The sequence below is a fragment of the Somniosus microcephalus genome, chromosome 3, assembly GCF_052327205.1.
Source record: "Somniosus microcephalus isolate GS21.2 chromosome 3, FLI_Smic_1.0, whole genome shotgun sequence".
Lineage (NCBI taxonomy): Eukaryota > Metazoa > Chordata > Chondrichthyes > Squaliformes > Somniosidae > Somniosus > Somniosus microcephalus.
The window spans coordinates 104753486-104825574 of record NC_140989.1 but is presented as its reverse complement, the minus strand read 5'-3'; the positions used below and the strand labels follow the sequence as shown (position 1 = coordinate 104825574).

General features: G+C 42.7%; 2 protein-coding genes across 4 annotated transcripts in view; one reads left to right on the top strand and one right to left on the bottom strand.

Moving 5' to 3' along the window:
• The window catches only part of pus10 (pseudouridine synthase 10), a 103546-nt gene extending 93364 nt beyond the window's left edge, over positions 1 to 10182 (top strand). For both annotated transcript variants that reach the window (XM_085981425.1, XM_085981426.1), the window contains exons 13-18: positions 1469 to 1545; positions 1629 to 1684; positions 1786 to 1903; positions 4079 to 4221; positions 7150 to 7249; positions 9937 to 10182. In XM_085981425.1, coding sequence (XP_085837551.1) covers positions 1469 to 1545; positions 1629 to 1684; positions 1786 to 1903; positions 4079 to 4221; positions 7150 to 7249; positions 9937 to 9975 — 533 coding nt within the window. In that variant the 3' untranslated portion in view covers positions 9976 to 10182. The remainder of the gene's footprint in view (positions 1 to 1468; positions 1546 to 1628; positions 1685 to 1785; positions 1904 to 4078; positions 4222 to 7149; positions 7250 to 9936) is intronic.
• An 18598-nt stretch (positions 10183 to 28780) lies between these two features.
• Positions 28781 to 69284, bottom strand: rel (REL proto-oncogene, NF-kB subunit). Of its 2 annotated transcripts, none has more exons than XM_085981423.1 (11): positions 69020 to 69284; positions 65881 to 65922; positions 65633 to 65769; positions 64069 to 64217; positions 49899 to 49990; positions 42007 to 42147; positions 39779 to 39883; positions 35890 to 36105; positions 33817 to 33888; positions 32684 to 32776; positions 28781 to 31835 (listed from the first exon to the last, which is right to left on the bottom strand). In XM_085981423.1, the coding sequence occupies exons 1-11, from the start codon at positions 69132 to 69134 to the stop codon at positions 30955 to 30957; spliced, it is 2043 nt and encodes a 680-aa protein (XP_085837549.1). In that variant the 5' UTR covers positions 69135 to 69284; the 3' UTR covers positions 28781 to 30954. The 2 variants fall into 2 exon arrangements, with proteins under 2 accessions (XP_085837549.1, XP_085837550.1); XM_085981424.1 differs by lacking the exon at positions 69020 to 69284 and adding an exon at positions 68887 to 69008.
• Between the last annotated feature and the right edge of the window lie 2805 nt (positions 69285 to 72089).

The window sequence follows — 72089 nt, the reverse complement described above, 5'->3', positions numbered from 1 at the left end:
CCATTTAGGGAACACTTTTCCACACACACAGCAGTGGAAATCTAGAATTCTCTCCCCAAAAGTCTGTGGATGCTGGGTCAATTGAAATTTTCAAGACTAAGATGGATTGATTTTTGTTAGGTAAGGGTATCCAGGGGTATGGATCAAAGGCAGGTAAATGGAGTTGAGGTACAGATCAGCCGTGATTGAATTGAATGGTGGATCAGTTCTCTTTCTGAGCCTGAGCATGTCGGAAGGAAGAAGCTCCATAATGGAAATGTTTTGCTATTCTCATTGTAGGTTGGAGCTTGGTATTTTACATGCTTGATATTTTATACTCTACATACTCTCACGCACCTCTTCCTTTAAAATAATTTTTAAAAGTACAGTCTTCATTCAGCCTTCAGTTTATGGACGCATCACGTCATCATATTTAATGATAGGAACAGGTGTAGGCCATTCAACCCCTCTTTATACCAAATTGCTAAATATATTTTTTATGTTCAGTCAGACCTTGTGTTAACTTGAGTGACTCACAAAGTATGATGAGATAGTTAGCATATAGTGAGAAAGGGTACATGCAACAGGGCATGTAGGCCTGCTGTTAAAGGAGGAAACATCCTTGAGCAAACCAGTCAGTCAGAGTGAGATCAGATGGAAAGCAGAAGTGCAACTAAGATAGTTGATAGTTAATCACGATGTGCTAGAGGGGTTGAATGGCCTACACCTGTTCCTATAATTAAATATGATGACGTGATGCGCTCATAAACTGAAGGCTGAATGAAGACTGTACTTTTAAAAATTATTTTAAAGGAAGAGGTGTGTGAGACACATACATTATGAAAGATGAGGGCATTTGAGTACCGCTGAGCTTCAGTAGGAGGAATTCAGTGCGTTTTGAATAAAAGGAAAGGACTTGCATTTATATAGCAACTTCCACAAGCGTTTTACAGCCAGTGGATTATTTTTGAACTGTAGTCACTGGTATTTTGCAGGCAAACACAGCAGCCAATTTGGACAAGGTTCCACAAATAGTAAATGACCATTATAGTGGTGTTAGTTGAGGGCTAAATGTTGGCGAGGACAATAGGAAAACTTCCCAGCTCCTTTCTGAATAATCCATGGGGGCATTTTGTATCCATGTGGACGTGTCCTCGGTTTAGCATCTCATCCGAAAGACAACACTTCTGACCGTGCAGCACTCCCTCAGTACTGCACTGAAGTGTCAGCATAGATTATGTGGTCAAGGGGATTGGTTCTGGGACGGGAGTTCTACCCCTGAACTAAGGCTGACGCCGTTGGTACTTTGGGTTACTGGTCATTATAGATTATTTGGTGGTCAGAACAATTTATAATTTGAATATTATGTTTCATTTTGAATAACTGTCCAGTTTGCTTGATTAACAGCTATTCCTATATCAAGAGTTTTCAATATTCTACCAAATGGGTGAAGCTGATTTTTTTGCCCCTCCTTTTCCTTTGTTGCCAGGCCGACCCTTTGTGATTGAGCTGCTTGACCCACATAGAATATCCTTTCTTCAACAAGAGATAAAAGAACTCCAACAGGTGATTAAGAGGTGTACAAAATTTAATTCCTTGGAACTTATAAATTGTTTTGCTTATGTTTTTACTTTTTGTGTTCTTTGCAGAAAATTAATAATTCTACCGATAAAATCCAAGTTCGAGATTTACAGATAGTGACCAGGTAAGCATGTCCAACCAAATCGGCATTTAAGTCAGGCTCAACACTTCAATTACATTTATTAACTAAACAAACAATAATCTGTTCCCAATATTTTTCTTTAGGGAGGCAATAGGACATATGAAGGAAGGTGAAGAAGAGAAGACAAAGTCATACAGTGCCATAATATGGACAGAGAAAGCTATAGGAAGGAATGATATAGATTTTCTCCAGGATTTAAAGGTACTAAAAAACAAAATTGTCGCCTAACTTCAGAATCACATGTTGTGTACCAGATGCTTCAAAGGAGAAATAAACTCCTGAGGTCAGCACTATGAATGTGGTTCATAACTTGCATCTTTTAACATGTTTTAAGCCCTATGAGCTTGGGGCTATGACTTGTGTGTCAGTGAGAATTAACTTTTGTGGGGCATAAGCTGTATAGTGAGTTTTTGCATTTCTTGCTGTTCGATCTAAATGACCTTTTAATGTCTTATCCTTGGAACCCAATAAGTGGACCTCTAGCAGAGTGAAACTGATGCCAATCAACTCTGGCAACATTGACCTGGCCTGAGTGTTGGTGTGTCTTGAGTATTTTCACACTAATAGTAAACAAATTTTTAATAAATGTTTATTTTTAAATTCAGTTTCCACTGTAGGCTTTGCTTACAGTTTATCTGGAGCAAGCAGCAAAGGTGCTTCCTCACATGGGAGGTAGGAAGGAGGTAATATTGGAGAGAAGTTAGCAAATCCTTCTATGTAATCCCTGATAGGAATTTAACATTGACATTGGCAGAGTTCTCTGATTGGGATGGGGAATCACAATTTAGTGAAGGAAGTAAGCTGTGCAATGGGGGAGGAAGTGAGTGTGCGAGTGAGGCTGGAAAAGAGCATGATTCCAAAACAGGATGGACAAATAATAAACAATGCAACTAGATTGAGAAGGATTTAGACCTTTTAGGTAACTGATGGTGTTTAATGTGGAAAGTACAAAAAAATTAGTATGGGAGAAAGGAGCCAGTCTTAAGTGGAACAACCTTCTATAATGCTGACCAGAATAGAGATCTGTTTGTTATAGTAAATACATCTATGTAACTGATAGCACAGCTGCAGTAAAAACAAGTTAGATAAAGTACTGTGTTCAATTAGTAGAGGGACAGATTACAAATTAAAACAAGTTCCTGTATGAATGACATTGGCCAGATCCCATCTGGAATACCTGGTGTAGTTCTGATCAGTCATTGGGAAGGATATTATGGCCCTTGCAGGAGTACAAAGGTCAGCAATGGAGATGATTCCTAATATCATGGACACCTCTGAACCACTTAGGGACAGTTGTCTCTTTGCTTTGTTTACTATCTTAAACGCATTTTAATATATTTTTGCACTTCTCAAGTGTATGAACCCACCTCTTAAACTTCAATCTCTTGCAAGGAATCTACGTTTATATTATTATCTTTGTGTTGGTGCAGTGACCTCTTGAGTATATAGGCAATACTAGAAGTGCAGAATAAAATGGACCAATGCGTATTAGTTCACTGCTGTGAAGCCTCCTGGATGAGCATCAACTGTGGTACAAAAACAGTTGTTGTAAAGACCCACCTAAACCGGGCACACTCTTGTTAAATTGTTGTTATTCAGGGTGATCTCTGCTGTAGGTTATAAAATACTGGGAATTGCTGGCACAATCTGTACAGACCTCAGGCTTTTTTACTGCTTAAGTTACAATGTCCAAGACTATCTGGAGCACTTGAGTGCCATGATATTAGGAAAGTTTAAAACGTTGGGCTTGTTTTCTTTACAGAAGTGGAAACTTTAAGGTGACCCAAGTGAATTTTCAAAATTATTAAGGCAACCTTGACAAAATCCGGGCAAATTGTTCACCATGGTGAATGGATCAGGGGATGCAAGTCAAAATTAAGAAGGTGGGAGTAAGAGGGGAAGTCGGGTTGAATCTTTACACCCAGAGGATAAGATACCAGGGAATGACAGTGAATTGGTTTGATTGGAACTGTATCTAGAGAGCAAATGGATTGAGGGATATGGTGTACGGTGATAGAAAAGGTAAATTGGGTTAATGTATCACAGACAGACCAGTTTGTTGGTCTTAATGGCCTTTAGTTTTATAAAATATATTTTAAAGAAAACGTGCTTGTAAATTTTGCAAGCAAACTTTCTAAAGGATAAGCATTTTTTCTTTCAAAGCTTGTTTGATTAGCGTTAGACCAAGGTCACCTGTGATGGTCTAGTTTTGCATCTGGAAGGTGAATTCCATAAGCATTGAAGCAGTTTCTGAGACATGGAACTTGTAGCAATTTTTTGAAAGAAAATCTCTTTATTGCAGATTGTATACATGAAATTTAAGGGAATGGATAATGATCAAATATGCCTGTTTACTGTCTTAACACATCTCTTTAGGATCTGAAGCTTGACCAGAAGACTCCATTGAGAGTTCTTCACCGCAGGCCTCTAGCTGTAAGAACTCGTGTAATACACAGCATGAAAGTAGAGTATGTAGATCAACATCACTTTCGCCTTTATCTGAAGACTCAGGCTGGGACGTATCTTTTTATATTGGTACAAATAATAGAGCAAAAGATGGAAAATTTCAAAAACAGTGATTGTTTTGGAGAATGTATGTAGATTTTAACATTGCGTTTAGTTTTCCTGTCAGGACTTAAAGCTGAGCTGTATTAGTCTTACTGATCAGCATCTGTGACACACTACACCACTTAAGCCCAGGATACCAGCTCAGAGAATTAATCTCTTTGAGAAGATCTTGACAATGCAGAGAATCTTCTTTATCTCTTTTGGGCTGATGCATCATTTCCTTGTTGGCAATGCGGTCATTTCCACTGGTTACCCATTATGTGTTTTGCTGCATATTGGCAAAGCTCTACGTTCGTGTACCCAGGCATTAGAGCCAGGCTGCCTGTGGAGTCACTGGTCAGTCCTTGCCCATCACCAGTACTGGTGACCACTCTTGCTGTCTCTGGATGCAGGTACTGGACTATACCACACCTTTTCATCTCCCATAACCGCACTCAAAGAATTGGGACTTCCATTTTTTATCTAGGATTATTTAGCCCTCATGACCTTGTGTCTTTGTTTGGTCTTTGAGACCCCAGTTATTACTCATTGAATCTAAGTTGGTTGCCCTTCCTACAATCTAAGAGCTCAGTGGTTAAGAGTCTACAGCTTCTCCCTGAATAAATTATTTCAGGAGCTGATGGAGAAACCGAGCCTTCCTCTTTTCCATGCTCTCACTGAGGCTGTCAACTACTCAATGGAGAAAGAAATGAAAGGTCTTGATCCATTTCCTGTCTGGGAGATGGAGCTGGGACTCTTAAGACCCACAGTCTGAAGGGAACTGTGCTTCATTTTTCAAGACTGTCGTTGACCCATAGCCTGCTTCCTTTGACATTCTCAAAGCAAAAGTGATCTGGACCTTGAAATTCTTAATCTAGAAACTTGAACTGAGCGTTAAGATGGGTTCCTTGAGCTGAAAATCCTCAGCCCGTCTAGTGCACTGCAGCTGTAACTCTGGCAGGAGTGGCCTGTATGCTAAGTTGGGGATTCAGCAGAGCCCTGAAAGAGGCTGGTGGTGACTCTGACCTTTACAAGGCCAGCAGTGCATAGGAAGAGGCAGGGACCTCCAATACTGGGAGTTCCCGCATCCCCGGTCCTCAGAAGACCCACTATAGCATTGGTAGTGGTATAGCTGGTGAACCAGGCCTTCAATCAATGTAAGCGATCCCCACCTGGGGTCTCGGCTGGGATCATGGTCTATACCCCTGAAGGGGAAAAAAGTGAGGATTTAAGAAAAAGTAAATATATTCCCTCTTACATAAGTAGCCACAGGGACACAACTTTTCACTTTCCAGGTGGGGACACTGGTCACAGTACGCTGCATTTTGTACCCTTTAGGGTGCAGGCAAGTACCCACAATGCACCCTGGTGGGCTCATTCCAGTATAGCATCCACCCCTGCAGATTTCTGGCTCGTGACTGCCTTTTGCGACTAGCTGATGCCTTCGAACAGATGCTGTTTTATGTTCTAGCTAAATAGGATACCTAGCCAATGTGTAATTCTCAGTGAAATTTCTTTAGATGAGCTATAATTACTTATAAATTACTTTCACATATATCTCAGTTGTACTAGAATTGTTTGACCTTTTAATAGAGACAAGAATCTGGCTGTTCATAGAATGGTTACAGCACAGAAAGAGGCCATTCAGCCCGTCGAGCCCGTGCCAGCTCTCTGCAAGAGTACTTCAGCTAGTCCCACTCCCCCGCCCTTTCCCCGTAGCTCTGCAAATGTTTTTCCTTCAGGTACTTATCCAGTTCCCTTTTGAAAGCCATGATTGAATCTGCCTCCACCACCCTTTCAGGCAGTGCATTCCCGATCATAACCACTCGCTGCGTAAAAATGTTTTTCCTCATGTTGCCTTTGGTTCTTCTGCCAATCACCTTAAATCTGTGTCCTCTGGTTCTTGACCCTTCCACAAATGGGAACAGTTTCTCTCTATCTACTCTGTCTAGACCCCTCATGATTTTGAACACCTCTATCCAATCTCCTCGCAACCTTCTCTGCTTGAACCCCAGCTTCTCCAGTCTATCCACGTAACTGAAGTCCCTCATCCCTGGAATCATTCTTGAAATCTTTTCTGCACCCTCTCTAAGGCCTTCACATCTTTCCTAAAGTGCGGTGCCCAGAATTGGACAATACTCCAGCTGAGGCCGGACCAGTGTTTTATAAAGGTCCATCATAACTTCCTTGCTTTTGCACTCTATGCCTCTATTTATGAAGCCCAGGATCCCGTATGCTTTTTTAACCGCTTTCTCAACCTGCCCTGCCACCTTCAACAATTTGTGCACATATACCCCCAAGTGTCTCTGTTCATGCACCCCCTTTAGAATTGTACCCTTTTAGTTTATATTGCTTCTCCTTGTTCTTAACAAAATGTATCACTTCCCACTTTTCTGCGTTAAATTTCATCTGCCCATTCCACCAGCCTGTCTGTCCTCTTGAAGTCTATCTTTATCTTCCTCACTGTTCACTATACTTCCAAGTTTTGTGTCATCTGTAGATTTTGAAATTGTGCCCTGTACACCCAAGTCCAAGTCATTAATATATATCAAGAAAAACAGTGGTCCTAGAACCGACCTCTGGGGAACACCCCGTATACCTTCCTCCAGTCCGAAAAACAACCGTTCACCACTAATCTCTGTTTCCTGTCACTTAACCAATGTTGTATCCATGCTGCCACTGTCCCTTTTAATCCATGGGCTTCAAATTTGTTGGCAAGCCTATTATGTGGCACTTTATCAAATGACTTTTGGAAATCCATGTACACCACGTCAACCGCATTACCTCTACAACTTGTTGAAGCTAACTAAGCTTTATATTGAATAATCAGTGCAAAATTTAGTATTTGGTATTGAATATATTCCACTTAACAAGTAGAAGTTTTCTTAACTATCTAATAGCTACATTAAAGAGTTTGTACATGGGGATTTTGGACGTACAAAGCCGAATCTTGGCACTCTAATGAACATGACGACAGACATTCTTGAACTAGATGTAGAGGTGAGAGTCATTTCTATTATTTTTGCTTCTATTGTTTTATGTCAAACGTCTGCATGTAAGAATTTGTGCAAGGATTTTTGAGTCGGGCTCCTGCTCTTGAACGAGATTCAGTGCTTCACCAAAAACCCAGCTTTCTTCCATCAATCTGAATTTGAGTATTTTGAGCACTGGATTTCTGTTGAAGTTTCAAAATGCACATCACCTGGCTACAAATTCATTTCCTGTGAATTACTAATACTGAGTATTACAAAGAAGTACTTGCATTTATATAGCACCTTTCATGTCCTCAGGATATTCCTAAAATGCTTCACAACCAATTTACTTTTAAAGTATATTCACTGTTATGTAGGAAAATGTGGTGGCTAATTTGTACACAGTAAGGGATGACATACAGAAAATGAGATGAATAGCCAGTTACTCTGTTTTTCATATGGTTGAGGAAGATATGCTGGCCAGGACACTAGGCGACCTCCCTGCTGCTGTTCAAATAGCAGACAGACAGAGCCTTGGTTTAACGTCTCATCTGAAAGATGACACCTCTGACAATGCAGCACACCTTCAGTACTACACTAAATTGTCAGCCTAGATTATATTCTCTGGTTTGTAGCAAGGTTTGAACCTATGACTCAGGAAAGAGTGCTGCCAACTGAGCCAAGGTGGCACTATGCATCAGAGTAGGACTGGAGCCCTTTCTCCCACTCAATTTTCTGTTTGCAATTAAACAAATTATAACCATGTTATGTCTCTTGCATGTGTTCTAACACATGCCGTCTACAGTTTTTTTTTCTCTCTCTCACATCTTTGCCCTCACACACACACTCCCTCCTGCTAACTCTGACTTGTGTGAGACAAAACAGACATATTCAGATCCTTTAGCCTTGCTTCCATTCTGTGTAAGATAATGGAATCGATTCTCAGGAGTAAACTTGAGGATTATGCAATAATAACCTAATAAATAGCAGTCAACATGGATTCAGAAGAAGAAAATCCTGCCTAATAATTTCCTCTGCTTCTTTGAGGGAGTGACAAACCAAGTAGACTGTGGTAAACCCTACAACATGGTGTACCTAGACTTTCAAAAAGCGTTTAACAAAGGAAGAAAAATAAGTGACACGTACACGATGAACGGTGTTGAAACAGCAAAGGATGAAGCTCAAAGAGATCTAGGAGTCAAAGTAGACTCAACACTCAATGTGTCCAACCAACGAAGAGCAGCAATCAATAAAGGCAACAGAATATTGAGCTACATAAATAGTAGAATAAAAGTCAGAGAAAGTTGTGATCAACCTGTGCAGTGCTCTGGTCAGAGCTCACCTCGAGTACTGTGTCCAGTTCTGGTCACTGAGCCACAAAGGAGATCATTCAATCCTTGGAGATCATGCAGAGAAGAGCCACAAGACTGTTCAGTGCCAAATGGCTGAACAATGAGAAAACACTGGAGAAACCTGGGCTTTTTAAGACTGAAAAGGAGGCATTTGAGAGGTATATTAGATTGTTACGGGAATGGAAAAGGTAAACTTGCAATACTAAAATTGAGAGTAGGGCAAGGGGGGACACGTGTTCGAGCTAGTAGAAAGGTAAATTCCTACATTACAACAGTGACTACACTCCAAAAAGTACTTCATTGGCTGTAAAGCGCTTTGAGACGTCTGGTAGTTGTGAAAGGCGCTGTATAGATGCAAGTCTTTCTTTCTTAGGACTGATATCGGGAAATTCTTCACACACAGTGATCAGTGTGTGGATTGGACTCCCAGATAGAGCAGTGGGAGCAAAAACAATGAGCTCATTTAAGAACCAATTGGATTCAGCAATGGGGGCTGGGGGTGGAAACTGTCTGATCTCTCTGGATGGATGAATTAAGATGGGTCAGAAAGCCTCTCGTCCATAATGATCTCGATATTGTGTGTGCCCTGTCCCTCTTTCTTCAGCCTCTCCCTCTTTCATGTCACTCTGTTTCTCATCCCTTTGCGCACTCTGTCTCACACTTGTTAACTTTTTCTCTCTATCTTGCACACTCCCCCTTTGTCTCACACCAGCCCGCCCTGTTCACATCTGCATAACCCTGCCCCTCTTGCGAAGGCAGGCTCGTGAATGCAACTCTTCCCAAGTTTGCATGCCTTTGTGCATGTGCGTTCCATCTAACTGGTGCTCATTCTCAAGCTTGCTTATGCATTCTCTGTCTGTGTCTGCTTCACTCACTCGTGCTTGTTCTCTAATTCTCGCTCTATCTCGCATCATTTTTTGTCCTTCCTACATACAAGCTTAAGGCAGCCAACCTGCTTCAGATCCTCTGTCATCACTGCTTTAAGCCAATTGCCAAGAAGTGGCCATGTGGTAACTCTCCTGTTTTTTCTCTGAGCAAAACTGCCTCAAACAGATGCAGTGAGGGGAACTGACCCTGTATCACTTAACTCGAGGGCTTTTTGATCTCTTTTTACTGTAGTGTCTGCTCTCTGCTCAGCAGCTGCCCTGATGGCACATTGAGATCTGTTTTGGAAATTTGGGTGCAAAACTGTAGGATAATGTAATGGTGCTGCATCAGTCCAAGTGTTAAAAGTATCTCTGGAGTCATTAGTAAAAGCTAACAACTGTCTTTTAGTGTCAACCACTACAGGTTAATGTGCATTTATTATATTATATTCACAGGGTGAAAATAACACATACATGATAACCTTTCATTTCTTTAGTCTGTAGATGTTGACTGGCCGCCCAAGTTGGATGAATGAAGTGCTGAAGTTTGTGCAATTGCTGGGTAATCGAGCCCAGTTCCAGCTACAACCATGTTTCAATAGTAAAAACAACAGACATTTGATTTTTTTAAGTTTAGTTTTGTTTTTAATTACCTAATGGATCAGTTGTAAAATAAAGCTATAGCGACGTCTGTGGCTTATGAGCAGCGAATTTGAAATAAATTAGCCCCATTCTTAAATGTGCATCTATTTTGTACAAAGTAGTCTTTCCCGCAGGCCCTGCCGAATTTAACGGCAGGGCCTGATTTGCATTTCTCAAGCCCCTCTTTCCCAGGCAGGTAGGCCTGCGGCATTGGGCCGCAGCGAGGAGGGATTGGGGGGTGGTTGGGGGCTGGAGCATGATTGGGGGGTGGGAGGAGAATCGGGGCTAGCCTGCGGATCAGTGGTGAGGGGGGAGAGGGGTAGAAGAATCTGGGCTGGCCAGAGGAGCATCGGTTGGGAGGGAGGCGGGGGGGGCGAGGGTGGATGGATGTCCAGGAAGGCACTCAGAGGCCCTGGGGGAAGGGGGGTGGGTGGGTGGGGAGAGGGGGATCGGAGGCCTCATTGGGGGGGGGAGGGGGATTGGAGGCTTCATGGGGTGGGGGGAAATCGGGAGGTCGGATCACGGGGGCGGGTGAGGCAGGATCCAGCAGGCGGGGGCAATCGGGGGGTGGGTCCGATCACGGGGGCGGGTGAGGCAGGGATGCTGGATCCAGCAGGCAGGGGGAATCGGGGGTCCGATCACGGGGGCGGGTGAGGCAGGGACGCTGGATCCAGCAGGCAGGGGGGCGGGTGAGGCAGGGACGCTGGATCCAGCAGGCGGGGGGAATCTGGGGGGGTGGGTCTGATCAGGGGTCGGGTGAGGCAAGGACGCTGGATCCAGCTCGCGGGGGGAATCGGGGGGGTCCGATCACGGGGGCGGGTGAGGCAGGATGCAGCAGGCAGGGGGAATCGGGGGGTGGGTGAGGCAGGGATGCTGGATCCAGCAGGCAGGGGGAATCGGGGGGTTCGATCACGAGGGTGGGTGAGGCAGGGACGCTGGATCCAGGTGGGGGGGGGGGCGGGTGAGGCAGGGATGTTGGATCCAGCAGGCAGGGGGGGAATCTGGGGGGGTGGGTCCGATCAAGGGTCGGGTGAGGCAAGGACGCTGGATCCAGCTGGCGGGGGGAATCGGGGGGTCCGATCACGGGGGCGGGTGAGGCAGGATCCAGCAGGCGGGGGGAATCGGGGGGTCCGATCACGGGGGCGGGTGAGGCAGGGACGTTGGATCCAGCAGGCAGGGTGGGAATCTGGGGGGGGTGGGTCCGATCAGGGGTCGGGTGAGGCAGGGATGCTGGATCCAGCTGGCGGGGGGAATCGGGGGGTCCGATCACGGGGGCGGGTGAGGCAGGGATGCTGGATCCAGCAGGCAGGTTCCCCGAGGCCTGCAAAACCCAACCAGCCAGTTAAATTTTTAATGGTGGTTAAATCTGAGGCATACCAACCTCATTATAATATTTAAATGGCCGACCCGCCTCCTGGGAGCGGGTTGGCTGCTTACCCGCCTCCGTTAAAACCGGAAGTAGGCAGGTTGGGGTCGAGATTCAGTTTTTTAACACTTTAATCTCCCACCCGATCCCCAACCCACCTGTTTTTGGGGGTTAAAAATAATAGCTCTTCTGAAGTTCTTGGACCTGTGAAAATATTGTCAAGCTGTCTGCTGCAATTATATGTAGAACCCAAAAAGAACTTGCTTTCAAGGTGCATCTTTAATTCTGCTCCCCAGCAATTTGGTTTTTGCAATATTTTAAACATCTAGTAGTCAGTCAAGTTACAGGAAACTCTCGATTTACCGGCACCTAAATAACCAGAAACCTGTTAACTGGCACAATTCAGGAGTAGGTTCAGGTAAGTTTTACTTCATATTAGTGGCAGTTCCTGGATCTGTGGCCGTGTAACTGGGGTTTGTGCACTTAACAGGGACGCTTGGTCTGTGGCCGGATTTCCTGCACATGTTGCTAAGCAACAGGGAAGCCTGGATTTGTTGCTGTGTACGGAGCTCTCGTACCTTTTAACTATATTCTCTGTAATCCGGACTTTTTGATAAACCGGCACCACGCCGGTTCCGTTGGTGCTGGATAATAGTGTTTCCTGTACTTAAATGAAACAATAATTGCATGTAAATAGTATCTTCTAATCTCGTTAAAACATCTCTAAACACTTCACCCAGCGAATTACATGGACTTTGGTGAGTGTTATATGGGGAAATGCAACAGCCATTTTGCACCAGCAACATCGCACAGATTAAATAGCGCCATGTCCGTCTCGGAGAGACACGATTCCACTTTAGGGTCTCGTACTCGGTCAGCAATGCATTGCAGACAGAATAGTTGTTTTACTTTCTGTTCTATAATGCCGTGATCTCAGTTTCTACGTATCTCCTGTCTCTGCTGTGTGTGAATGAAGACTTCAGAATTGACATTCTGTGCTGTGAATTAATATTGCTGGTTTGTTTATGTTGACCTGCTGTGCAATGATTTACAGTGGAAGAATTCAATTCAGGTCAGCAGACAGTAAGCTAAATCCACACTGGATTTATAACTTGGCTCTGCTCTGTTACTAAATTAAACTGTTTTGATAAAAATCTGTCTCCACAACATACATTTTCTGATGAAAAATGTGTAAGTTTTTTAAAGATTTTTTATCTGGATTGCAAGAATTGAATATTTAATCACTGGAAAAAATAAATGTTTTAACTAATCAGTGTAAACCTGAATTATCCCTATGCTATCTCCAAGTATCATCTGATATACAAATGTTGAGTTTATGGTTGTAATTAGCTGGTTAATAGTCATGTGGTGTTGGCAGCTGTTGTTTAGATGGTGAGGCTGATAATACAATGTTAGATTCCTGTAGTGCTGCTGTGCATTGGACACTGAGAAATGCCCTGTGGTGCTGAGCATGTGCACTGGGTTCGTTAAGCACCCACCCCCACCAAAATGTGTTAATATAGTCAGCGTCAGAACAGTGCTGAGATGCTCAGGATCCATTTAAAATGAGCATTACGTGTGAGGAATGGGCACTTTGTTGGCTCCTCTCTTTTAAAGTGGACTCATTTTTGTAATGATTGTAGGGAGCTGTTTTAGTACTTTGCTGTTTTGCTGCATTTCCGAAACTGAATTCACTCATTCTTAAAGGTGTATCTCATATGCTTTATGCTACAGTTTCCCCAGGGAACTATCATGTGCCACCTACATAGAAGAGATTTCGATAACCCTCTGGCCATCCCTCTGTATTTGCAGGTTCAGGAGGAGGATCAGAGGAGGCTTGCAATACAAGTGCTTTTGCATCTTGGACCAAAGTTATAGAATCATAGAATGGTTACAGCACAGTAGGAGGCCATTCGGCCCATCGAGCCCATGCCAGCAAGAGCACTTAAGCTAGTCCCACTCCCATACTCTTTCTCAGTAGCTCTGCAAATTTTTTTCTTTCAGGTACTTGTCTAACTCCCTTTTGAAAGTGTGATTGAGTCTGCCTCCACCACCCTTTCAGGCAGTGCATTCCAGATCATAACCACTCGCTGCGTGAAAAAGTTTTTTCTTCTGTCGCCTTTAGTTCTTTTGCCAATCACCTTAAATCTGTCCCCTCTGGTTCTTGACCCTTCTGCCAATGGGAACAGTTTCTCTCTATCTACTCTGTCTAGACCCCTTCATGATTTTGAACACCTCTATCTAATCTCTCGATCTTCTCTGCTCTAAGGAGAACAACCCCAGCTTCTCCAATCTATCCACATAACTGAAGTCCCTCATCCCTGGAATCATTCTCGTAAATCTTTTCTGCACCCTCTCTGAGGTCTTCACATCCTTCCTAAAGTGCGGTGCCCAGAATTGGACACAATACTCCAGTTGAGGCCGAACCAGTGTTTTATAAAGGTTCATCATAATTTCCACACTTTTGTACTCTATACCTCTATTTATGAAGTCCAGGATCCTGTAAGCTTTTTTAACCGCTTTCTCAACCTTCCCTGCCACCTTCAACGATTTGTGCACATATACCCCTAGGTTTTTCTGTTCATGCACCCCCTTTAGGATTGTAGCCTTTAGTTTATATTGTCTCTCCTCATTTTACCAAAATGTATCACTTCGCATTTTTCTGCGTTAAATTTCATCCGCCACATGTCCGCCCATTCCATCAGCCTGTCTATGTCCTCTTGATGTCTATCATTATCCTCCTCACTGTTCACTATACTTCCAAGTTTTGTGTCATCTGCAAATTGAAATTGTGCCCTGTACACCCACATCCAAGTCATTAATATATATCAAGAAAAGCAGTGGTCCTAGAACTGACATAACAACAGAAGATGCTGGAAACGGCCTGACCTGCTGCGTGTTTCCAGCATTTTCTGTTGTTATTTCAGATTTCCAGCATCTGCAGTATTTTGCTATTGTATTGTCCCAGAACCGTCCCCTGGGGAACACCACTGTGTACCTTCCTCCAGTCCGAAAAACAACTGTTCACTGCTACTCTCTCTTTCCTGTCACTTGGCCAATTTCGTATCCATGCAACCATGTTGTACAACCTTTTGAAGCAGGGGGTTGGACCCTGTCAACCACATACAATTACAGTGAAACTTGGTCCTACCGACACTCAAATGATGGAACAACTAAAATATGGGCATTCACAACAGGCCCAAACATTTTACAATATACAAGCTGCACTCTGAACCGAGGGACACTCAAATTACAAACTATGAACGGCCTTCAATATACCAAGCCAATTTACTTAGTGTATTTTACACCTTAAAACATGGGACATTGTATCTTTCCTAAGGTACGATGAGCTCAAAACCGAACATAGTGCTCCAAATGAAGTGTGATGAGCGATCTGTGTGACGACAGCAATACTTTGCTGTTTTTTATATTTGAAACTACTTGTGACACAACGCAATATCCTGACAGCCTTTTGATCACTGTACAAGTAAACAAGTTTTTATAAGCGGCAGCGAAGAGGGCGGCTAGGTGTGCGAACTGCTGCCAGCCCCCGGAAACCGATGCCAGAAGTTGGCTGCAGCTGCCCCTCCGGTCTTCACTCGTCCTCTGGGGGAGGGGAGCGCTGGGCTGCAGTCTCGTGTCAGCAGCGGAGCGGAGGTCCAGGGTGAACTCTCGCTGCTCTTGACTTTACAAAGTTGTCCCCTTCCCCTCTGGCACGCTGTGCGGTTTTGCAACCTTCACGTTTCTAGTTTAGTGTCCGTCATGCAAACCCATTCTCGAAGTCTGTCAGCCAAATGTTGGAAACTAAGGCGCTGGGATTGTAGAATGTGTGGCTGTTTCCTTCGGAGCCGTGTTAAATAAATAGCACATGGGTCCCGCTAATGGTCGTTCAGATTAAAATGAAAACTGGTTTGGGGCAGTAGCATTGGTGAATCAGTAGATAGATTGCTATTTGATTACGACATGTGGGGAGGCAGCTTATGGTGGCACTATCGACCTCCTTAAACTACAGCCACCTGCAAAAAAAGGACATCTGATGCCAGTCCCCGAAGTGTCCGTAATTCACAGGTTTCACTGTGCACAAATGTGAGTCCACCTGCCCAATAGCAAAAACTGCCTATATCCTGTACTCCATTAACCAAACCACTTTGACAATAGACATAGATGTGGCATTGGAGGCAATCAAAGTTTGGTCACTTAGAAGTTCCAGCCACAACTCTAAACTTTCCAGGCCTAGAGGACTGGAAACAGCTGCTGTTACTTGTGCATGAAGACTGCTGCTTCATTCGTTAAAGTCCACCAATCAGTAATCGGTCTTTTCCAACTTCTCACACCTCGGATTATTGTGTCTCAAAGTTTCCCCACCACCAACGTTAGGTTGACTGGCATGTAGTTGCTGGATTTATCTCCCCTTTTTTTGAACAGGGTGTGACATTTGCAATCCTCCTATCCTCTGACACCGCCCCCATATCCAAAGAGGATTGGAAGATTGTGGTCAGTGCCTCTGCTATCTCCACTATTTCTTCCCTCAGCAACCTAGGATACATCCCAGACCAGGTGACTTTTCTACTTTGAGGACTGCCAACCTTTTAAGTACCTCTATTTTTATCCTATTGTAGGTATTGGACGAATTCCTACTTAATAATCGAGTTCGACTCCAGGAGAACAATCAAAAAGGTTTTTAATGCAGGAACAGAGGAATTCTAACAGGTTGCAGAGCTAGGTACAGGAGAGCCATAAAATAGGTCTTCACCAGATGGAGATGCCACAAGGACTCGGTAGGCAGTCACGTGACTTGCGTGATGACGTCATCGCGTTTGCCCGCGCTTGGGACGGTCACGTGACTTGCGACGTGACGTCATCGTGTTTACCCGGCACTGCAGCTGGCCGTTGCGGCCGAAGTCGCGGGAACGGGAGGCCGGGCCGGCGATTGTTGCGGGAGCAGGAGGCCAAGCTGGACCGGCTCGCGTTTGCCCGCGTCATCGCGTTTACTCGCGCTCCCAAAGGAGGAAAGCCCCGCACCGGCTACATCGTTAAAGGGAATTATGTCCGGTAAGTAAGGGACACTCGGTAGTACCGCTACATGCGCCCCCCCCCAGAATTCGCTTTAACAGACGTCGAACGGTGAGGTGGTCTGACGAGCCTGTCCGAACGACTCCTGTAGTCTCGAGACAGAGACTGCTAGGTGGTTGGCGGTCTGGTGAGCGGTCGTACTTGGGTTGGCGTAACGACGATGGGTGGCTGGTGGTCAGGCGGATGATCGTACCAGGTGTGCCGTAACGACGATGGGTGGCTGATGGTCAGGCGGGCAGTCGTGCTGTCTCGACGTGGCGGGCGAGGTCGAAATATATGGTCCGGTAGACGGGGTCTTGAGCGGATCCCGATGCGTGTAAGGGTGAATAAAACGTATTCAGCCCTGTGAAGGACTGTGGAAGCGTGTGCCCTCTGTAGCCCGTGGTTCGAAACGGGCGCCGGGGCAAAACAGCTGGCCGCGTCATAGCGACTGGCAGGTTGGGCAGACGCAGACCATGGCTCTGTCATTGTTGGGAAAAGGTCCCCAGTCTGATGAAATCTGCAGGAACGCCGAACGGGTGATCCAGGAGGAAAAAAACGTGGGTCTGGGCAGGTCGGTGAACTCGCCGACAGGCGAGCGAACTCTCCGGCATTTGGGAATGCACGGAACGGTGCGTGCCGTAGTGCTACTACGGTAACACAGAAGAGAGTGAACCGTTGCTGCGTTGATCAGTGATTGGTGATGACAGCAATTTTCGCGTGGCCAATCGCGGCCGCGGGATGCCCGTTGGACCCGTTCTTGATGGTCGCAGCGTCAGTAGATGTTTGCTTTTGTTGAGGGGAAAACTGTAGAGAGGGCGGCAACGCTTCTAGTTGTTGTTGATTTCGGTAGGGGGAAAAACTGCAGAGAGGGCGGCAACGCTTCGCCGTTGCGCCGAAAAGCGTGGTAGAAAAGACAGACCAGCAGGCTGACGGGCTGGTGCGGCGTTGGCGGGGGCTGGGTCCTCGTGGGTTGCGAGGGGCGAGTCCTCGTGGGTTGCGAGGGGCGAGTCCTCGTGGGTTGCGAGGGGCGAGTCCTCGTGGGTTGCGAGGGGCGAGTCCTCGTGGGTTGCGAGGGGCGAGTCCTCGTGGGTTGCGAGGGGCGAGTCCTCGTGGGTTGCGAGGGGCGAGTCCTCGTGGGTTGCGAGGGGCGAGTCCTCGTGGGTAGCGAGGGGCGAGTCCTCGTGGGTAGCGAGGGGCGAATCCTCGTGGATTGCGAGGGACGAGTCCTCGTGGGTTGCGAGGACCGAGTCCTTGTGGCCTCTCTGCCGGGGCGCGCTCCGATCCTGTGAGCCCGTAAATGTGCTGTACCCGCGCTGTGAGGGTGTTATACTTGCTGTTCTGCCATGGGGTTGTTGAAGAGGCTGACGCTCCGAAAGTCGCTAGAGCTGTCAAAAACGGAGACCGTATCCAGATACGTGGTCTGTGCCGTATCGATGTTGCACAATGCGAACGGGGCTTCTACCAGGATAAAGCACAAGGGCGGTTGTTGCTCCCAGTGTTGCGGTAGCTGAGCGAAACGGCTGTAGCTTCCAGGCGTGCTTCTTTCGTGAAAAACGTTCACGAAAAATCGGGGTCTGGCTGCGCTGCTTTCGTGAAAAACGTTCACGAAAAATGGGGTCACCAATGTAGGCATTGATGAGCTCCTGTCCTCACGTCGTTAGTCACCAATTGTAGGAATTGTTGTTCATCGATTGTTGTTCGGCGGTTGTTGTTCGTCGTGCCGTTCTTCTGTGAAAACGTGCACAGAGACGGGATTCAGGCTGTGCGCTTCCTCCGTGAAAAACGTTCACGGAGACGGGGTCACCAATTGTAGGTATTGGACGAATTCCTACTTAATAATCGAGTTCGACTCCAGGAGAACAATCAAAAAGGTTTTTAATGCAGGAACAGAGGAATTCTAACAGGCTGCAGAGCTAGGTACAGGAGAGCCATAAAATAGGTCTTCACCAGACGGAGATGCCACGAGGACTCAGGCAGTCCCGTGGATTGCGTGATGACATTATTGCGTTCTTCCCGCGCTTGGGTAGTCACGTGACTTGCGTGATGACGGCATTGCGTTTGTCCGCGCTTGGGACGGTCACGTGACTTGCGACGTGACGTCATCGCGTGCACCCGGCACTGCAGCTGGCCGTTGCGGCCGAAGTTGCGGGAGGCCGAGCTGGGCTGGCGGCCGACGCGGGAGCGGGAGGCCGGGCCGGCGATTGTCGCGGGAGGCCGAGCTGGGCCGGCTCGCATTTACCCGCGCTCCCAAAGGAGGAAAGCCCCGCACCGGCTACACCGAATTATGTCCGGTAAGTAAGGGACACTCGGTAGTACCGCTACACTATCCAATTTCTCTACTAGCGCCTCCTTTTACTGTGACATTGCATCTGTCTTCACTAAAGAGAAGGATGCTGCCAAAGTACTCATTTAGTACCTCAGCTATGCCCTCTGCCTCATTACATTATTAGATATATATGTGGATTTTCAACAGCTGGTAAATGACGCGCCTCACTGGGTGTAGGGCTTAGACGGCTGCAGGCACAGCCGCCAATGGTGTGGCGAAGGGAAGGTGGGGGATGCACAAGAGACCAGAACAACAGGCAGGGAGGTTGCAGAGATCAGGAGAGGTGAGGCCATGAAGGGATTTAAACATGAAGATGAGAATTTTAAATTGGAGGTGTTGGGAGATTGTGAGCCAATCTAGGTCAACAAGGACAGAAGTTAACCTAATAGGGTAAACATAGAAACATAGAAGATAGGAGCAGGAGTAGGCCATTCGGCCCTTCGAGCCTGCTCCGCCATTCAACGAGATCATGGCTGATCATCCAAACCCTAGCACCCGGTCCCTACACCGACAGCCATCCCACCCAAGCCCTAACCCCGTAACCCCACGTATTTAATCCCCCCTAACACTAAGGGTCAATTTTTTTTTAATCATGGCCAATCAACCTAACCCGCACATCTTTGGACTGTGGGAGGAAACCGGAGCACCCGGAGGAAACCCACGCAAACACGGGGAGAATGTGCAAACTCCACACAGACAGTCACCCGAGGCCGGATTTGAACCCGGGTCCCTGGCGCTGTGAGGCAACAGTGCTAACCACTATGCCACTACGCCACCGTAAGGAGGATACTACCAGTTAACCACTGGCAGCTAACCAATGCAATGAGGCAGCACCTTGTGAGAAACCTGGCCAAAGTAATGGACAAGCAAGGGCTTTTTAAAAATTCATTCACGGGATGTGGGCATCGTTGGCAAGGCCAGCATTTATTACCCCTCCCTAGTTGCCCTTGAGAAGGTGGCGGTGAGCCGCCACCTTGAACCGCTGCAGTCAATGAGGTGAAGGTACTCCCCACAGTGCTGTTAGGTAGAGGGTTCCAGGATTTTGACCCAGCGACTATGAAGGAACGATGATATATTTCCAAGTCAGGATGGTGTGTGACTTGGAGGGGAACTTGGAGGTGGTGGTGTTCACATATACCTGCTGTCCTTGTCCTCGTCCTTCTAGGTTGGTGATTTGCTGCAATGCATCTTGTTGATGGTACACACTGCAGACACGGTGCGCCGGTGGTGGAGGGAGTGAATGTTTAAGGTGGTGGATGGCGTGCCAATCAAGTGGGCTGCTTTGTCCTGGATGGTGTTGAGCTGCTTGAGTGTTGTTGGAACTGCACTCATCCAGGCAAGTGGAGAGTATTCCATCACACTCCTTACTTGTGCCTTGTAGATGGTGGAAAGGCTTTGGGGAGTCAGGAGGTGAGACACTCGCTGCAGAATACCCAACCTCTGGCCTGCTCTTATAGCCACAGTATTTATGTGGCTGGTCCAGTTAAGTTTCTGGTCAATGGTGACCCCCCCCCAGGATGCTGATGGCGGGGGATGCACAAGAGACCAGAGCAACAGGCAGGGAGGTTGCAGAGATGCCAAAGGGAGGTGGTTAGGCTTTCTCTTGTTGGAGATGGTCATTGCCTGGCACTTGTGTCATGTTACCTGCCACTTATCAGCCCAAGCCTGAATGTTCTCCAGGTCTTGTTGCATGCGGGTACGGACTGCTTCATTATCTGAGGAGTTGCGAATGGTACTGAACACTCTGTGAACATCCCACTTCTGACCTTATTTTGGAGCGAAGGTCATTAAATTAAGCAGCTGAAGATGGATGGGCCTAGGACACTGCCCTGAGGAACTCCTGCAGCAATATCCTAGGACTGAAATGATTGGCCTCCAACAACCACCTTCCTTTGCGCTAGGTATGACTCCAGAGTTTTCCCCCAGATTCCCATTGACTTCAGTTGTACTAGGGCTCCTTGATGCCACACTCGGTCAAATGCTGCCTTGATGTCAAGGGCAGTCACTCTCTCCTCACCTCTGGAATTCAGCTCTTTTGTCCATGTTTGGACCAAGGCTGTAATGAGGTCTGGAGCGGAGTGGTCCTGGTGGAATCCAAACTGAGCATCGGAGAGCAGGTTATTGGCTTGATAGCACTGTCGACGATACTTTCCATCACTTTGCTGATGACTGAGAGTAGACTGATGAGGTGGTAATTGGCCGGATTGGATTTATCCTGCTTTTTGTGGACAGGACATACCTGGGCAATTTTCCACTTTGTCGGGTAGATGCCAGTGTTGTAGCTGTACTGCAACAGCTTGGATAGAGTCGCGGCTAGTTCTGGAGCATAAGTCTTCAGCACTACAGCCGGGATGTTGTCGGAGCCCATAGCCATTGCTGTATCCAGTGCGCTCAGCTGTTTCTTGCTATCACATGGAGTGAATCAAATTGTCTGAAGACTGGCTTCTGTGATGATGGGGACCTCAGGAGGAGGCGGAGATGGATCATCCACTCTGCATTTCTGGCTGAAGATGGTTTTTAGGTAAGCCTGGTGCTGCTCCTGGCAAGCTCTTCTACACTCCTCATTGAACCAGGATTGGTCCCCAGGCTTGATGGTAATGGTGGAGTGAGGGATATGCCTGGCCATGAGGTTACAGATTGTCTCAATACATGGAGCTGTCCTATATAGAACACAATAGAGTGGCAGAGTTACAGTGTCGATGTTCTACTGAAGGGCAGTTTGGTCGGGACTATCATTTTGAAGCATACAATTTAAGGGAAATGCAATGACAACTTCTGTACTATACAATTGGGTAGGCAGGGCAACCAAAAACTTCCTGAGGTTTTAAGGGCCCATAAGAAAAAACAATAGTTGACAATTAATGTATGCATACCGTGACAAGTTTATAACCGGCAAGAAGTTACATATTTGCCTACTGGTACTCTTCCAACTTGTTCAAGATTGGTGAGCGAGAGCTCGTTAAACTCACCCTGTAGCTATTAATATAATTGTCATTTGCCACGGAATTTTGTACGTCAAAATACAATATGCCCCCCCCCCCCCCCCTCCATCATATTACCTTGTCATAAGAGTTTGGTTATCAAGAGCCAGCTTTGCAGAAAGTACACAAAAAGTGAGGTAATTATGTATCCGTACTCTAAACTTTACTGAAAGTAGTTAATAACCACAGTACATTTACACTCTTCAAACCTCAATTTTCCTTGTTTCATATCCACGGTGAATCTAAATATCTTAAATAGGCACAAAAATAATAGTTTTAAAAAGCATATTGCAACAGTCAAGTTTTTGGAGTATAAATAAAACTTGGATACAGAACAGGAAGTGTGCATTAGGATCACACTCCCTTTTTTCAGTTTCACAAGTGTAACAAAGCAACATGGAGACAAAACTGGACATCCCAAAATAGGGAACAATGTTAACAAGAAAAAGTGCAACGTTTATGGAAGAAATTGAAAATTATTAAACTAGTTATAGTTTATGCATATAGTCAAAAAGAATAACAATATGTATTTAAGTTTAGATTTTCTATTGTACACAAGAACATTGTTGACCAGGCAAAAGACATTTCTGAGAGTTAATTCAGTGTGCATACATTATACAGTTTGTTATAACACAGTTTGGTATCTTTTAGCAAAAGAAAATTCAAACTCTTATCTAGAGCAAGAAAAGACCCATCCAGTTCACTCCAGCCACAGCCGCTATATGATTGTTGTATCATGGACCTTCCTCCTGCACAACCTGTTGATCTTACTTTAGAGACACTAAGTTCCTTCTTGACCTCCAGGGGGTGGGGTGAAATCAGATTGCATTAAATACCCCAACACACAATCCCACTTGGTCAGATAGTGGCACAGCAGCTTTTTAGAGGTGCCAACTGACCTCAGTCGGCTTCCTCCTTTGGGAGTTTATTTCACATATCGACTTGTGTTTGAGTAAGAGAGATTTTTCTGATCTCTGTTGAAGGTTGGTAAATGTTGTACTTTGCTCATTGTTGAAGATACGTAGCTTGTTTACTCCACCTGCATTATTTTTGTCTCTCCTCAGTCTTTTCTCCACTGAAAATAAGCTTAGTTGCTTTAGCCTTTCTTCATTGATTAGACCTGGAATTACCTGTCATTTTTCCAAAGCCGTTTCTAATGCATCTGCAGTAGCAACAAAAACTGCATGCCATACTCCAGAATTAGCCTCACTATCGATCTGTACGAAGTGAATATAACTTATTCCAACTTGTAGTTGGATGCCATCCAGGTGCATCCCAGTAACCAATTTTCCTTATTAATAACTGTCTAAAACTCACCATCTGCTTTGAGTATGTTTGATGCAAATTCTTTTCGACCTTGGCCAATGGAGATCCTACCATATTGTAAATGTTTACTGCTACCGTTCTCACTCAATGTTTATCCACATTCAAATCCATCCGCCATATCGCAACCCATTTATATAATTGGTCAAAGTCTCTTTGAAGATAGTCAGTCTCCTTTCTGCTCATTATCTGTCTACAGAACTTGGTCATCAGCAAATTTAGTAATCCATATATTTCACATACTGTAAATAGCCAGATCAATGTGGAACTTCACTGGTTTTTCTCAGGCAGTGCATTTTTGATTTGTCACTGTCTTCTGTTGCTAAGCCAGTTCTCAATTTTTGTAGGCAATCATAGAATGGTTACAGCATGGAAGGAGGCCATTCGGACCATCGAGCCTGTGCCGGCTCTCTGCAAGAGCACCTCAGCTAGTCTCACTCCCCCGCCCTTTCCCCATAGCCCTGCAAATTTTTTTCTTTCAGGTACTTATCCAACTCCCTTTTGAAAACCATGATTGAGTCTGCCTCCACCACCCAACAGTGCATTCCAGATCATAACCACTCGCTGCGTAAAAGTTTTTTCTTATGTCGCCTTTGGTTCTTTTGCCAATCACCTTAAATCTGTGTCCTCTGGTTCTCGACCCCTCTGCCAATGGGAACAGTTTCTCTCTCTTCTGTCCAGACCCCCCATGATTTTGAACACCTCTATCAAATCTCCTCTCAATCTTATCTGCTCTAAGGAGAACAACCCCAGCTTCTCCAGTCTATCCACGTAACTGAAGTCCTTAATCCCTGGAATCATTCTCGTAAATCTTTTCTGCACCCTCTCGAAGGCCTTCACATCCTTCCTAAAGTGCCGTGCGTGGAATTGGACACACTACTCCAGTTGAGGCCAAGCCAGTGTTTTATATAATTTCCACGCTTTTGTACTCTATACCTCTATTCATGAAGCCCAGGATCCCGTAAGCTTTTTTAACTGCTTTCTGAACTTGCTCTGCCACCTTCAACGATTTGTGCACATATACCACTTGAGGTCTCTGTTCATGCACCCCCTTTAGGATTGTACCCTTTAGTACCCTATACTACTCTATAGTTTGACAGTTAAGGTTAATAGTTTATAAAGTTTAGAAGGTCTTAATTTTTGTGGTTATAGTTTCTAAGGTCTCTTGTGTAGCGAGGAGTGCTAGTAAACAAGGGCCCTTGAGTATATCATTTAATTGTAATGTAATTGGTGATATTGATTTGAATCAATTAAAGGGTAAGTCATGACAGCACAGCTCGGCCCCGTGGAATGCTCATCTTGCACTATGTGGGAAATCAGGGACACTTCCTGTGTCCCTGACGACGTGTGCGGGAAATTATCCAGCTGCAGCTACTGGCAGACCGCATTGCAGCGCTGGAGCTGCGAATGGATACATACTGGAGCATTCGTGATGCTGAGAACATCGTGGATAGCACGCTTAATGAGTTGGTCACACCGCAGGTAAAGGCTGCACAGGCAAGGGAATGGGTGACCGCCAGGCAGAGTAGTAGTAGGCGCAGGCAGGTAGTGCAGGGGTCCCTTGTGACCATCCCCCTCTCAAACAGATATACCACTTTGGATATTGTTGCAGGAGATGGCTTATCGGGGGAAGGCCGCAGCAACCAATTTCCTGGCACCATGGGTGGTCCTGCTGCACAGTACGGAAGGAAAAAGCGGGAGTGTGCTATAGTGATAGGGGATTCTATTGTAAGGGGAATAGATAAGCCTTTCTGCGGCTGCAACCGAGACTCCAGGATGGTATGTTGCCTCCCTGGTGCGAGGGTCAAGGATGTCTCGGGGCAGCTGCAGGGCATTCTGGAGGGGGAGGGTGAACAGCCAGTTGTCGTGGTGCATATAGGTAAAAAAACGGGGTGAGGTCCGAAAAGCTGAATATAGGGAGTTAGGAGGTAAATTTAAAAAATAGGACCTCAAAGGTAGTAATCTCAGGAATGCTACCAGTGCCACGTGCTAGTCAGAGTAGAAATAGAAGGATATTTCAGATGAATACGTGGCTAGAGGAATGGTGCAAGGGGGAGGGATTCAAATTCCTGGGACATTGGAACCGGTTCTGGGGGGAGGTGGGACCAGTTCAAACTTGACGGTTTGCACCTGGATGGGACTGGGACCGATGTCCTAGGGGGAGTTTTTGCTAGTGCTGTTGGGGAGGGTTTAAACTAAAATGGCAGGGAGACAGAGGAAAGAGAAGCAAGGATAGAAACAAAAGACAGGAAGGAGAAAAGCAAAAGTGGAAGGCAGAGAAATCAAGGGTGTAAATCAAACAGGGCTGCAGTAAATAATTCTAAAAGGACTAAGTGTTAAAAAAAAACAAGCCTGAAGGCTGTGTGTCTTAATGCGAGGAGCATTCATAAGGTGGATGAATTAGCTGCGCAAATAGATGTAAACGGATATGATATAATTGGGATTACGGAGACATGGCTCCAGGGTGACCAAGGCTGGGAATTCGACATTCAGGAAGGACAGGCAAAAAGGAAAAGGAGGTGGGGTAGCATTGCTGGTTAAAGAGATTAACACAATAGTAAGGATATTAGCTCTGATGATGTGGAATCTGTATGGGGAGAGCTGAGTAATACCAAGGGCAGAAAACATTAGTGAGAGTTGTATACAGATCCCCAAACAGTAATGCTGAGGTTGGGGATGGCATTAAACGGGAAATTAGAGACGCGTGCAATAAGGGCACAGCAGTTATCATGGGTGACTTTAATCTACATATAGATTGGGCTAACCAAATTAGTAACAATACTGTGGAGGAGGAATTCCTAGAGTGTATACAGGATGGTTTCCTGGACCAATATGTCAAGGAACCAACTAGAGATCAGGCCATCTTAGACTGGGTATTATGTAATGAGAAAGGATAGGATTAATTAGCAATCTTGTTGTACGAGGCCCCTTGGGTCGGAGCAATCATAATATGATAGAATTCTTCATTAAGATGGAGAGTGAAGTAGTTGACTCGGAGACTAGGGTCCTGAATTTAAATAAAGGAAACTATGATGGTACGAGGCACGAGTTGGCTAGGATGGATTGGGGAGCGTTACTTAAAAGGGTTGACGGTGGATAGGCAATGGCAAACATTTAAAGATCGTATGGATGAACTACAGAATTTGTTCATCCCTGTTTGACATAAAAATAAAACAAAAAAAGGTGACTCAACCATGGCTAACGAGGGAAATTAGGGATAGCATAAGATCCAAGCAGAGGACATATAATTTGGCCAGAAATAGCAGCAAACCTGAGGATTGGGAGCAGTTTAGGATTCAGCAAAGGAGGACCAAAGGGATTAATTAAGAGGGGGGAAATAGATTGAGAGTAAGCTTGCAGGGAACATAAAAACTGACTGTAAAAGCTTCTATAGATTTGTGAAAAGAAAAAGATTGGTGAAGTCAAGCGTAGGTCCCTTGCCGTCAGAATCAGGGGAATTTATAATGGGGAACAAAGAAATGGCACATGAATTAAGTACATACTTTGGTTCTGCCTTCATAAAGGAGGACACAAATAACCTCCCAGAGATGTCAGGGAACATAGGATCTAAATGAGAGGAATTGAATGAAATCGGTGTTTGTAGGGAAATGGTGTTAGGGAAATTGATGGGATTGAAGGCCGATAAATCCCCAGGGCCTGATAATCTACATCCTAGGGTACTTAAGGAAGTGGCCCTAGAAATAGTAAATGCATTGCTGGTCATCTTCCAAAATTCTATCGACTGTGGAACAGTTCCAATGGATTGGAGGATAGCTAAAGTAACCCCACTATTTAAAAAAGGTGGTAGAGAGAAAACAGGGAATTATAGACCTGTAAGCCTGACATCGGTAGTGGGGAAAATGCTAGAGTCCATTATTATAAAAGATGTAATAGCAGAGCACTTGGAAAACAGTGACAGGATCGGACAAAGTTAACATGGATTAACAAAAGGTAAATCGTGCTTGACTAATCTACTGGAATTTTTTGAGGGTGTAACTGGTCGAATAGATAAGGGAGAACCAGTGGATGTGGTGTATTTGGACTTTCAGAAGGCTTTCGATAAGGTCCCGCATAAGAGATTAGTGTGCAAAGTTAAAGCACATGGGATTGGGGGTAAGGTACTGACTTGGATAGAGAACTGGTTGGCAGACAGGAAGCAAAGAGTTGGAATAAACAGGTCTTTTTCTCAGTGGCAGGCAGTGACTAGTGGGGTACCGCAGTACCCTAGTGCATCATGATGACCATTTCTATTTTCCACCCCAGCTATTCCTTGTGGTCAGAGTGGGACTGTAAACTTGTGTTGAATTCTGGATCACTATATATTAATGATCTAGATGAGAGAACAAGATGTAATATCTCCAAGTTTGCAAACGACTCAAAGCTGGGTGGGCGTGTGTGCTGTGAGGAGGATGCAGAGAAACTCCAGTATGATTTGAACAGGTTGGGTGATTGGGCAGATGCAGTATAATGTGGATAAGTGCGAGGTTATCCACTTCGGTGGCAAAAACAGGAAGACAGATTATTATCTGAACGACAATAGATTGGAAAAAAGGGGAAGTGCAACGAGACCTGGGTGTCCTTGTGCACCAGTCGCAGCAGGCGGTTAAGAAGGCAAATGGTATGTTGGCCTTCATAGCGAGAGGATTCGAGTACAGGAACAAGGATGTCTTGCTGCAGTTGTACAGGGCCTTGGTGAGACCACACCTTGAGTATTGTGTGCAGTTTTGGTCGCCTTATCTGAGGAAGGATGTTCTTACCATGGAGGGATTGCAGCGAAGATTCACCAGACTGATACCTGGGATGGCAGGAATGACGTATGAGGAGCGATTGGGTCAATTAGCCTTATATTCACTAGAGTTTAGAAGAATGAGAGGGGTTCTCATTGAAACTGATAAAATTCTAACAGGACTAGACGCAGGAAGGATGTTCCCGATGCAGGGGAGTCCAGAACCAGGGGTCACAGTCTAAGGATAAGGGGTAAGCCATTTAGGACAGAGATGAGGAGGAATTTCTTCACCCAGAGTGGTGAACCTGTGGAATTCTCTACCACGGAAGGCAGTTGAGGCCAATTCATTAAATATATTCAAGAAGGAGTTAGATATATTTCTTAAGGCTAAAGGGATCAAGGTTTATGGGGAAGAAAGCAGGGACAGGGTACTGAATTTGGATGATCAGCCATGATCGCATTGAATGGCAGAACAGGCTCGAGGGGCCGAATGGCCTACTCCTGCTCCTATCTTCTAGGTTTAGTTTATATTGCCTCTTCTCTCATGCTACTAAAATGTATCACTTCACATTTTTCTGCGTTAAATTTCATCTGCCACAATGATCAACCAAAGCATCACTGATTTACTCTTAGTTCCTTGAGGGATCCAGGATATATATACCACTCAGGACTTTTGTGGATATTTAATCCTGTCAGTTTCTGCACATCACTCTTTACTGTGTACTATGGATTACCAAACTCAATTTACTATAATTGGATTCTGTGTGCAGTTCTCCATCAATCGGTTCAATATTTCTGCCATATCCTGATCATCTAACAGTTTTACCCAATTTAAACCTTTAACAGTCCTACTTGTTCTAATATGATCTATGTGCATATCATCCACATTGTATGTAACAGAAATACAATGATTACAATTCGCTGAATTTGGAATTTTTTTTTATTTAAAGCTACACGGGAATAAAGTTCAAGGCAATGATATTAGCAGTAATGATGAACTTTAAAAAGTACTGTAGCATATAAACAGTTAGTGAGAAATGTTGATATAGTGAGAAAATAGTTTAAAAAGTATTTATAGTATAGGTGCTGTGAAGGTCTGGTAGTGATTTTTTTTTAAAAATCCATACCGCATAAAAAAATCTCATAGCAAGCGATATTCCAATTTTACATTCAAATTCACCAATAAACCAAAATTATAAATTGAGAACTTTCCTTGTAAAGTTAAGTACAGCTAGATTGACACAGTCATTACAGAAATTAAGGGAAGTCCCTTTTTATATAAAACAGTGAATTTACAACTTTACAATGCAAATTTCACCAAGTTCAGCTAATTTAAGGCTATTCTACATAAGAAATAGGAGCCAGGCTCTTTCAGCCTGCTCTGCCATTCAATAAGATCATGGCTGATCTTCTACCTTAACTCCACCTTCCTGCACTATCCCCACATCCCTTAATATCCAAAAATCTATCGATCCGTCTTGAATATACTCAACGACTGAGCCTCCACAGCCCTCTGGGGAAGAGAATTCCAAAGATTCATAACCCTTTGAAGAAATTTCTCCCAGCATCAAGCCCATTAAGAATTTTATATGTTTCAATGAGATCACTTCTCATTCTTCTAAACTCTAGGGAATGTAGGCCTAGTCTACTCAATCTCTCCTTATTAGGACAAGCCCCCCTCCCAGGAATCTGTCCAGCGAGCCTTCGTTGTACTCCCTCTAAGGCAAGTATATCCTTCCTTAGGTAAGGAGACCAAAACTGTACACAATACTCCAGGTGTGGTCTCACCAAGGCCCTATATAATTGCAGGAAATATGACAAAAGGTTATTGACTTGAAATGTTAACTCTGTTTCTGTCGCCAGATGCTGCCTGACCTGCAGTGTATTTCCAGCATCCACAATATTTTGCTTTTGTCCTATATAATTTCAGTAAGACTTATTTACTCTTGTAATCCAATCCTTTTGTAATGAAAGCTAACATACCATTTGCTTTCCTAATTGCTACAGTACCTGCATGTTAACTTGCTGTGATCATGTACAAGGATACCCAGGTCCCTCTGAACACCAACATTTCCCAGTCTCTCACCATTTAAAAAATACTCTGCTTTTCTATTTTGCCTACCAAAGTGGATAACTTCACATTTCTCTACATTATATTCCATCTGTCACATTCTTGCCCACTCACTTAACCTGTCTGTATCCCTTTACAGCCTCTCTGCATCCTCCTCACAACATGCATTCCCACCTAGCTTTGTATAGTCAACAAACTTGGATACATTACATTCGGTCCCCTCATCTAAGTCATTAATATAGATTGTAAATAGCTGAGGCCCAAGCACTGATCCTTGCGGTACCCCACTAGTTACAGCGGTACCCCACTAGTTACAGCCTGTCAACTCGAAAATGACGTTTATTCCTACTCTTTTTGGTTTCTTTTCGCTAACCAATCCTCAATCCATGCTGGTATATTATCCCCAATCCCATAAGCCCTAACTTTTGTGTGGCACCTTATCAAATGCTTTTTGAGAATCCAAATATACTACATTCACTGGTTCCACCCTTCTAGTTACAACCTCAAAAAACTCTTAACAGATTTGTCAAACCCTAATAGCTTCTAGCATTTTCCCTACGACTGACGTCAGGCTAACTTGCCTATAGTTCCCTGTTTTCTCGCTCCCTCCTTTCTTAAATAGCGGTGTTACGTTTGCTACATTACAATCCGCGGGGCCCGTTCTAAAATCTAGGGAATTTTGGAAGATGAAAACCAATGCATTCTCCCACTTGGTTTGAGAACTTAAATACTATAAAATAGAATGGGTAAAATGAATCAAATACAGAATAGCAATGCTCAACTTTTAGGTAACTCAGACATTCAGTATTTGCTGCACAGAGTATATTAAAAATATGACGTTGCAAGATCAGTGAGATTGCAGAATGGCATTAACCACTTCTTTTGGACATTACTCAAAATGCATTTCTTATAAGGTGTAACACTACTCTTAACTTCATTGGCAATGTATCTGTAACCAATCCCCAACTAAAAACAGCAACGGAGTTTCCTCAAGTGATCCACACTTTAATGTGTTCATTTCCTTTTTACTGACAAAAAGACTGAATGAAGTCATTGAAATCTGCAGAAGTGGCCTGAAATTCACTAATGAAATCCAGGCCTACATGGTCTGAGGCTACTGAATTCATACAATCATTACTTTCAGCTCCACCAACACTGAACATACCATTTGCCATGCTGTCCGTTATCTGCATGCCTCCATTAAAAGGTAGGTCCCTGTTCAGGTGTCCAAAGACACCGTCTACATGAATGCCAATGGGTACTTGTGAATTTGCTTGAGCAGTTTTGTTAGCGGCAGTGTTTCCCAAGGTATTTTGTGATAAATGAACATTCTGAATGGATGGTGGTTGTTGCAGATTTGATAGTTTCCATAGATCTGGAATGGATACAGCTTGTTCACAGTTTGTACTTACCAAATGTACATCATTATGGTCAATGCTATTATTAGCAAGTATCTGCATATTGACATGAGGGTTCTGATTTATGATAGTATCTGAAGTGCTGAAAACGCCAGGTTGTTGAATGGACTGAGCTCCAATGCCATTGTTGCTGGCATCGTGTCCAAACCCCACTGAATGTAATAGACAGTTCTGTGTAGTAGGTTCCAAACATTTCAGCACATCTTCACCAAGCACTGGCAATGAGTTATGATTTCCAGGAGCATGTAGATGCAAATCCACTTTTAGAGTGTTGTAAGAGGGAACTGAAGGTATTGCATGCCAGCTTGGAGGGGCAGCTGTGGTTGTAGCTACCAATCTGTGTTGGCCAGAAGTGAAGATCTGGTTTGAATTTGTGGGAACTGTGCTATTAAAAATATGATGAGTTTGGTTCATAGCCACACTCGTGGTATGTTGCTGACTTGGTATTACTTGTACCTGTTGTGGTCCAGTAAATGGGTCATGAGGCTCTATGAAACAAGAAAGGAAAACAATGAATCCACTGGCAAATGACAAGAAAGTGATGAGATGTTAACAAATTAATTTATGCTTGGAACCAAACAAATTATGTCAATAGGTTGAATTGATCATGAATCCAGCAATTACTGATTTAAAAATAAACAAAAAGCTACATTTCACTCCATATACCCTTTTCAGTTTGGAGCCGTTACCATAACTACCCAGGAAAAATTCACTGACATATTAAAAAAAAAATGTTGATTCATTTCTAAATTAAATGTTTAGCTGTAAATAACTGAATTGGCTATAGTCGGGACAGTCCAATGTAGATTTGAATCTGCAAGTTACATTACTGTACTACACAAGGTTACATGATGTGCAAATCACATTCTCAAAATCCCTTGTGCTGTAGATGTTCTCCATCATCTACTCTAGGGAATAACTGCAAAAATCTCATTTAAAAGAATTTTTGCTGGAAATAAATACAAATACCAGCAACTTGTTTATTCTGAAATTGGTTTGAATTTCACTACATGTTTCAGAAAAGAAAATTGGCAGATTTGCAATGTTAAAAAATCAGTTAGAAATGGAAAAGGAGTTCTGAATCTGGTTACAATGTCTTTTATTTTAATGCAAGCTTGTAGCATGTACTCAGATCAGTATGGGCTAGAAATTCGTCTTGGGCAGTGGTGCAAAACGGGCGGTGTCAGATTGGCCGCCCGTTATACCAAGCGTCTGATATTCAGCTCCATTGCAGTCAATAGAACTGAACATCAGGCACTCTGGATAACGGGCAGATCTGATACCGCCCGAGACAAATTTCTAGGCCTTTGTATTTATTGATGCAGTTCGCTCCTACCTTGCTTAATAACCTTCGGCGGGGCATAGGCTCTTCTTGCAGAAGGCACACCAACTGTGATCTTGTCTGGTCGGTTTCGCATACATTGCCCATCTGTGGCATTTGAAAGTATAAGTCAGGATCCAGTTGGATAAAGAAACTTCTCTAACTAGCAGACCCAACTGAACAGCGGCAGCAAAACCGTTCATGTTCAAAAACATTCATCTGAGTGGACCCAACATTCTAACATCTATTCCTTGAAAACCTTTTTCATAAGTCAGGGCGATGGTATCAAATTAAATCCGAACGATCAGAATGACCTCTCCTGTGTCAGCCCATTTATCTTCATAATGCATTCCTCTACATTGGCCTATGATGGTCTCCTGATGCATTTTATACTATGTTTTAGTTTTTTTTTTTTAAAAAGTATCTTTTATTGGGGTAGCACAGCACAGGTCTCCACAATCCTGTTAAACACCAAAACATCATGCTGTGGTAGGTTGCTCTGTTACAATTCCTCACATCGTGTATTTCTAATGCAAGTCATCCTATTAGGAGGCAAGATGCCAAGCAAAGACTGGGCACTTTCCCTGACATCCAGCCTAGGACTGTAACCTTAATTTGTTTACATTTTAGTAGATATGTTTGTTGTTACAGGGAAAATACCTGCCCGCCAGCCCCCTTTCATAACAACTTCAGCCATTTTCACAGCTTTTCAGTAAAAAGCTACCCTGAATATTCTGAGCAATGTTAAGGGCTGCTCGGACTTAGTATCAGCACTACTTCAGAATTAACTGCTGGAAATCAAATTCAGGACTAACCTGTACAATCAAGGGATATAGGGATAGTGTGGGAAAGTGAAGTTGAGGTAGATCATCAGCCATGATCTTATGGAACGGCAGAGCAGGCTCGAGATGCAGAATGGCCAACTTCTGCTCCTTTTTCTAATGTTATGTTCACAGTTTATGCAAAATAGCCACAAAAGTGTTAATGCTTCAGTGAATGTTGATTGGTAACTGGCATGTTAGGAAGGGGCTGTAACATGAGATTCTATTGGGATGTTATGCTCACAGGAAGACAGGCCAATGTAATCCCCAAAACAAAATGAGTTCAAAACACCAGCACTCTTGGGATATGGTATTTGTGATCCTTACCTGGTGTCCAATCCTGCATCAACTTTTGGAAAACATCTGCTGTCCTCTTTCTTTTTTCATAAAAACAGTTATCTATATAGTGAGACAAAGTGCAATGCAGTCAAAAGAATTATTTAAAACATTGTATTCAAGAGGAAAAATACTAGTAAAAATGCAAGAATATTTCTGGGCTTGTTCTCTAGAAATAAATCAACAACTTGCATTTATATAGCACCTTTAACATAGTAAAATGTCCCAAGGCGCTTCACACAGGAGAGAGGCGGAGGAAATTCCAGAGCTTAGGGCCTCGGCAGCTGAAGGCACGGCCACCAATGGTGGAGCGATTAAAATAGGGGATGCGCAAGAGACCAGAATTGGAGAAATGTACAGCTCTCAGGGTTGTAGAAGGTTACAGAGATAGGGAGGGGCGAGGGAATTGAAAACAAAATTGAGAATTTTAAAATTGAGGCATTGCTGGATCGGGAGCCAATGTAGTAGGTCAGTGAGCACAGGGGTAATGGGTGAACGAGACATGGTGCGAGTTAAGATACAGGCAGCAGAGTTTTGGATGAGCTCAAGTATATGGAGGGTGGAAGATGGGAGGTTGGCCAGGAAAGCATTGGAATAGACAAGTCTAGAGGCAACAAAGGCATAGATGAAGGTTTCACCAGCAGATGAGCTGAGGCAGGGGTAGAAGTCGGCGGTCTTGGTGATGGCGCGATATGTTGTCACAAGTTCAGCTCAGGGTCAGATATGACACTAAGGTTGCGAATGGTTTGGTTTAGCCTTAGACAGTTGCCAGGGAGAGGGATGGAGTCGGTGGCTGGGGAATGGAGTTTGTGGCAGGGACCAAAGACAATGGCTTTGGTCTTCCCACTATTTAGGTAAGAGGACATTTCTGCTCATCCAGTACTGGATGTCAAACAAGCAGTGAGACAAATTAGAGACAGCGGAGGGGTCAAGAGGTAACGCTGGGTGTCGTTTGCGTACATTCAGGAGTGTATACATTGAGAATGAACAGGATTTCTGTATAAGAATACCACTTTCTAAGTTAAGACTTCAGATTATGAATCTTTCATGTGGCTCTGAGAACTGATCATCTTGACAGTTGGATCAAAGCCTTGTAAAAAGGTGAAAATAATGACAAGTCTCCAAGCCTCCCATTTAGTTATTCTAGAAAGCAATCCAGGAGATATAAATAACCCTGATTAGCTCACAATTCCAGAGAAGCCACTACATTTTACATTTGCTGGGACCACTCACACGAGAGCAAGGCCTCCCCCTACACAAGTAGCACAGCGGCTTAGCTCTTTGTTAGTTGCAAGACTCCCACAGTAGCAAAGTGACTGAAATGACCTGTGGGACTTCTTCCAGATTGAACAAGTGATATTTTGACCTTTGCCTGGAACTGGAAGACAAACTAGCAGCAGGGGACTCAGTCATGAAGGCTTGCTCAGAAAAAAAAACTTACAACTCCCCTCCCCAAACTTAAAAAGAAAGCAAACTACTAACATACCCATAGACAGAAAGCCCTACTACCAACATACTGCTCCCACCAGCACTAGGTAATCAATAAGTAGAATGTGCTTCATAAAGCATATGTGAATGCAAACCTTGAAAAATAAAATAAAAACAGAACAACCATATAGACCAGGGAGGTCCCAGTCTTTGCTAAGTTAGTTGATTGCAGCAAGACATTATAATTGGCCGGGGGGGGAAGTAGCCAGTGCTCCTATATTGAATCATTATCCAATGACACTTGCTGGAAAGTGCATGCTTGGCAAGATCAGGATTGAGCTCAGCTTTGATGCCCTGCACAGTTGAAGAGCTTGCCAATACTCAAGTCTAGTTCACAAGTGAAGAATAGCTGCCTTGACCCAACATGAATCAGATTCAGAATATGGAGGCAAAACAGTTGCAAAAAAACTGATATTTTATACATATACAATTGAAGCACTCCCAAAATGTAGTAATAATACTTAAAAACACGAGGTACCAAACATTGTTCATATAACCACAGCTGAATACTGTGGGTTAAACCTATTAAACACAGAACAAATGTGATTCTATACTTCAGTAATTATGTGCAAGTACCTCTCTCATCTGGAAGGTATCTGAACTCCATAGGTTCACTGACTTCCTGGTCCGAAGGTCTTCGAAGCTGCATTTTCACTGATACAGGCTCAGTGATACTTGTTTGGCAATATGCTGGTGTTCGAAAGACAATGGCAACTTGCCGGTGAACATCAGCCTGTGAAAACGAACCTTTGGCCTCCCAGTTGTGAGTGAAAAAACGAACTTCGATATCATCTGTGGATATAAATGTAAAAATCTGTTCAACACTATTTTAAATCCACATGATGTTTATCCACGTTTTATGCTTAGTGGCCAAGGTAGAGTTGACCTTTTTGTTGCTTTTAAAATAGACTTTCTGCTTTTCTGATTTAAGGATAGGCCAATAATGGCCCCATCAATGTCCTTGTCTGAAACAAATAGAAATCACAACAACAATATTTCTCCTACATTAAAAAAAAATGTAGAAACCAATTTACTGTAGCTTCAAGTATAAATGAAAACAATTAAATATTAAAAGATCTCTGACAACACAAATTTTAAATAACATTATTTTACATGTCTTAGCATTTGGCAATGAACACTTTATTCCTATTTTGGACCTTCCAACTACACTGTAAAAAGGTCTATAAAAGGAGAGATCTCCTCGACTACCTCTCTTTCCATTCCAATCCCACAATTAACAATTTCTTTTCCACTTGCTTGAATGACAGTTGAAGGCTGGGATTCAAATCTCTGAACAGACATTTGACAGTACAGCTGCCATGGTATCAGTGCAATATTCAAAGTGGCCTTGACCACAACATTAGTACAGTGTATTCTTTAGTCTTTATTACATCACCCAACACAAACATTACTGTCTGGTACTAAGAACATAAGAAATAGGAGCAGGAGTAGGCCATACGGCCCCTCAAGCCTGCTCCGCCATTCAATAGGATCATGGCTGATCATCGACCTCAACTCCACAGCCCTTGATTCTGCTAGAATCCAAAAATCTATCCATCTATCCCAGCCTTGAATATGCTCAAAGACTCAGCATCCACAGCCCTCTGGGACAGAGAATTCCAAAGATTCACAACCCTCTGAATGAAGAAATTCCTCCTCATATTGGTCTTAAATGGCCTACCCCTTATCTGAGACTATGCCCCCTAGTTCTAGACACTCCAGCCAGGGGAAACAACCTCTCAGCATCTACCCTGTCAATCCCCTTCAGAATCTTGTATGTTTCAATGAATCTTGTATGTTTCTAAACTCCAGAGAGTATAGGCCCATTCTACACAATCTCTGATGGGACAGCCCTCTCATCCCAGGAATCAATCTAGTGAACCTTTGTTGCACTGCCTCCAAGGCAAGTATATCCTTCCTTAGACAAGGAGACCAAAACTCTGCACAGTACTCCAGGTGTGGTCTCACCAAGGCCCTGTATAACTGTAACATGACGTCCTTACTCTTATATTCCAACCCCCTTGAAATAAAGGCCAACATGCCATTTGCCTTCCTTATTGCTTGCTGTACCTGCATGCTAACTTTGTGTTTCTTGCACGAGGACACTCCAATCTCTCTGAACACCAACATTTAAAAGTTTCTCACCATTTAAAAAATATTCTGTTTTTCTATTCTTTCTACCAAAGTGAATAACCTCACATTTCCCTACATTATACACCATCTTATTGCCCACTCACTTAACCTGTCTATATCCCTTTGCAGGCTCTTTATGTCCTCCGCACAGCTTACTGTCCCACCTGGTTTTGTACCGTCAGCAAACGTGGATACATTACACTCGGTCCCTTCATCTAGGTCATTAATAGATTGTAAATAGCTGAGGCCCCAGCACTGATCCTTGCGGCACCCCACTAATTACAACCTGCCAACCTGAAAAAGATCCGTTTATCCCTACTCTCTGTTTTCTGTCCGTTAACCAATCCTCTATCCATGCTACTATATTACCCCCAACTCCATGAGCCCTTATCTTGTGTAATAACCTTTTATATGGCACCTTATCAAATGCCTTTTGGAAATCCAAATACTGTATACTACATCCACTGGTTTCCCTTTATCTACTCTGCTAGTTACATCCTCAAAAAAAACTCTAATAAATTTGTCAAACACGATTTCCCTTTCATAAAACCATGCTGACTCTGCCTAAGCATGTTAGGATTTTCTAAGTGACTTGATACCAATTCTTTAACAATGGATTCCAGCATTTTCCCGATGACTGATGTCAGGCTAGCTGGCTTGTACTTCCCTGTTATCTCTCTCCCTCCTTTCTTGAATAGCGGTGTTACATTTGTTACCTTCCAATCCGCTGGGACCGTTCTAGAATCTAGGGAATTTTGGAAGGTCAAAACCAATGTATCCACTACCTCTGCAGCCACCTCTTTTAGAACCCTAGGATGTAGGCCATCAGGTCCAGGGGATTTGTTGGCTTTTAGTCCCATTAGTTTCTCTAATACTTATATTAATTACGTTAAGTTCTTCACCCTCATTGGACCCTTGGTTCCCCACAATTTTTGGTATGTTTTTTGTGTCTAGGGCAACATTACTTATAGGAGGAAAGTAGTTTTCATTTATACCAAAACTTAGAGCACATTTCACACAGCAGCAACATCACTTCAAAGAACAAGGGATTACTTCTGGTGTTACTGAACATTTAGAAAAGGCAATTACTGCTGTAGTCAAAGTAAATTTTGGGAAAATTACTCCCTTGAGGGTTATTCAATCAAACCAGTCATCTAAACCTAAATGTAAAAGTAAGATACAGTTCTCTTCCTGCACTTTGTGCTTTAAAACTACTGGCTGAAAGTAGACATTTTGTATAAAATTCCCCCACCAAGATGATGCAGTGAGATAAAGGGTGGAGTAAAACTCTGCCTAAAATGTTCAACTTTTTCCCCAGGTCAATCCTACCCACCCATTTTCTCACCAGAAATGTATCTAATTATCTCTTGAACCCATGTATACTGTCCTTTTCAATTACCTTCCTCGGTAACTAGTTCCAAAACTTTAATACCCCAAGTGAAAAGTTCTACTTGACATCCCTTCATACCCCTAACTTTTTAAAATAATGAGCTTGTATCCTTTGGTATTTAAACCATAGTGTACAATTTATCTTGATCAATTTTGTCAATTCCCTTCACAATGTTGAAAACTTTAATTCGGTTACTTAGAAAGCTCCTTTCCAACATCTTTCCTGTTAACTTAAATCTTGTGATACCCAGAATTATTTTCATTGCTTGTCTCTAAAGCAGTAATATCCTTAATCCTAATTTCACTGAAGGGAATCTTCTGTATATAATTTCTGCTTCCAAAGTATCCTGGTGGCAGAGATACTGGATGGGTGTGATGCTAGAGGGAGACTGGTATGCATTAATGCTGTCAGGCAACTAAACTACAGCACTGAGGTGATGTAGATATAATACACTAACATCCATGTGCTGTGCTTGGCTAATAGGATTTCAAACATTCAAGGTCTAGAGTAGTGTAAACCTAGTGGAGCAATCCTTGAAAGTCACTGAGTCCTCGTGGCAGTGGGTGCCAAAAGTGATAACACAGTCCATTTACCAACACCAGTATCCTTCATCTTGAGCAGCACTGAATATTTCGATCCAACAAGAAATTAACACTATTTCTATTCTTCTACGAACATGTTGAATAGTCAGACAGTGAAAAACAAACTGGTCCATTTAGCCATCCCATACAGTCGTGATGCCTTATGCATCACGATACAGACACTCCCAACCCACTGGGAGAGGCGAAAAACCAGGTAAAACTCAGGCCAATTAGGGGGGAGGAGGAATTTTCAAATTCCTCACCGATCCCTTTAGGCAATCGAATCTAATCAAAGCTACACCGCTTTCTTGCTTTTTATAACAAAATACAATAACTTAAAAATCTGACGATGATGAATCACCTTTTTGAACCTTGTCACACAGTAGAAAAATTTCATCTCCTCCCTTAACAGTTCCTGTGTTCTTGTTGACACGACAGATCTTCAACTCTGCTGTGTTTGGTGCTCCTGTAAATCAGAAATGCATATAAACAATTGCTGTCGCATTATAGTCAGAGTCATAACGGCACAGAAGGAGGCCATTCGGCCCATCGAGTCTGTGCCGGCTCTCTGTGGAGCAACCCAGTCAGTCCCATTCCCCCGCTCTATCCCCGTAGCCCTATAAGTTTATTTCCCTCAAGTGCCTATCCAGTCTCCCCTTGAAAACATTGAGGCCTAGAAATTGGGTTGTGGGTTCGCCAGGGCTGTAGCGGCAGAAATTTTGCGCCAGCGTTAATGCGGTAGCGCCCGATGAAAATTCGGTTGCGCTGGGCCCAGACGGCGGCGGGCGCTAAAGGAGGGTTTTAGCGCCTCAAAACGGGCGTTCAATTGGGTTTTCCGGCGCTAATCCCCCGCTGCGGCACCCGATGCGGTGCGGCAGGCTGGGGAACTGCAGGCCTCCTCCTTCTGTTAAGGAGGAGCTGCCTGCAGCCGACAACTGACCGGCGGATTCCCCCGACATCTGAGCCCGGCACCTCGGGGAAGTGCCGGGCTCGCAGCACACACACATCAGGGCCGCGGGGGGGGGGGTGATGCAGGAGTCCGGGAAGGGAAGTGCGGGCAGGCGGCCGCCGGGAACGCGGCCGGCCGCCGCTCCACCTTTATGCGCCGGCACAAAAGGCATGTAAGAACCCTTTCCACAATCGTTGGTTGCGCCTGCCACGGGCGAGGCGGGCGCAACTGAATTTGGGCTTGGGGCCGGGTTACCACGGCAACCGGGACGCTGCGCACACCGATGACGTCATCGGTGCCGGCGCAGCGCTACCGGCTAACGCCGATGGTAAGGCCCAAGTCAATTTCAGAAACAGCTATAATTCCAGCGCAATGCCCTCCAGCGCCGCTAATTGGGCGCTAACCCCACTCAATTTCTAGGCCCGAGTGTCTCCACTTCCACCGACAGCGAATTCCAGGTCATCACCACTCGCTGCGTAAAAAAGTTTTTCCTCACATCCCCCTGTATCTCTTGCCCAAAACCTTAAATCTGTGTCCTCTAGTCCTTGTACCATCAACTAGTGGGAACCGCCTTTCCCTGTCTAGCCTATCCAAACCCGTCATAATCTTGTACACCTGTATCAAATCAACCCACAACCTCCTTTGCTCAAATGAGAACAAATCCAGCTTCTCCAATCTGTCCCTCTAGCTAAGATCCCCCAGCCCCGGAACCATTCTGGTAAATATCCTCTACAACCTCTCAAATGCCTTCACATCCTTCCTAAAGTGTGGTGGCCAGAACTGGATGCAATACTCCAGTTGTGGCCGAACCAGCACTTTATAAAGGTTCAACATAACTTCTCTACTTTTGTACTCAATACCTCTATTTATGAAGCCCGAGATCCCATATGCTTTGCTAACCACTCGCTCAGTATGTCCTGCCACCTTCAGGGACCTATGCACATGAACTCCCAGGTCCCTCTGTCCGCTGAAGACACCCAGCTCTGCCTCACCACCTCTCTCAACCCCTCTACTGCCTCTGATTTGTCATGCTGCTTGTCCAACATCCCGTATTGGATGAGCAGAAATTTCCTCCAATTAAATATTGGGAAGAACAAAGCCATTGTCTTCAGTCCGAGATAAATATTGGCCAGGACATTGGGAAAACTCCCCTGCTCTTCTTCAAATAGTGCCATGGGATCTTTTACATGCACCCGAGGAGGCAGACGGGGCTTCAGTTTAATGACTCATCAAAAGATGGTGACTGACAGTGCAGCACTCCCTCAGTACTGCACTGGTGTCAGTCTGGATTATGTGCTCAAGTCTCTGGAGTGGGGCTTTGAACCAACAACCATCAGACTCGGAAGCGAGAGTGCGATGACTGAGCCATGCCTGATACTTATAAAACTTTGCTATCACAATAAACACAAACAGGAAAAACTTAAAAACTAAAGATACTACTTCTAAACAGACCCCAACTCTGTTTCATCCTAATTCCCTCCACTAGATCACAGCTTCTGTATGTGTATGACCAAGATAACATTTCTAGTAAAGAGCAACTACTATTCCTGCAGTATTGTATAAGAAAACCAAATGAGACCACATGTTTATTGTATAGTCAATGTACAGGAGCAGGTGATCAGGTAATTTTTGAGACTCACTGTTATCGTATATAGGGTTCGAGACAACTGGTGGAAGAGCTCTTGAGAAGCTGCCATGTTCATCAGGAAGAAACACCTGGAAACACAACCTCACCACATTCAGGTCATAATCTTCAATCTGAAGCAGCTGTTCCTGTGGAACTGAAATAAAAAATAGCACTAAGATATGTCATAATATGAAATTGTAGAATTAAAAAGCAAGAGGTGTTATGTTGATATTCTAACACACTGTGCTATAGAGTGGTATGACATGGCTTTACATCTGTGGGTGTTCTAATAAACTACTACAGCATAATATGACACGGCTTTACAGCTACAATTCCTTATATGGCAAGTACAGAATCTCAACAGCATTTATGTGGTCCTTTTGGCCACATAAAAAGAACACAGTTTAGTTTAACCAATGAAACAAGAGACACCAATCTGTTCAAACAACTGGCAATTTGGGTGACCAGCAGCCCATTTACAAAGTACCAAACATTTACAAGACAGCACGAACAAAAGCAATACAATCTCACTTCGTGACTTTAAACTGGAAAATTTCACTAATGAATACATGATAATATAACTAAATACCTAAAGTTTATTTTGCTTTTAAAATGGCAAAATGCAATTTAAAAAAAGACCTAAATCACAAAATGGTGAAATAATACCCATCAACGCGAATCTACACAACTTGCTCATGATCACCACTTCCACAAGACTCACTGATGTCTACTAGCACTCAAAGCCATCCAATCTTTAAATATGCCTCACAACAAAGTAGCAGAGCCTGATAAGGTCAAACCATAAATGAGGTTACACTTCCTTTTGAATAATGCGGCGGCCAAACGTAAAAGTTGTTGTCACAGCCGAGTCATTCCACCCCCAGTTGTGAGTAGGCAATGTCGATACCCACTCGATGTATTTTTTGGTATTTTGTTTCAAACCAATCTACGCAATGAGAGGAACACCTTCTGCTAATGTCAACAGTTTTTTTTTAACCAAAAAAGGTCAGCTGCAGAAAATTTCAAATCCAGCTTTGAAAAGAAAATCTTCATAAACTCACATTGTTACCAGAGCTTCTCATGCAATGTAGTGAACAGTGTTGACATTTACAGCTTTTAATATTTGCATCACCAATAAGAGCAAAAATTAATGATATACTAGTGTGATATTAATGCAAATAAAAAGGACCAGTATAATCTTTAATGTTACAAAGTTCAGTCTTTTGAATTTTATGTATTTTCCACATCCAGCCCATTAAACAAACTGGTAGCAACTACAAATGGGGGATTAGATTTTCACAATTTTGCACTGACAGGTTAAAATGGCAAAATCATTACCACATCTCCATTATATTGTACTTTCTACTCACTGGCAAGAAAGAAAGTCATAGGATTTATTAACATTTTACCTTATTAATATCTTAGCCAGGAATTTAAATGCAGGAATATATTTAAAGCAGCACTAGCATGCTGAATGTAATACGCGTTAGATTTTCTGAACAATTTTATCTCCGAATACAAAATTTTCTTTGGAACTTTGAATTACTCTAACATGCAAGAATACAGGGTTAATGTCTTTATGACAAAGATTATTTAATCCTTTTGTGTATTAATCAAGCAGTGCTTAGAGATAGGGCGAGTGATTTATTATCACTTAGATCTGGTCAGAAACTGGCATTTACACCATCTATGGGGATTTTTAACAACACTTGGGCAGCAAATTGCACTGTAGGCAGAAAGTGCAGAAATTCACAGGATTACTTATTTGCAGGCAAGTACATTTTATTGAAGGAAAGACTGATTTTAAAAAGCAATCTCAACAGAAATTAAATGAATGGGAACTTATAAAAATAGCTCTGTGGTGTATGATGCTAAATGAACAATCCTAACAAAGTTCAGTTATGTAGTTGTGCATACACATAAAAAAGGTTAAAAAGTTGCTGGCTTTAAAATAGGCTTCCAGCAATTCATTTTGAGCCCCACCCCTTTTGTTTCCCCGTCACTCCCCAATTTGCAGGCACACCAGTGGTGGATGAGCTGTGGTTATGTTTTGATTGTTGCATTTCTTAAGTCAGACAACTTGGGCACAAACTGGAAGTTTATCTTGTCCAAGATCCCTCCCACAATGACCTGCATCCAAGTTAAACTTCTGTAGCCAGGTTGCTCGGAGGTGAAAGAGAGCAGCCAAAGTTAATCATCATCTGACTTCCTTGCCCTTGCTATGGGGGAAGCACCTATCCTCCATTCAGCATCATTCCTACTGACGAGCTGACATCTGAAAAGCTGCACGGGAAACAGTGGGGACAAACCCACGTCCCACTGAGGTGGAATGGAGCTGTACCATGCTGCTTTCACAGAGGAGTACTGAATAAGGTGATCAGTGATGTACTGATGGAATTATGTCACAGACAGTCTCATGAAAATGATTTCTAAAATTAAAAGAACATTAAAAAAAAATTCTGCTATGGTTGACATTAATTGTTTTGTTCAAAAATGTAGCTCAAGAACCAATATAGTGGCATTCCTGAGCTACTGCTGGAACTGAGCCAATCCAAAACTCCCTCATATCAGCAATACCAACCCTCTTTAAAAGTAAAATGTGGATAATGCTTCTTTACTTAAACTTCTATTAGATTTGCTAAAATTTAACTGATGCGGTTTCGGAATTTTAAACATTAATTAGCATGTAACATCCTAATTGGTCAGTATTACAACCTCACAATATTAATATTAGTTGTTCTCTATAATGCCAACACTGCATATATCGGACTAGAAATTGCGGTCGGAGGCGTACCTTCGGAGAACGTCTCCGACTCACAAAACATTTCCGAAATTACCTCCTGGCGCCCAGGCTGCGAAGAGTTGCGGTCTCAGCCCTCGAGGAGGACGGCAGCATAATGGCCCACGGATCCCGGGGACGCAGGCGGTTCGGAAGCGTCCCTCGGATCACGTGGGCCCGGTCCTCCAATGACAACAGCGGATTCCATTGCAATCATTTACAAAGGGAATCCCCTAATCATATGCAATGGAATCCCCAAATTATTGTATAATTATTAGAATTCTGTACATTGTGTAATTATTAGAATTCTGCTCATTATACAATGTATAATTATTAGAATTCCGTACAATGAGCAGAATTGCAATTTTATTCATAAGTTAGTTCATTGCACTAACCTCAATAAAAATGTAATTTTTTAAAAACATAATTAAGACTGTAATCCGGGCCAATATTTACATAAACTCCATTAAAGTGTATGTGCATAATTTTGGATTTTTAAATGTTTTATTTAAGCCTTAAATATACCCTTACGCTGATGCAAGCAGGCCCTATGCCGGAAGAGTTGCGTGGGCAATTGCTGGGCAGTTGTTGGGCAAATAGCCCAACTCTGTGCAAGCATTACTCAGTTTTCAGGCTGTTCAGATGATCTGTCAAGGCATACCTTGATCTGCTAAGTGCATGTGGAAATCCAGGGCCTTTCAACGGGAATATGACCGCGTACTCAGGGCCACTATCGGTAATAACCACTTTATATTCGAAAATTGTGTGTTACTGATTGGAAAATCTAACCAATTGTCTGCACAAAAATTAGATTACACAGGTGAAGGAAGCTCCTGCCTGAAATAGGTGGGAGCTTCATTTGAATGCAACTTTCCAGTGTTCCCACCCATATACCGATTCACATTCCCATTCATTAGAAGTGGGCGTCCAGGGTCACTGGGCTCTAACATATGTAAAAGGTGTATTTCGAGAGCTGGGCCTGAAGATGGTTAGGAGCATTTACAGGCCAGTTATCAAATATTTTCTTGCTTTCTTTTTCTGATGTTCTGTATATCATAGGGATACATTACTGCTTTTTCTGTACACCTTTGTGTATACCCACAAACATAATGTGCTCAAAGTTTCAAAAAGATGCAGTATGAGATTTTACAGCAAGTCTATAGGTCACCAGCACAAATCCAATGGATTTAGCCCAACATCAGTCAGTTCTGAAGGATGGAATATGGGCAAAGAAGATCTCAAAGTCAGCTGCCGTGACCCAAAGATGCACTCATTTCGGGAAACGGAGATTCAGGGATTCCATAAAGTCTGGGCTACATTTTTGTGCCAAGGGATTCCAAACAGGAGGTGCAGACTTTGGATAGTGAGGAGTGATTAGGGCATCTATCTTCAGCTGTCTGATAATACTAATCTTCAAGTGGAATTTACTGAGTTTTCTATGAGGATGTACAGCAAAACAGGCAGGGGAAACTATGTGCAACATACAGCAAGTATCAAGATTCTGGATCCCATTTTCAGACTTTTACCACAAGTGGAAAGAAGAATAGATGAAAGAAAGACAATATTAGTCTCATCCAGAATCAACATGATGTTCCTTAAAAGATGTTTGGGGTGGGTTGTAGCCCAAGATAATGTATTCTGTTATACCTTATCTGGGATGGGCAAGAGACGTGTAGATTTATTTTATACAATAACTGTCTTTTATTTAAAGTAGCTAGTTTTGTGGAAATATGTGCTATTATAGTTTAAAAAAATTTGCATTTTACTGTAACAGTATAAAAAATGCAAAATTATTAGTGTAAAATTAAAACAGCATTAATGAGGACAGTCGCAAAATTATAAATTAAAGGGGATTTGGGGACCTACTGAGTAGTGAAGTGTTGCTGTCAACTCTTCTGCAAAGCTGTAAACCAGATGGAAAATATTTAAAATTTATTGTACATCAATTTTTTTTTTACTTTTTTAAACTTAGAAACTTCCACTAAAGTGGTTTTTATTTACATTCTGTGGCATTTTAAAAAGGAAGCCAGAGAGAAACGACATATCCTCTTGTACTATTTTAAGTGGCACATCCTTTAAGCCTTTTCAAATTGGCTGCAATCTACATTTTAATTAAAGAATATAAATATATAAAACAGAATTACAGAGATTAACTTGACAACATAACCAATGTTAAAATGAAATAGATACCCTTTATACCATAGTAGTGCAGTTCACATTTAGTTAACTGTAGACACTAAAATAAGTTTCAGACCTGGGGCCCATTTCCTGTATTCAGTTCCCTTTTAGGCACCAGTTTCACAGACACCAGCTTCCTGATATGTGCTTACTGCGCAATTACTACCAAAAGGTTCATGTACCAAAACACTCGGTGCACACACACCTGACAGTTGATGTGTTTCAAATTCAGGAACTGCTACTGTTCCTCTTTTTTTTCTACACTGTTTATTTTGCTGCTCTGATGACTACACCCAGTTTTCGAATATACACACTGTTTAGAATAAAGCAGAATCTTTTAATTAACATTATACTTTGCAATAAATAATACAGTATTTATAACAGTTACACATGGTGTGATAAGGAAACAGCTCTTTCTTCACACCACTCACACTGGATGACTTAAAATAGTTATATGAAGATATATGTTCTTCAGTTATACCACTGAATGGACAAGTGACAAATAGTGTAAATGGTGCTTTTGTTTTTTGTTAGTTTTCTGTTTTCAAATCCACATACACGTATTAGTTGATCTCCTGGTGTTTGGGGGTGGGGGCGAAGGAATGTAAATTTTCATCCTCATTGAATGGGCAGTAATCTGGCAGAGTGGATCGCCTGCCCATTATAGAACATTATATATTGACATCGATGGAATGGAAATTGGCCGGCGGATCCGCTCCGCCAGATTACTGCCTACGTGATAAAGATGAAAATTTACTCCAGAGTGTCAGGTGAAGTAGGGTTATAGGGTGGGGGGAAGGGGGTTCTTGGATCAGGACACAGGTGCAATTCAGTCCCCATTTTAAAGACCTTCTGTCATTCTGATATTTCCATTTTAAATTCCTGTGTCCACATTTATGATAGAAACTGCCTGTGTAAATGTGTTATGCTGTCATTACACCCCGAGCTACTGCAGCAATGTAATTACAGCAGGATAAGTTTACATAGGCAGTTCCCATTATAAACATGAATATAGGAATTTTTAATGGGAAAAGTTGACAGGAAGTGCAGGCAGGTGTTAGATTTTAATACTACATAAAACAGAGTATTTTAAAACCATTCAGTATCTTTCTAATGGAACCACAGATGCATTCATGCTGGTGCTCTGACGAAATACTCTTAAGCTAAAGTCCCAGGATACTTCATATCTGATTCAACCACTAAATGATGGCATGTATATTACAAAAGCAACAGAGATGAAAATACTATACTTTATCTTTGTAAACATAATTTTCATATTTACATGCATTTTATCCCTTTACTGTAGTCAGATTTTAAATGTAAACATCATAAATAACAATGAAATTTCCATCCAATGTTAAGAAAATTGTCTTTATATGCATGGGTGGCTAAAACAAGGTGCAAAATTACAGACCAGCAAGAATTCTTATTTATATCTGCTTTGCAGATAGCGATGGGGAAAAACGTGGCTATTTATAAATTACGTCACTGAGAAACCTATTTTTTCTTTCTATTAAAAAAGTGTAAAACCTTGCAATAATATTTTTACTGGTTTCTCAGGTCCGCCATTTCAGAAGCCTGCGGAGGGGGACCGACAAGACTAGGAAATGCCTCTCGAGTACTTGACCACAATCCCTCAGTTTAAGGCTGAACAAACTGCCACCAATTTGATTTAGGGGGATTGGCTCGACCCAAGCTGTCTCCATCTCAGACATAGTGAACATAATGACTTTCCAAATTTGTGCACAGTTTGTGTTCTTATTTCTTGAACAGCATAAAATTCTGATGAGAAAAGTGAACTAAAACATCCACTAAGTGTAGCTTTGTTTCATCTCTTAGTTCAGGTCTATACCAGCTGAGAAAATAATTAACTTGTAGCTGACCAAGCTAGAGTTATGGGCGGCACTATGTCAGTGGGCCACAGTTGATCAAATTAGCTAAGTGTGATATTTTGGGCTAGTACCAAGCACACTCCCACACTGCTGAGAGTTTCTGAACTCAGTGGGTTGCTGAAGGAAACAGAGGCAAGTGCAGGAGGAAAGGAACAGAAGAGAGTAAGAAAAAGTCATCGCTAGGCTGGTTTTGCTCACCTGTTACTACTGGTACAGAGTGGTGGTGACAGAGGGCTGGGAGCACCTCACCCACTTACCTGTAGTTGGTGTACAGCGCGAGGAAAAGGGGTGAAAACAACTTGGAAAAAAAAAAAGGTGGGGGTGCGGGGGAAATAGGGTTGTACACTCATATTGGGGAAAAAGTGATTTAAAAAAGTTAATATTTTGAAAAACAGTTTGATCACTTTGTCTTGGCTGTGTCACAAGAAAAAAATCTCAATTTTAATTCCAAAAAGGACAGCACCTTTAAATGTTGCTGATTTTGTAAGAAACCATTTGAAAAATCACAACTTGGGTCACAATTATCCTATATTTTACTTGGTTACAAACTGTGCCTTTGAGCAACTTAACCAAACGTTTTCACAATGTTTAAAGACATTCTTTGCTAATTTGCACCACAGTCATATCCACTTATCGATGGAAAGACGGAGGAGTTTTTCTTTATTCTGGATATCAGATTTGAAAAACTCTTGCATTTTGTCTCCCCCTGATTCTGCCTGAGGCTAAGATCGCACCAGGCTGAAATAACAGCACATGTTCTCATCAAGTTGTTTTGTGTGGCAGAACCCCCTGTAACCAGGAGCGGAGTCTTCAAACTGACTGAAAATTCAAGGAGTTTGAAAATACAAATGGAGCTTGGGCAAGCAATCATAGGCCACTGAGCAACTTCAATTTGTTGCAAGCAATGTACATTTACCCTGGGATACACCCAGAGCTGGAAGAGATTAAAACTACAGTAACTATTTGAAAGCAATATTCACACTAGTGTTTTTTCTGATTACATTACAATGAAAAACAAAACATGGCTGCAGGGCAGGGGAGGGGAGAATTCCTTACCAGTAAAGGGGTTGAGACGTCGCTGAATCCGAAGCAGAATGGCCTCTTTAACTTCTCTCCTCCTCACACACTGAATACCCAAATTCTGAAAACTAGAAAATGTGGAGCAATTTAATACACACAACTATAAAAGAATAATGTACTTACTGTGTCTATATAGGAGACAACTTTAAAAATTATTTTTGAAAAAACTAATTAAGATCAAGAAAGTGTAAAATAATCTAAAGTTTAATCAAACATTCTGTTGGCATATTGTCTGAATGGTTAGCATCAACAGTAGGAAAGATCACTGTGGCAAACAAATGAGTTCTCAATGGAAATAAACTTAAGCTAATTATTAAATAACAGCCTCAGTTCTATACAGGCGAAACTCCATTTCATACTTTTCTCTTTAACCTTTTCTTCAAATATAAATGCTACATATTTTTCTATATCAAGCAGAAGGTACTAGCTGTGGAAAATTGTGCAGGAGTCCATTTCTTGACTGATTTGCATAATACTGTACTTCACTGTTTGGGACTTCCCCACTACATTTCCCACATGGAAAAACCATGACATCATCACAGCATAATGGATGACAACTGGGAAGTACTTATTTCAAAAGTGCTGGGTTGGAATAACTCAACTTGTGATTTAGGGAATTAGTACTATAGTGCTAATACTGTATTTGTCTACATGACCTGCTTTTTGTTACTAACCAATAAAGCAGCAGTTTAACCAACAGATAAGTTACTATTCAAAGCATAGTGTGAACTGTCTCAAACTACATAGATAGCAAACTGATACCATTTTACCTCATTATAAAATGGCCTCGAACTACTTCTCACCTACATTGTTACCCCTAAAATGCACATTACAAAGCACAACATTTGGAGATGGAGTATTAGCATTATTCAGACTAAAAGAAAGAAAATATTCTGGTTTTCAAATTGAGCTGTTTGGCTTTCATCATTCCCGTTAGCACTTTCAATACAGACTCCAGGAATTATAAGTGTACCTTTGATATTATAAGTTGCATTAGTAATGCCCATCATGGAAAGTTTCTTTTACATTTCAAACAAGTCATCCAATTAAATGTACTGAATTTCACAAAGTCTGTACCAGCCTGTATTTTTCATAGATTTGAGCATTTGTAACTCAACAACAGACACTTTAACATGGGAAAAGACTGCAGAAAGTGCAAACAGAAAACACATGCAGTAGCAATTCCCTATTTGAATCAAGTTATAGAAGAATACCAACCAAAATAAAAACATACATACACAAAATCCACATTCTTAGAATCATGGAATGATACATCACAGAAGGAGGCCATTTGGGCCATCGTGCCGGCTCTTTGGTAGAGCTATCCAATTAATCCCATTTCACTGATCTTTTCCCCACAGTCCTGTAATTTTTTTCCCTTGAGTATTTATCCAATTCTCTTTTGAATGTTACTATTGAATCCTCTTCCACCACCCTTTCAGGCAGTGCTTTCCAGATTACAACAACTCACTGTATTAAAAAAAAAGTGTTCCCTCATGTCGCCTCTGGTTCTTTTGCCAATCACCTTAAATCTGTGTCCTTTGGTTACTGACTCTTCTGTCACTGGAATCAGTTTCTCCTCATTTACTATCAAAACCATTCATGATTTTGAACACCTCTTAAATCTCCCCTTAACCTTCTCCGCTACAAGGAGAACAACCACAACTTCTCTAGTCTCTCCATGTAACTGAAGTCCTGCTTCCCTAGTACCATTCCAGTAAGTCATCAGAACATAAGAAACAGGAGCAGGAATAGGCCACTTGGCCCCTCGAGCCTGCTCCGCCATTCAATAAGATCATGGCTGATCTTGGGCTCAAAGCCACTTCCCATAAGCCTTCACTCCCTTATCTTGCAAAAATGTGTCTATCTCCACCTTAAATGTGTTTAATGGCCCAGCCTCCACAGCTCTCTGGGGCAGAGAATTCCACAAATTTACAACTCTCAGAGAAGAAGTTCCTCCTCATCTCAGTTCTAAATGGGTGACCCTTTATTCTGAAACTGTGCCCCCGAGTTCTAGATTTCCCCAAGAGGGGAAACATCCTCTCTGCATCTACCCTGTCGAGCCCCCTCAGTATCTTATATGTTTCAATAAGATCACACCTCATTCTTCTAAATACCAATGAGTATAGGCCCAGCCTGCTCAACCTTTCCTCCTCTGCAGTTTCTCTAAAACTTTGACATCCTTCCTAAAGTGTGGTGCTGAGAATTGGCCACAATACTCCAGCTGGGGCCTAACCAGTGGTTTATAAAGGTTTAGCATAACTTCCTTGCTTTTCTACTCTAGGTCTCCGTTTAAAAGCCAAGAATCCCACATGCAGTTTTAACAGCCTTCTCAAATTGTCCTGCCACCTTCAAGGATTTGTGTACGTACACCCAAAGGTTCCTCTGTTCCCATTTAGTTTATATGGCCTCTCCTCATTCTTCCTACCAAATGCAACACTTCACACTTTTCTGCGTTAAATTTCATCTGCCATGTGCCTGCCCATTTTATCCATCTGTATGTCCTGCTGAAGTCTGTTACTATCCTCCTCATTGTTTACTACATTTCCAAGTTTCTATCATCTGCAAACTTTGAAATTATGCGCTGTATACCCAACTTCAGGTCATTAATATATATCAAAAAGAGCAGTGGCCCTAATACCGATCCCTGGGAACGCCACTGTACACTTCCCTCCAGTCTGAAAAACAACCGTTCACCGCTACTCTCTGCTTTCTGTCCCTTAGCCAATTTTGTATCCATTCAGACACTGTCCCTTTAATACCATGGACTTTAATTTTTCTAACAAGTCTATTATGTGGTACTTTTGTCAAATGCCTTTTGAAAGTCCATATACACACCAACCACACTACCTTCATCAACCCTCTATGTTACGTCAAAGAACTCGATCAAGTTAGTCAAAGGCAAATTGCCTTTAACAAATCCGTGCTGACTTTTCATTTATTAGCCCATACTTTTCCAAATGACAATTAATTTTGTCCCAGATTATTGCCTCTAAAAAAATTAGGGTTGACTGGTCTGCAGTTGCATGCAATGTTCCCTCTAATTTTCTTTTTTGTGCGCAGTTCCTTTAAATTTGCCGCACGGCCGTGCATGCGCAGTATCTCTTCCAGTGGCAACAGCTTGTGAGCAGCCTGCATGGGACCTCCGGATTGATGCGCGGCCACGTGCCCACACGCCTTGCGGGGAATGTTGGTTGAATGTAGTTGCCAGGTTTACCCCTCTCCCCTTCTTTAAACGGGAGTGTAACATTTACAATCCTCCAGTCCTCTGGCACCACCCCCATATCCAAGGAGGATTGGGGCCAGAGCCTCTGCAATTTCCACCCTTACTTCCCTCAATAACCTAGGATGCATCCCATCAGGTGACTTTTCTAGTTTGAGGACTGCCAACCTTTTAAGTACCTCTATTTTTATCCTATCCAATATTGCTACTGACTCCTCTTTTACTGCTACATTAGCAGTATCCACTTCTCTAGTGAAGACTGATGTAGTCATTTAGTACCTCAGCCATGCCCTCTACCTCCACAAGATGACCTTTTTGTCCCTAATTGGCCCCACCCTTCCTTTGACTACCCTCTTTATTTTGCATGGAATTTAACTATTTTAACTAAATGGAATCAAGCAATATTGTTGGAATTTTCTTCTCGTTTAATGTTCCTGCAGTAAATAAACCCAGTAATGGTCACAAAGCCCTCCACTCAGTTCTTTGTTCACATTCCTGTGACTTTTAAGACAAACATCTTAAAATGTTACATTTACTCCACTTATGATATATATTTAACATTTTTATACATACTAACAGTGCAGAACAGAAAACATACTTATAATGAAATAGAATTAAGTACCATGAAGAATAAATGTTTGACTCTAACTTATGACAGGACAGTTGAAGGAAATCAATTTACGTGCATGCCATTATACTTTTCTTCACGAGTTTGGATTTTAAAATTGACTCAACCAACTGTATGATATACAAGGTCAATCTGTTTACATAAACACAGGTGCTGCTTCAATATTTAACTTATTTAGAGTAAATTTAAGTATTTTTCACAATTTTGTAAAGCTGCACAAAGTTTCTCATTTATAAAATGAAATGCTTGAGAAAAAGTGTAAATTTAAGCTTTCAAATGCAATCTGGATTAGAATAGTGACAATATAAATCATTGTAATACAAATGAGTAATCTCTACAACTAAGGAAAACTAAAATATTCCCTTTGTAACTACATTTTGAGGTATGAATTGGGAATTAAAGAAACCCAACACTGGATAAATGATGTCAAGGTGAAGCTCTGAATCATTTCAGAAGCAATTTATAAGACGGCATTGATTACAGTTATAAAAACTTCCCCTCCTCTGCAAATCAATGATTCACATTACAGTTTCTTCAAAACAACACAATAGTCACACTGTAAACAAGCCCAGCTGTCAAGTAGTATTGTGAATGAAAAAGTTTCATTTAATAGACACGAGGGTTGAAATTCCTTTGTGCTATTTTTTAATGCACTTATATCAAATTTCTGTGTGTGCTCTTTTAAAGTCCTAGCTAAAATAGTACACAGGAATTTGAAGTAAACGTATTAACCAGAGTGCTAAAAATAACGCAGAGACGCCATAATAATTTAGGGAGCTAGACAATGTAGCAAGGGAAAAGAAGAAATAAAAACAGAAAATGCTGGAAATGTACAGCAGATTGGACAGCATCTGAAAGAGAAAGATAGGTTAATGTTTAGAGTAGATCCTTCAGAATGTTCTGGTGAAGGGTCCTACACAATATTATTTCTGCCCCCACCCCCCTCCCCCAGATACTGACAAAACAAATAACAAAACAGACTAAAATTTAAACAAATGAATGCATGTATGTAACCAAACAGGAAATACACTGGAAAACTAAGGGATAAGAACAATCCCAAGGTTTGTGCAAGTGCTGGATCTCCTGTACACCCTGATGTTGTTAGGAGAGTAGTAGAGGGTAAATACAAGATATAGGAAAGTACATGCTTTGTAGAATATATTTTAACTTAGCTTTTCATGTTAAAAAAAAAAATTCCTTTGTAGGCAACAAGAAGAATACAGACAATGGGCATAGACAACCGAGGCAATGGTAAATCAAGGAATAAATAAATGGCCAGAGAATTATCTGGAAATAAAGAGCTGAGAAAGAATCAAGTGGTCAAATGAAAGATAGTTAGCAACACTGTCTGGTGGCCAATTTTGTTTCACTCTCAGGAATAATTTACAATTTTATTGCAAAAAATGGCTGCCCAAATGAGATTTAACAGTGAAATAGATTGTGTGCAACAAGAATCCAAGAGCCTGGAAATACCTCAGAGGTCATCGTGTTATCATTCCAGCCTATGACCCAATTTAATAAGACACCATTTGCTCTTGCTATTCACAAGATCTTCAGAGGAATACAGATAAGGGCATTCAGCCTGTCTTAGCTCATCCACCTAGAAAACATCTTCACGGCATTCAAATAATTCCAAGGTTTTTGCCTCTATCCCACCGCCCACCCACAAGTCCACTCATGTGTTGACCACTGTATTTAGATCTTCTTGCCATCAGTCCTAAAATTGACTTTTGCCAGTTTGAACCTTTACCCCTTTCTCCTACTATAATGGCGTAACTTGAAGCTTTGTTTCAGATTTACCTTTTGCATATGGTTCACTACTTTACATATCTCCGAGTACCCTCTTAGTCACTTGCTTTCAAAGATAAAGAGTTTCTACAATCTGCTTTTATAAATCAACCTAAGCATTAGCTTTGTGGCTCTTCAATGCACCGCCACCTATGCTTGGTTGTCTCCCTTGCATCTTGATGACCAAAACTGGACATCGAACTCGAGATGTCGTCTAACCAGAGCATTGAACAGTGTAAGCACGACATCCCATGACTTGCAATCTACTGATTTAGCAATGTAGCTCAGCATTCTTTTTGCTTTGTTGATTGCTGCTCCACAGGGATTAGACTTGTTTACTGCCAAGTTAAACACCTAGGTGTTTTTCAGTTTCACCTTTGGGCAATTGTAGATTTTTATGTTTTCAGTTCTTTTTTTAAAAACTTTTTTACAAAATACAATACAATCCCCTCCCACACTGCCTATGGTTAAGTGCGGTATGACATCATACCATTATGGGTCTTAAATCATGCAGTGAACTTTTGGAAATAAAAGATAGTGACATTTAACTAACTGTGCTGTATTTAGGAGAAACTCCTGAGGATTGGACAAGTGGCTAACATTGGTTTACAAAAGGATCGCGAGACATATCTAGAAACTATGGTGGTAGGGAAACTCAAAACAATTTTAAAGAAACAGTTGGAAACATATATAACTTGTCAAAACAAGTCAGTATTGATTCAAGAAAGGGAAGTCATGCTTAATGAACCTACTGGAATCTTTTTGAAGATATTACTAGCATGGTGGACAAGTTTATGACATGATTTCATATCAGCAAATTGATTGGTTAAAGTAAGGTAAATTTTCATTAAGTAAAGTTTCACAAGATTAGGATTAGTTTCAAACTGGCCATATTTAGATTCTGGATAAATGCAATGCCTCATTTGAAACACCAAAGGCAACATTTTGGCAACAGTGCCAATTGCAAGATAATTTATAATCTCAATTGTATGTGTATGCTCGGGAGTTGGATTTTTCAATACAAATTTGTACAATTTATTCAACGAGGCTTTTTTCACAACAGTGCATGTAAAATGAAAGAGCTGACTGGTCAAGTACATAAATCATGGACCTAGAAAAGTTAATTTGACAGATGAAGCCCATTCTTTCCAAAGACCATATAAAATTTGCCGTTTCACGAAGGAAAAGGTTCTGCAAAGCTCTCTAATAAATTTTATTATTCCACTTCATCCCAACAGCAATAATAATTGGTGTTTATAGTCCTTATTCAAAAGCTTGAGAGAAAGAAAATGAGCAAAAGAACAAGCTTCCTAGGAGCTGACTGCAGCAGACACTCTTCTGGCTGCCAGCACCACTATAGTTTTTAAATAGGCATCCCCTCCTCTCGGCCTTGTTCCATTTAGATTTTGGAACATCAGATAACAGACTAGAAAAGATCATCACGGTCCATCGCTATGTAACCAAGACAATGACTTTCTAGTTATCTACTATTAAGTCTTCCCATTAAAAATCAAGGAGAACTTTCAGTAAAATCAGTCATCCATAATGCCTGACTAAACAATATATAAGGATATACAGATAGAATGTGAAATATGACTGGCTTTATAGTGCTTACAGCCCCCTTCTTGGGTTCATACCACAGAGGCCAGGCAGGCTATCTTCTCCTGAACCTTTGCCAATGCTGTTCAGGAACCAGCTACTGGAGGACTACACGCCCAGCCCAGTGTGACTAACATGCTGATTTATTTCTCTCTATGGGGAAACACCCTTCCCTTCATTTGCTGCCGCCCCTGATCACCCAGCTGAACTTTCCGATGTCAAGGATCGCAAGCTTCATCAACTCTTGGACACCAACGCCCCTCCGGAACCTTCTTCCCCTTCACTTTCCTCTGACCCCCCTTCTCCCAATCTCACCCCCTGCCGTGTGTTCACTATCCCCTCTGACCTTCCACTCTCTGACCCTGAACGATCAGTCCTCAGCAAAGGCCTGAGCTTCATCCCCTTACGCCCCCACCTCAATGAATTTCGAGCTCGGCACGATGCTGAGCTCTTTTTCCGCCGCCTTCGTCTCCGTGCCCACTTCTTTGGCCAGGAGTCTTCCCCCCGCACAACTGACCCTTTCTCCCGCTTGCAGAATTCCCATTCTACCTGGACCCCTCCCCCTGGCCTCTTACCCTCTCTAGATCTTTTCATCGCTAACTGCCGACGTGACATCGGCCGTCTCCATTTCTCTGCTCCCCTCACTCACTCCAACCTACCTCCCTCTGAACTTGCAGCACTCCATTCTCTTAGATCCAACCCTGACATTGTCATTAAACCCGCTGACAAGGGTGGTGCTGTTGTTGTTTGGCGTACTGACCTCTACCTAGCGGAAGCTGAACGCCAACTCTCCGACACCTGCTCCTACCTCCACCTGGACCATGACCCCACTACCGAACATCAAACCACCGTTTCCAAGACTGTCACTGACCTCATCTCCTCTGGAGATCTTCCCCCCCGCTGCCACCAACCTCATAGTTCCCCAACCCCACACAGCCCGCTTCTACCTCCTTCCCAAGATCCACAAACAGGACTGCCCTGGTAGACCCATCGTTTCAGCCTGTTCTTGCCCTACGGAACTTATCTCTTCCTATCTTGACTCTATCTTTTCTCCCCTTGTCCAGTCTCTTCCCACCTACATCCGCGACTCTTCGGACGCCCTCCGCCACTTTAACAGTTTCCAGTTTCCTGGCCCCAACCGCTTCCTTTTCACCATGGACGTACAATCCCTCTACACCTCCATCCCCCACCCGGATGGTCTGAGGGCGCTCCGCTTCTTCCTTGAACAGAGGCCCGACCAGTCCCCATCCACCACGACCCTCCTCCGCCTGGCTGAACTTGTTCTCACATTGAACAACTTCTCCTTTAACTCCACTCATTTCCTCCAAATCAAAGGTGTTGCCATGGGTACCCGCATGGGTCCTAGCTATGCCTGCCTTTTCGTGGGCTATGTGGAACAATCTTTGTTCCAGTCCTACTCGGGTCCCCTCCCTCACCTCTTTTTCTGATACATTGATGACTGTATCGGTGCCGTTTCCTGCTCTCGCCCCGAACTTGACAATTTCATTCACTTTGCCTCCAATTTCCACCCTTCCCTCACCTTCACATGGTCCATCTCTGACTCTTCCCTTCCCTTCCTCGACTTCTCCGTCTCCATCTCTGGGGATAGGTTACCGACCAATATCTACTACAAGCCCACTGACTCCCACAGCTACCTGGACTACACTTCCTCCCACCCCGCTTCCTGTAAGGACTCTATTCCATTCTCCCAGTTTCTCCGCCTCCACCGTATCTGCTCCGACGATGCCACCTTCCACACCAGTGCTTCAGACATGTCTTCCTTTTTCCGCAACCGAGGATTCCCCTCTACCGTGGTTGACACTGCCCTCGACCGTGTCAGTTCTATCTCCCGCACCTCTGCCCTCACCCCTGCCCCTCCCTCCCGGAACCACGATAGGGTTCCCCTTGTCCTCACCTTTCACCCCACCAGCCTCCACATTCAACGGATCATCCTCCGGCATTTCCGCTACCTCCAAAGTGATCCCACCACCAAACGTATCTTCCCCTCCCCTCCCCTTTCAGCATTCCGCAGGGACCGCTCTCTCCGAGACACCCTAGTCCACTCCTCTATCACCCCAAACAGCCCTTCACCTTCGCCTGGCACCTTCCCGTGCAAGCGGAGGAGATGTAACACCTGCCCCTATACCTCCCCCCTTCCCACTGTCCAGGGCCCCAAACACCCCTTCCAGGTGAAACAGCGATTTACTTGTACTTCTCGCAATCTAGTATACTGTATTCGCTGCTCACGATGCGGTCTCCTCTACATTGGGGAGACCAAACGCAGATTGGGTGACCGCTTTGCGGAACACCTCCGTTCAGTCCGTAAGGGTGACCCCGAGCTTCCGGTCGCCTGTCATTTCAATTCACCGCTCCATTCCCACTTGGACCTCACCGTCCTTGGCCTCTTGTACTGTTCCACGGAAGCTCAACGTAAACTCGAGGAACAGCACCTCATCTTCCGATTAGGCACTCTGCAGCCTTCCGGTCTCAATATCGAGTTCAACAATTTCAGATCATAACCTCGGCCCCTATTTCATTTTTATTTATATTTTTCCACTCCTTTCCTCCCCCCCCCCCTTTCCTTTTGTTTCTCTCTCACACCTGGCAGCTATCTTTTGCCCTGCCAGTACACTTTACACCTAATCCCAGCATATTACCATCTCGTCTAGCTTCTAATCTCTTTTACTTCTTTTGGTTCTTTTATTCTTTTGTCCGATCGCAGCCCTGCCTTCGATCTAGTTCCTTTTCTCTCCAGTTTTGAAGAAGGGTCAAACCCGAAACGTCAACTCAAATTTCTCTCCACGGATGTTGCCTGACCTGCTGAGTTTTTCCAGCATTTTCTGTTGTTATTTCGGATTTCCAACATCTGCAGTATTTTGCTATTGAACTTGGGAACTCCCCACATAGGGAATGACAGATGTTAAACTGTCCTATAGCTTCATGACACATTGCTTACTTCACTTCACTGCAGTTTAAAAATATATATATTTTGTCTGTTCTTCCTGGTCCTTCTCACCCAACAAACAACAGGAAGAACACATGCCGATTTTGGAAGCACTCTTGCCTCTGACTCAGAAGGCTGTAGGTGCAAGCTCCTTTATGGATTTATACACATAATCTAGACCAACACTGAGGGACGTCTACATCGGAGGTGCCATCTTTTGGATGAGATGTTGAACTAAGGTGCTGTCTGCATGCTGAGGTGAACATAAAAAAACTGCCAAATTAAAAGGGACACAGCCAGCAGTTCATTCCATACAACAACCATTAACCCTGAATATTCTTGTCACATGGAGTAAGCAACTTAACCTAAAAATTCATACTAACTCAATGACTTACTGAAAAAAGTAGTCAATCTTTAGATTTGAGATGTCCTTATGGATTTATTTTTCAATTTTCCCGATCATTTGACTGTAACCGTGGTACATCTTCCTTGTTTTTCCTCGACCTCTTTGCAACCTTTGACATGATTGACCACTGCACCCTCCTCCAACGCTTTTCCTCCATTCCGCAGCTCAGTGGGATTAACCTCGTATGGTTCTGCTCTTACCTATTGTAATCAGAGCACAGCCCCCATTGCCACCCCCACCCCCCAACCCCTTGAACTCACCATTCCTCGGACTCTAGCATTGTATGAATCTCCCCTCACTTCGCCCTACCATTGGTGGCCCCACACTCTGGAATTCTCTCCTATCCACATCTCTTTTCTCCTTTAAGGCTCTCCTTAAAACATACCTCTTTGACCAAACTTTTGGCCGCCCTTCCTTCTTTGTTTTGGCTTCCATTTTTGTCTATTACACGTCTTCGGAGTACCTTGGCTCAATTCCCTACATTAAGGGCGCCATATAAATGCAAGATTTTGTTGTGTATTTTGTCACGGGGGTGAGGGGAAATAGACAGAATGAGACTTGGCTGTGGATAGTTTCCACAGTTCAAAATCCTATGACATTCATCGTCTAAGCTTCACATGAAGAATGACCAGCAGGCTAGATACTGAAAGGTACTTGGTGCCCGCGGACTCATACCCCAGGTACTTGGTGCCCGCGGACTCATACCCCAGGTACTTGGTGCCCGCGGACTCATACCCCAGGTACTTGGTGCCCGCGGACTCATACCCCAGGTACTTGGTGCCCGCGGACTCATACCCCAGGTACTTGGTGCCCGCGGACTCATACCCCAGGTACTTGGTGCCCGCGGACTCATACCCCAGGTACTTGGTGCCCGCGGACTCATACCCCAGGTACTTGGTGCCCGCGGACTCATACCCCAGGTACTTGGTGCCCGCGGACTCATACCCCAGGTACTTGGTGCCCGCGGACTCATACCCCAGGTACTTGGTGCCCGCGGACTCATACCCCAGGTACTTGGTGCCCGCGGACTCATACCCCAGGTACTTGGTGCCCGCGGACTCATACCCCAGGTACTTGGTGCCCGCGGACTCATACCCCAGGTACTTGGTGCCCGCGGACTCATACCCCAGCAACAGTCAGTGCCTGGAAGGAGTTGGGGGATTGGATTTTAAAACAAGATTATGTTCCTCACAGGTCATATAAACAGAAGACACAATGGGTATAATGGAGCCACAATGTACTATTGATGTATTAATGTAGTCTAGAACTGTATACCATACTTTCTACTTGACTGCTAACTCAGAAGGCAGTTTTTCGCACTGACTATGTTGTGTACAGTTTTTATTGGCAATTCTACAAACACAATAAATCACTATGCCCTCATAGATTCAGTATATCTGCCTGAACAAAGTGACCAGTTGAAATTAGCCAGCGTTCCCACTCCTAATTGTTATCCAGTAAGTTCTTCTGGAAATGGGAGTTGGGCTCAGCTATGATGGCCACTGGTCAAATAGCTTGCTAACACTCACTTACAAGGCTCACATGAAGAATACTTCAGCGAGGTACCAAACAGTGCCAGGCACTCATCGAATCATATTCCAGTAAGGTATCAAACTTTCCAGGAGGAGTGGGAAAAAACTGGTGAACAAAACTCTACTTTAACTCCACCTTCACAAGAGCACGCCATGCAGCACCATAAATGTCACCAACTCCCACATTAGCCATTTTTATGCCATCTTCGAGGTAGATTAACAATTTAAAGAAATAAAGGCGTGAATTTATATAGTGCCTTTTACAACCTCATGAAGTCCCAAAGCATTTTACAGCCAATTAAGTACTTTTGAAGAATAGTTACTGTTATAATGTGGGAAATGTGACAGCCAATTTGCACACAAAGCTCCCACAAAGAGCAATGCAATAAATGAGCAGATAATCTGTTTCAGGCGTTGGCTGTGGGATAAGTGTTGGCCAGGACACCGGGAGGACGACCCTGCTCTTCTTCGAATGGTGCCGTGGGATTTTTTACATCCACTCAAGAGGCAGAATCTCAGTTTAACATCTCATCAGTGCAGCACCCCCTCAGTACTGTACTGAAGTGCCAGCCTAGCATTATGTGCTCAAGTCTCTGGAGTGGGACTTGAACCTACAACCTTCTGATTCAGAGGTGTGGGCGCTGCTACTGAGCCACGGCTAACACTAGTGCCAAATTGGGAGCAGTTTTGTGCGGTGAGCTCACATGCACTAAGAAGTGGGTTAAGGCTGCCCAAACTCATTTCAAAAAGTACTCGAACAACCAGAGAGACTTCTATCCCACTAGTTTGGGCAGGCTACAAATTCAGGAACTAGATGTGAAAGGACAATGCGCTAACCCACTGTACCACTCATTCTCCTTTTCAATACCTTTACAATAAGTATCAATGTTGGTCCTCATCAAATTGCCAGAGGACAACATGCGAGGTACATCAAAATAATCCCAGCCAACCCATCAGATTAGATAGACGATGTCCAAATGTTAATCAACTCAATCTCGGGTCTCCTATTTTAAATCTTACACTCTTTACCTATTACCATGCTATCTTTGCGCTGATATTGGAGTACTGTGACTACTGTTTACTATCAAGCATGTAGCAGACATTTAGGCCAATGTTCCTCCATAATCCTATCTTAAGTAAGAATAATTTATTGAGAGGGATTTAAGTATTATAAGAATTCTGTTTAACTAAATAGTAGCTGGAAACAGAACTCAGAAACAGTGCATAGATAATCAACAAATATATAGTTCAAGTAACATTTGCCCCTCCTCCATGCCTTTATTACCGATAGACTTGACTATTCCAATGCTCTCCTGGCCGGCCTCCAGTTTTCCATCCTCCATAAACTTAAGCTCATCTAAAACTCTGCTGCTGGTATCCTAACTTGCACCAAGTCTCATTCAACTGGTCCAACAAAGCCTCAATTTTAAAATTCCCATCCTTGTGTTCAAATCCCTCCATGGCCTCATGCCGCCCTATCTCTGTAACCTCCTCCAGCCCTACAACACTCCGAGAAATCTGCGTTCCTCCAACTGTGGCCTCTTGTGCATCTCCCCACTGCCTTCACCGCATCATTGGCGGCCATGGCTTCAGCTGTTTAAGCCTTAAGCTCTGCAATTTCCTCTCTAAACCTCTCCATCTCTTCACCCCTAAGACACTCCTTAAAAACTACCTCTTTGACAGAGCTTCTGGTCACCTGTCCCAACGTCTCCTTCTTTGGCTCGGTGTCAATTTTTGTCTGGTTACGTGCCTGTGATGCGCCTTGGGACATTTTACATTAAAAGGTGCTATATAAATGCAAGTTGTTGTTGTCAACCTAAAATATAGTGTCTCCACACAAAACCGTGAATGAATAATCACTGTATTCAGAGAGGACTAAACTGGTACCCCAGCTCCCTGATTTTTTTTAATATATATAGTTAATAAACCATGAAACAAAATCAAACCAACATCCCTGTATATTTCACTCTTAAAACAAAATGACAAACTCAAAACAAAAAATTCCAGCTTATACTTGAATACCTACCACAGAATTCTACGGTCAGGGCCAAAATCAGCTTCATAGAATCCATCTTTACAGTCTTTCCCAACCAAGTCATGTGGGTGGGGTTTGAAGGTTTCGCTCTTCGTTACTAAAGTAACTAAAACTCTCCCTCTTCCAAAATAATTAATGACCTGCATGGATAAAAGATACAGATCAGATCTAAAATGTTATAAGATAAGCTATGCAAAGGAATTTTGCAAGTGTAGATCCTTTTGTTTAAATTTTGCATCTTCATTAGTCAGGTTTGCCAATTCTAAAGGCATAGAATAACTCAAATGGTCTCCAGCTGGGAAACAGCCCCATTCTACAAACAGTACTATACCAGGGTCGATAAGGTACAAAGTCAGTCACATAAACCCAGCTGATGTAATGAAATGTCTTCCACTCCCTCCCCTTTTTAGGCTGCTTCTATGGCATTTCTTCCTCCTATGAATGGTCAGGCTGCTAAAAAAATCAGTATAGTAGTCTACCATACTTTTGTGGTTCTCTGACATTCAGTGTTAATCCCTGCGACAAATCTATCAAAATTAACATATAAATGGCACAATTTTAGTAAATCAGAAGCCTCTGCATTTACATGCAGAGATATCTGTAAAGAGTTCCCCCATTGTGAATCTAATGTAAATAGGTGTAAACACACCTAGCTCCCAGTTGATTATGGTTCTTTGAGTACAAATGATTAATACAGCAACAGCGATCATGACAGCTAAACTCCTACAAGTTCAATTCATACTTGATTTAAAAATATATTTTCAAAGTTAACCTTGAGGATAATTACTCCAATCAAGCATCAGAAACACCAAGAAACAGAACAAGGCATCAAAAACAGTGAGAGATTTCAGAGTGCACTGAATGGACTGCAGAGATAGTGCTCAAAACCAACTGCACACTTGGTTAAGCTCACTGGGAACAGGAATGCCTTCATTCAAAGAATGCAGATTACGTACAATGTAGTTAGTTTAGTTGTTTCACTTTCAAATTTATTATGTCGACAGTTATTTATAAATAGACAATGATAAAGGTAATTTCTTTCTGCAACATATTAAATCTTGCCTTTCCACAATGAGGTGAATTGCAGCAATCTAACAAAGTGTGCTGTGGTAGTACAGTACATTGTCATACCAATATTCTGTACCATGTGCAATGTTGAGTCAAACCTCGATTGCCCATACAGGGAGTTCCTACTCTCAACTGAATCATCAGGGAGAGACATCAAGAAAGATGCAATTTACAGGTTATTGTACTTAGAAGCAAATGATTTAGGAGTAATTTACCATATTCTGCAACATTGAGTAAAGGGTACTTTCTTGTTGAGAGCTACTTCATTCATGTTCTTTTTGGAAAATTGATTAAGAGGGAACGGCTCACGCCACTTCTGGGACCTCACTACACAACAGAATTTACTTTCTGCATTAATAGATTAGGCTTTTAAGTTCCCATAGAGGTATTGTTCTATTTTAATGGCTTTAAAAAGGATTTTACAAGAAATAGGAGGTACTTTCACAGAAAACTTAAAACTGCTTTATTATGTACTGTAATGTTATACCCGTATAGAAGGATATGTTCTATTATTATCCGTGCTGTGCTCCCCAGGAATGCTACCAGCCGACCGTCCTTCACACCTGTACCGGAAACGCATTCCACGTTGCTTGGGCTGCTCAACAATTTCAACGCAAGGTTCACCTAAAATTTTTAAAAAAAACAATTACAGCACGGAATTGTAGCAAAGTACCCTACAACACATCAGTCACAAAATTAGAAACAAAAGTTATATATGAGATAGAAGCCTCTTACCTTGAAGGGGAAGCCTTGACATAGCAGGCAGGTGACCTCGCACTGTAAAGATAAGATTCCAGAAGTAAGTATTGCTCATTATCTATTACAAAGAATAAAAGATAAACACATCTCCCTACTCAAGAATGGCAATAAGGGCAATCAGTTCCCAACATGCCTGAATTAAGATTAGTTTTTTTTAAAGTTAACAAAGATTGTATTTTTATATAGGCAAATTAATAATGTGAGATTAAAGGAAGGCAATGAAGACCTAAACGGATAGTTGGTGTTGCCCTCCGATGAGGTCACCAAGAAACCACATAAGTTTAAAATTAAAGGTCACTTGAATTACACCCACACCAAAGGTGGGTGTGCACTCAAACAGAAGTGATGCAGGTCCTGCTAATGTACACCAACTAAAAACAAAAATAATTCCCTTAAGGCTTTTTTCCTTTTATATACAGTATTTATAAAAGTTATTCTCTACATTATAAAAGTTAGCTTTGTAGAATTTGTGTCACAAACCTACTGTTTTGACACGTAACAAATGAACTCAAACTATGCTGACTAATTGAATATCATCTAATTGTAGTAGTGTTATGTATTTGAATATTCAGTAATTCATCTGATTAGAAAGAAAAATTCACAAAAGGAACTGGTTAGGACAGCCATAATTTGAACATGACCTCTGCAAGATTTCACCATAAGTGTTTTTTTTAATCACACCAGCTAGACACAGTTAGAGAAAGGTCATTTGTGTAGACGACCAGCTGAGGAAACATAGTAGCTTGTAACTGTCTGTTCAGCTAGATTTCCAACATATCTTAAGGAAAAAAATAACAATGTTAAAAGTTTTGAAGTTGGGCCAAACATTAGGGTACACAATGGGAAGCAATAGTTTACACAGAAACAAGCTACCAGATAATTTCAGACTCAGTATAGGTCCAACTCTCTCACTGGTTGATTCTAGTATCCTGTGTATGTTTTTTTAGTCCACATGCTTAGGTATGAGCATTTTTATAGTAATTTTTACTTTAAAAAAATGTGCAAGTTACCACCAGTGACAGAGGCTGTTGCAAGTGATGTACTTATATGGTTTCACTTGATACTGTTTATTGCTGTATAAAAGGAACTGCTAATCAATTGAAAGAAAACATAGCATTACTGTCACCCAATGAGTTTCATTTACTTTAAATGAAATGTTTTTACAATGTCCCACTTTGTGAGTTATTGATGGATTGACGTTGTGACCAGCAGGAGCAATGGTCATTTTGCAGAGTCGTAACCCTGTCCAGTAACTGCAGGATCAGACACATTAAAAACACAAATGATACGAACATTACTTTAACAGCGTGGAGTGAGCTGAAAATGTGTCTTTAAGCCTCAAGTGCCATTCACAGTAGTTTCTCTGCGTATTCGGCATAAACTTCTTAAACTAAAATTGCTATTTATTTAATGTCTTGCTGGGTATGTTAAGACTAACGATAACATTAGATATCAGTGGCTGCAGTGTACTGGAGCACCAATGCACAGAGCAATGGGATCCCACTCTCTGCCACACTGCTGTGTGAGAAGCTAAGAGGCCTTTCTCCATAGAAAGGAAAATAGGCAATCAAATCCCCCGCTGCTTAAGTGCCTACTACTGGCTGCCTCGAAGAAGTGGTCTGGAAGCAGATCACGTGTCCCGAGTGATTGGGATGTAAACAGATGGATTTCATTTTATTTTTTTTAAATAATAAATCAAATCAATGGCTGCCTTCCCATTTCCACACTGTTCCCACTCAGGGGGATGGCGCAGTCCGCACCATCTGTTCTCAACACAACTCCAAACTGGCTAATAGGAGCCGCTTTTCAGGATGGATTGAACCACTTCTCTACTACAAAGTACCCCATCTTGTGGGGTTGGCTAACAAATAATCATCTCCCTTTATTTTGATGAGGCTGCTACGTAGCAAACTGCTCTTCACTTGCCCTCTGCTCCAGCGCTCCCCGCCCCGACCATCAATTAGAATTTTCTAACTTCAAATATCAGACCCTGGGGATCGCCACCAATCCAAGTAATAGATTCTGCCTCAACATGGGGGTGTCCCCACATATCCGATTACAGAGAACCGCTCTATAAACCAAATCGCAAGAATATTCCCCGTGCCCATTGAGCAGTCCTTCGTTCTTCACACAGAGATACGCCCACTTCCACTTTGCTTAAGTTTAAATTGGTGAACTCAAGGGAAGTTTCTGGCCGTTTTGCTCTCATCGTCGCCCACGATAGTTTCACGAAGTGTCTCATCTGTAGTTTCAGGAAACATTTTATGAACAGACAGTAACTTAGGTTACCTTTCAAACACATTTTACTTTCATTAGACACTTCCTCTTTGAGTTAGGAGCTAATGCGGCAGGTTGGCGCCCAGGGCCGGGCACGGCCTCCAGCCTCTCTCCACCGTGTCAGTGAACCGCCGAAGCAGCGAGGGCACTTGTTGGGTTCTGGGTGTGATATGTTTAATAAAGCCCTCGCCGCACAAGTTTATGGTTTTAAAATGTACCGAAAACCTCTTCAACGTTCCCCCTACTGTTTCTGATATTAAAAGGCAACAGTGACATTTAAGGCATTCGGCAGGGTGACACATCTGTGGCGGGGTCTCTCGGGCTCCCGCCTCTCCACACTGCAACCTCCAAAACACACAGACAGACAGACAGTCGCCGCTCTCTGAACACGGGCGGAAGCCCAAACACTGTTGTCACAGCAGAACAAGTCAAACGTACTGGGATAGTGCGACCTACAAGAGCGCTTTTTGAATGTTTAATTCGGAATTGATAATAAACACAAACTCATCTTCCCAAATACTCCAGTTTTTAGAGGCACGATTTCTTCGCTAGCAACAGAACTCATCGAATTAATATTTCGACTTAAAGATGTTTTAAAGAGACATAGTTCCGCCAATAATACAAGTAGCCTTCAGCACATTTCAGAATATTTTCATCAGCTCAAATACACATCTACCCCAATAGTTCATTAATAACTCATCTTACCGTCCATGGCTGTTTATCTCGCTTTCCTTTTATAACCCACAGAATTATTCCGATATCTAACCGTCTGTCCTCACTCTTAAACGTCCTGGTTGCAAAGCTGGAAGAGGCACTGAGAGATTGTAATAAAGTTTACCTGGGAAATTCCCCTCCGCCTCCTCAGAAACTCGCTGACGTTCCAACCGCAATGCAAATCTCAAACTCATCATAGTGACTGTCCAATAAAGAATGAGAACGTCACTTAGCCTCATGATTATGTACAATTCACAAATAAATTAACTACTACTAAATTCCACAAAAAGACAGGCACAGCTGAGATCCGTGTGATTTTCCACAGTGATTGGAATTAAAAGAGAAGTGGTTCAAAGTGAGAAGACGCTCAGCTGGTCAGGGGACAACAGTGGTGGGTGGGGACTGGTTGGACCACGGCTGAAATTAGAAGTGGAGAGTCTGGGCATTATCCTGGTGAGGAATGGATGTGTACAGTGGCTGTATGTTCATGTTGAAAAGGAGATGATTGGGACTGGAGAACCTGACATTTTCAAAGTGGCAGAAGACATCAGGAGAGTCACAATTGTAGTTAGGTAGAAATTGAACAAGGGGGTCAAGATAAAAGCAAGCTAAAAAATGTATTAGGAGAGTTCTGTTGCACATGTTGCGGGGAGGAGTGGGGTGTAGTGAGGTAGAAACAGGGCTGGGAAACTTCAGGGTTTACAGCAGTGTAAGGGTAAGATCTCTGGGAGAGTTAAGATTGGTAGCCATCTGGAAAATAGCGGCTTGTTGTCCCATAGTGGGGTCATGGTCCATATAGAGATAGGAGAGTAATCACAGAGTCGGCATTCTGCCTCAGCTAGACAGAGGTCATTTCACCATACATAGAAGATAGGAGCAGGAGTAGGCCATTCGGCCCCTCGAGCCTGCTCCGCTATTTAATGAGATCATGGCTGATCATCCAAATTCAGTACCCTGTCCCTGCCTTCTCCCCATATCCCTTGATCCCTTTAGCCTTAAGAAATATATCTAACTCCTTCTTGAATATATTTAATGAATTGGCCTCAACTGCCTTTTGTGGTAGAGAATTCCACAGGTTCACCACTCTCTGGGTGAAGAAATTCCTCCTCATCTCTGTCCTAAATGGCTTACCCCTTATCCTTAGACTGTGACCCCTGGTTCTGGACTCCCCGACCATCGGGAACATCCTTCCTGCATCTAGTCTGTCCAGTCCTGTCAGAATTTTATAAGTTTCAATGAGATAACCCTTTGTCCTCAGGTTTGACGAGGATGTTGAAGTTAGACCTAAGAGAAGTTCTGACCTTTTAACTTATTAAATCATTCTAACTGCCGCTGCTTGAGCTACATGCTCTCTCTTGGACCAGACTCTTTGCATTTTCTCTCTGCTCCCTTTTCATGTTGGATTGACATTGCTGTATGCTCTGTCTATTGTACTGATAATGTAGGCAATGTAATGGGTAAGGGAACATTAATGAAACAGAAAATTTGCCAGATAAAACAGTGGACAAACAAGGGGAAGTATTCAATCAGGAGATGCTTAGGGTATTTCCACAAGCAATAAAAGGAGTGCAGCAAAAGCTGATGTTCCTTAAAAGGAGTAGAAAACTTCAAAATGAGACTTTAAAAGAGACATATGACAAATCTAGGGCTAATAACAAATGAAAATTAAACAGACTATAGAAAATATTGAGGGAAAGCAAAAAATATTAAAAAGACCAAGACAAGGTATGAAGAAAGAATGGAAGGTAACATAAAAGAGAAATCGTACAGAATTTTCTAAACATATAAAAAGTAAAATGGTTGAAGAAAGAGTGCAGATGAAAAAAAGAAATATTAGAGGGCAGAGGAATGGCGGACATACCAAATAAATACTTTGTCTTGGTTTTCACAGAAAAATCTGTTAGTAGGAATAAAAAGGCACAAAAGGAGTATTACTCCCTTGTCAATAGTTATCCTGAAAAATAGATGGTGGAACTGAAAGTTAAAAGACACTAAATCATGATGGTATGCATTCTAGAATACTATCCTTGAATATGAATGTTGCGGTAGAAGACTGGAGGGTTGCGAATGTAACACCTGCCCTCTATTCAAAAAGAGAAAACATATAGTTATCAGGTAACTATCAGGTATCAGCCTAACATCAATAGTGGGCAAACTACTCGAGGCTATAATACAGAATAAAATTAATATTCACCTAAAATGGAATGGCTTTATTAAGGACAGCCAGCATGGATTTCTAAAAGGCAAGTCATGTCTGTGTAATGTAATAAGGGTTTTTTGGGGTAATAAGAGTATATATAGATAAAGGAAATGCAGTGGATATTATGTATATGGATTTTCAAAAGGTGTTTGTTAAGGTGCCACGCAGAGGTCAGTAATGGGACCATTGCTCATCTTATATATAAATCAGGGCTGGGGTATAGATGGCACAAAATTAAAACTCGCAGATGGCACAAAAACGGAGTATTGTTAACTGTGACGAGGACTGTATTGGTCACAAAACCAGGGAGTATTGTTAACTGTGATGAGGACTGTAATTGGTTACAAAAGCAGGGAGTATTGTTAACTGTGATGAGGACTGTAATTGGTTACAAAACCAGGGAGTATTGTTAACTGTGACGAGGACTGTAATTGGTCACAAAAACGGAGTAGTTAACTGTGACGAGGACTGTAATTGGTTACAAAAACAGGGCGTATTGTTAACTGTGATGAGGACTGTAATTGGTTACAAAAGCAGGGAGTATTGTTAACTGTGATGAGGACTGTAATTGGTTACAAAACCAGGGAGTATTGTTAACTGTGACGAGGACTGTAATTGGTCACAAAAACAGGGAGTATTGTTAACTGACGAGGACTGTAATTAGTCACAAAAACAGGGAGTATTATTAACTGTGACGAGGACTGTAATTGGTCACAAAAACAGGGAGTATTGTTAACTGTGACGAGGACTGTAATTGTTTACAAAAACGGAGTAGTTAACTGTGACGAGGACTGTAATTGGTTACAAAAACAGGGCATATTGTTAACTGTGACGAGGACTGTAATTGGTCACAAAAACAGGGCATATTGTTAACTGTGACGAGGACTGTAATTGGGAGAAGGGGAAGTGCAAAGAGACCTGGGTGTTCTTGTGCACCAGTCACTGAAGGTAAGCATGCAGGTGGTTAAGAAGGCAAATGGTGTGTTGGCCTTCG

Coding starts and splice junctions, on each gene's coding strand:
- rel (XM_085981423.1), bottom strand. CDS start 69,134: ATGAGGCTAAGTGACGTTCTCATTCTTTATTGGACAGTCACTATGATG. Junction 49,991..64,068: donor CCTGACCGTAGAATTCTGTG/GTAGGTATTCAA, acceptor CACATTTTCTAG/TTTTCAGAATTTGGGTATTC. Junction 42,148..49,898: donor ACGTCTCAACCCCTTTACTG/GTAAGGAATTCT, acceptor TTTTTATTTCAG/TTCCACAGGAACAGCTGCTT.